The 60948-nt window shown below is 42.3% G+C and overlaps 1 protein-coding gene and 1 pseudogene across 4 annotated transcripts; both read right to left on the reverse strand.

The window, feature by feature from the left end:
* The window catches only part of LOC139003538 (guanylate-binding protein 1-like), a 10439-nt pseudogene extending 4906 nt beyond the window's left edge, over window positions 1-5533 (reverse strand).
* Window positions 5534-27064: 21531 nt separating this feature from the next.
* On the reverse strand, window positions 27065-60633 carry LOC139003539 (guanylate-binding protein 4-like). Of its 4 annotated transcripts, XR_011470256.1 has the most exons (16): window positions 60517-60633; window positions 58439-58565; window positions 48031-48226; window positions 44587-44714; window positions 42212-42321; window positions 41797-41993; window positions 40098-40343; window positions 38528-38808; window positions 36852-37064; window positions 35145-35247; window positions 34626-34813; window positions 33715-33775; window positions 30736-30816; window positions 30508-30582; window positions 28141-28206; window positions 27974-27993 (listed from the first exon to the last, which is right to left on the reverse strand). XR_011470256.1 is itself a non-coding variant. In XM_070405542.1 (15 exons), the coding sequence occupies exons 3-15, from the start codon at window positions 48218-48220 to the stop codon at window positions 27341-27343; spliced, it is 1887 nt and encodes a 628-aa protein (XP_070261643.1). In that variant the 5' UTR covers window positions 48221-48226; window positions 58439-58565; window positions 60517-60631; the 3' UTR covers window positions 27065-27340. The 4 variants fall into 4 exon arrangements, 2 of the variants coding, with proteins under 2 accessions (XP_070261643.1, XP_070261644.1); XM_070405542.1 differs by lacking the exons at window positions 27974-27993; window positions 28141-28206 and adding an exon at window positions 27065-27354 and having other exon boundaries at window positions 60517-60631; XR_011470257.1 differs by lacking the exon at window positions 30736-30816 and having other exon boundaries at window positions 60517-60630.
* Between the last annotated feature and the right edge of the window lie 315 nt (window positions 60634-60948).

A 60948-nucleotide genomic window follows, 5' to 3' on the forward strand; every position in this document is an offset into this window, starting at 1 on the left:
TTAGTTAAATGTAGGTACTACATTTGTCTACTAGCTATTATATGGGACTAGAAGCCTAGTGAATGAAATTTGTGCACAGGGGGTGGTTGGAGGGGTGTCCCTTAGCCCAGCCTGCACCCTTTCCAACCTTGTGGGATCGAGACTAAACTGGCAGTTGGATATCCTTCTTACAATCCAAGACTGCTGGCTTCTAACTGCTTGCCTGCCTGCCAGCCTGATTGCCCCCTAACCTCTCCCGTGCTGGCCTGATTGATGCTTAACTGCTCCCTTGCTAACCTGATTGCCCGTTCCTGCCCTCCTCTGCAGTCCTGGTAACACCCAACTGCCCTTCCCTGCTGGCCATCTTGTGGCAGCTATCTTGTGGCAGCCATCTTTAGCACATATCTTGTGGTAGAAATCTTGTGGTGGCCATATTGTGATGACATGTTGGCGGCCATCTTGTGATGATGTCGCACAAGAGCATGATGTACCTAGTCTTTTATTAGTACAGGTCCAGCTTATTAGGGCAATTTTAACCAATAGAGCTTTTATATTTGTCTTTTTCTATCTTTTCTCATCCACAAAATCTGATTGATAAAATCTGTTAGAAATGTTGTGTCATCTGGAATATACCACAGTAATAGTAGATTTGCACTTTTCAGAGATGAAACTAGGTGGATGCTATTCCACCTTTCTTTAGTCTTGACAGTGAGAGTAATGACCGGAAGTGGACTCACTGGGTCCATTGACCTGGATGCCTCCTGAAAGAGTTTTGACTTTGGAATTGCTAAAGATGTAGGAACAGAAATCAGCAGCTTCTTCCACAAATTCGGGTTCCAGCTCATTATCATGCATTGTCTCCAGTAGGCGTAGCTTCTTCCAATGAGTGGGCTGATGAAAGATAAAGCATTTCTTCTTTGGGAAGAACTGTCGGATACAACATCGGGGCTGGTTAAAATTTTCATCTTTAGGACTGGTACCTGGAGAAAGATAATAAAAAATGGCTTTGCTTAACATAGGGGCTTAGAAACTTTTTATGTAAATGGTAAAATGCTTAGTATATTAGGCTTTGCAGGTCAGGTGGTTTCTTTTCCAAGTATTTAATTCTGCTATTATAGCATGAAAGCATCCATGGACAATCTACATAGTATTCATCCAGTAAAACCTATTTGTAAGATAGCTGGCAGGCTGTATTGGCCTTCATTTGCCTGTGGGCCATAATTTGTAAACCCCTGGCTAGTGCATTGTTAAGCTTTAACCTATTTTCTTTAAATAAATGCCCATTCTACTCCATATTCTTTGGCGAATTACAGCACCACAAGCCCTAACCAGGGAGATAAAAATCAATCAGATAACAGTGCAGGGAAAAGTGAAAGAAAAAGAAACTTGTTCTTGGAAGAGGGGGGAAGATAATTCAAAATCAAATCTATGAACTTAGATATTAAACAAGCATTAATTCTTAAAACTAGGCAGCTGAGAAGAAGTAGAAAAGTATACATGTAAAAACACTAAATCTTTACTAATAAAAGAGTAATATGCGAATTAGATCCGGAGACATTCCCAGAGACTGGCCAGGAAGGACAGTAGTGAGCCATGAGGCCAGCAGGGGAAGGCAGTTGGGAGCCATGAGGCCAGCAGGGGAGGGCAGCTGGGGGCCATCAGGCCAGCAGGGGAGAATAGTTGTGGGTCATGAGGCTGGCAGAGAAGGGCAGTTGGAGGCGAGTAGGCTGGCAGAGGGGCATAGCAGGGTGCAAGTAGGCCAGTGTGGGGGTGCAGTTGGGGGCAAACAGGCCGGAATGTAGAGTGGTTAGCTGCAATCAGTAGGCAGGTAGGTGAGCAGTTAGGAGCCAGCAGTCCCAGATTGTGAGAGGGATGTCTGACTGCCAGTTTAAGCCCTATCAAACAGAGCCTAAACTGGCAGTCGGACATCCCCTGAGGGGTCTTAGATTAGAGAGCATGCAGGCTGAGCTGAGGGACACCCCTCCACACCTCCATACCCTGTGCATGAATTTCGTGCATCGGGCCACTAGTAGAAAAATAAAAGATGATGGTTTCTAATAGATTGTGATTCCCAATAATCAGTTCTCAGTCCCATTTACCTTTCTTGAGTTTGAGTGAATTCTCCAGGTACTCGTCTGCTGAGATGGGTTGCCCATCTGCTTCCAATTCTAGGGAAAAATCCCTCAGTGTCCACACAAAATCTGGAAAGAAGCTCACAAAGTCAGCTGAATCCTCAACCTCATTTGCATCAGGTGAAGATTTTGCCCTGATTTTATCTGTCAGCTCTGTCACATAGCTGAGTAGCAAACTAAGGAAAAATGGTGTAAAAGAACAGTGCCCCTCATGCCATATTAGTCCCACATATTCCAAACCTTTGTTTTGGCTTTGTTTCTAACCCAAATGTTAATTCTTCCTGCCCTTGAATTATTTTTCATACTTTCTCTGTTTGCACTTGATTCGCCAGGATTCACATTCAGGGAGCTGGTATTTAGGTACTAGTCTCCTCTCTGATTTTGATGCTGTTCTGGACCACAAAAAGGATACTGCAGTTGGTCCATGGCCTGCTGGTTTATGGCCCCCATGCTATTGTACACAAAGGTGCTGCTCAGCAGTATTGCCAGGGCAAAGATCCAGGAGTCATTTTGGTTGTCACCCTGGAAATCAGAACACATTTGGGCCAGGATTATGTTTTATTCTCATGGCACTTTCCCGGTCAGCAGTAGTAAACGGATGCTCATTTAGTGAAGTGGAATTTTTTTATATTAATGTCTTATAAGAGGAAAACAAATCCAAATGAAAATGATTGTTAATAAGATTTATACTTTGACTAGTCTTCTGATTAGTATTTTCGGTTATACTGATTCTCACTAGGTCCTCTTATGATGATTGACAGATAATTGCAAAACAAACAATCCAGATTGGTGTGCACTCTAAAGCCTTCAATGTAATTTAATTTTCTCTCTGTTTTCACAGAAAAATTGACTTATGTAACAGTAATAATACTTATAGCTATTTTATCTAGTCATTATTATTCATCTAACACTTTCTGTTCTTATTAAATAGTTAAAACAACACTATGAAGCAAATACTGACCTTTTGCATTGGTTATACAGTTCTGAAAGCTGAGGTTAAAAGAAGTGAAATAATTTTCTAAGGCCACTTTGTTAATAATAGGGTTTAAATTTAAACTTCAGTTTAGGAATTCTGAACATTAATCCTTAACTAAAGTTCTCTGCAGTATATGACTCATGATTGCTTTTGTTTGTGGTACCTTTATGCATCAGTGTTAACTGGCTTAGTTTTATACTCTTGTTAATAATTAGAATACTACCTAATGAGCACTATGCTCTTCTAGGATTCTTCCTTATATTTTCATCATTCCTGATTGCAAAACTTGGTCTCTTAGCAGGTAATCAGAAATGAAAAAAACACTTAAGGTTTACTGTCAGCTCTTATTTGAATAAAAATTAAAATATTATAATAAAATTTTTAAAAAAGAAAAGAAAAAGTATTAAATAGTGTAGACAATACCCAGAAATGAAGGTATTGTCTCCAAATTGAATATTTAATGCTTACCTTCTCTACATCTCCCAGCCCTTCAGTGTCAAGCAGAACTAAGGTGTAGTTTGGTTTCTTAGGGTGACGCACACACCACATCCAGATGCCTTTGGTGTGAGACTGAACCGTGGAGCCCAAAGAGAAGCCTTCAGGGGAAGAGGAGAGAGAGGGAGTGGAGTTTTCATAACATATGTGTCTTAACATGGAGATAAACATGAACATAATCAAGGTTGCGGGAGACCACAGCAGGTAGCTTGGCTGGTATGGCTCAGAGGTTGAGTGTTGACCTAAGAACCAGGAGGTCATGGTTCGACTACGGGGCAGGGCACATGTCCTGGTTATGGGCTCCATCCCCAGTGTGGGTTGTGCAGGAGGCAGCCAATCAATGATTCTCTCTTATCACTGACGTTTCCAACTCTCTCTTCCTCTGCCTTCCACTCTGAAATCAATAAAAATACATTTTAAAAACCCCAACTACAATCAGTATTGATTTTACAGAGAAACAGGGAAATTCCAATATCCAATACATAAAAACATCCACCACCTTTTACTATAAAAACATTAACAAGGTAGGAGTGGAAGTAAACTAACTCAATGTAATAAAAGCCATATATGAAAATCCTTCAGCTAGCCTCACACTGAATGGTGCAAGATAGAAAGCTTCCCTTCTACAAAATTACCCAAATGAGTTCAAAGACCTACATGTAAGAGCTAAAACTATAAACTTCATAGAAGAAAACATAGGGGGAAAGTTTCATAATATTGAATTTGGAATGATTTATTGGATATGACACCAAAAGCGTAAACAACGAAAGAGAAATAGATAAGTTGGATTCAAAATTAAAACTTTTGTGGGTCAAAGGATACTATCAACAGAGTTTCATAGGAATTCTATGGAATTGGGGAAAATATTCTCAGTTAAGGGATTGATATCCAGAATATATAAAGAAGTCCTGCAATGAAACACCATAATACAAAAAACCCAATTACTAGTAAAAATTGAGCCAAGAAAATATGCAAATAACCAATAAACACATAACAAGATAATTAACAGCATTAGCTATCCAGTAAATACAAATCAAAAGCACAGTGATATACTATTTCACACCCATTAGGATGATCACTATCAAAAAAACAAAATAACAGCCTGGCCAGTGTGACTGGTGGTTAGTACTGACCTATGAACAAGAAGGTCACGTTTCAATTCCCAGTCTGTGTTTGCTTTGAGCTTGATCCCCTGTGTGGGGTGTGCAGGAGGCAGACAATCAATGATTCTCTCACATTATTAATGTCTCTCTTTCTCTCTCTCTCCCTGTCTGAAGTCAATAAAGATAAACAAACAACAACAAAAACCACCACACACACAACAAAATAATAGGTATTGGTAAGTATGTGGAGAAATTAGAATCCTGGAAAATGGAAGAGTTGCTGTGGGACATGATATGGCGATTCTTTAAAAAAGTAAATATAGAATTCTAGGAAAAGAATATAAATTATGCTTTTAAAAGGGAAATTAAGGAAAGTGGGAAGAGACAGTGAGTTTACTCTTTGAGATCACAGTAAAATAAGAGCACAACGGTAGATTAAAAGCTCACTTTCAAATATCCTCCCCATGTCTACCTTGCTCTTCCTGTAGCACTATACTCAAAGTTGGGAGTGTGGGTAGACAGAAGGGATCTAGCAGAGCTTAGCTGATGCCCCTCACCTTTTTTCTTCCCAGCCAGCTTGTTCATCAGGTAGGATTTGCCTGTGCGGTAGAGACCCACAATGGCCACCACCACAAGAGGCTGTGTAATGGCAGACAGGATCTTCAAAGCTTCTGGATTAATCACTAGTTGCGTGTTAGTGTTCTCAATGAGGCACACAGGGCCTGTCATGTGGATGTGTGAGGCCATGTCCAGGGTGTCTCCTTATCTGCAAGTGAGGAGATGGGATGGATTAGAATTTCTGTTCTAAGTAGATCAAGAACTTTCACCAGGTTATTTTGATCCAGAAGGTAGAGTCATAAAATTCCCCAACATGGCCAAAAGTTCTGTGTCCACAGTGAGATGGATGAGGGCAAGATTTGTATTATTTTAGAAAGTTATAGAAGTGCAATTGAAGTAGTCCATTAAAAAAATATTGGTATGACAAGGACATCAACATTTAACCACTTTCATGTACAAAATTTTTAATTTACCATAGAAAACTTCTTTTTACATTGTCATTAAAATTTTCAGACTAGAACCTGACTGGTGTGATTCAGTGATTGAGCGTGGGCCTATGAACCAGGAGGTCAGGGCTCAATTCCAGGTCAGGGTACATGCCTGGGTTGCAGGCTTGTCCCCAGTAGGGGATGCATAGGAGGTAGCCAATCAATGTTTCTCTCTCATTATTGATGTTACTGTCTCTCCGTCTCCATCCCTCTCTCTAAAAATCAATGAAAATATATAAAAAGATTTATTTGCTGGACATTAGTATAAAATAGAATAGGGTTTAGAGAGTAGTTTACATCCAGCCATGTGTTAAAAATTTAATATTTATTTGTTAATTAATTCTACTATGAATACCGACTTTTGGGAATAAATGTTTCATCATTAGATGTATGCTCTTTGGATAATTTTCACAGTTGTTTTTTTTTTGTTGTTTGTTAATCCTCACTGGAGGATATTTTCCATTGATTTTTAGGGTGAGTGGTCATGGGGGTTGGGGGGTGTGAGACAGAGAGAGAGAAACATCGATGTGAAACAGACATTTGGATTGGTTGCCTCCTGCACTTGCCCCCACTGCAATCATTCAATCCACCCTTCAATCCAAGGGTCGACACTAACTGCTGTGCAAAAACAGGCAGGGCATTTTTCACAGATCTGAAATGTGTTTTTACTACTAGTTGTGCTTATTTTGCAGAAGTGAGGGTTCACAGAACTGTTTATACTGCTATTCTGGAAGCAGAACCAATATAACTTGCATTTGCAAATTTTATAAAAATGTATGACTGTATGAAGAACAGGGCTAGAGACTTACCCACAGCCTTGATATGGGCTTGTGCAAGCAAGAGGCCCTATACTTCAACTTCATTAGCTTCACAAAATCTTAGCCTCCAACTAAAAGGGGGTAAGAGTGCACAACTACAAATACTGAATGTTGCCAAAAACCATGTTTGTGTATACATGTGTGTGGTGTAAGGGAACAAAAGACTATGAAATATGAATTAAAAGATCAGGAGGCAGATCAGGGGAGCCTAGGTTGTTCAGTGAAAATATATTTCCAGGCATACACTTGTAGGTGTTCTGTTTTGTTCTGTTTTTCCATTAGGTTGAGGAGAAGGAGAAGCAGGAAGAAGACAGGAGGGGAGGAAACTGGCGGAGAGAGGGAGAGGAAGAGCTGAAAGGAGATAGAGAGAGAGAGAGAGTTATCCGAGAAGCAGCTGATGAGTAAAGTTAATGCCAAGCCAAGGAATTCAGAAGCTGTTTCCAGAAAGCAAGAACAAACATGCTTGAGAGCATAGACAGGTCAGGTATACAAAATGTTGGCTTCAGTAATGCAGGTTTCTTAAAGAGAAAACTTTGTAGTACAGTAGTGGGGCCAAATTCTACTTGTAAGGGGTAAGAAAGAAGTTGGCCCCAAGAAATTGGATCTGGTTGATGGGAACTATTTTTTATTTTATTTTAAAAAAATTGTCATTTTAAAATTACAGTTGATAATTAATATTATATGAGTTTCAGTGTACTACATAGTTGTTAGGCATTTGTATACCTTAAAAGGATCCCTTCTATGGGTCTACATGTCAGCATACATAATAACAATACCTGAGGCCTGGTGCACAAATTTTTGCATGGGTGGGGTCCCTCAGCCTGGCAGGCAATAGGGTCCAATCGGAGAGTCTCGCCCAGTCCCAGTTGGGGCCAATTGGGGCCAGCTGGTCCAGGTAGGGGTCCGGGAGGTTGGCTGGATTGGAGTGGAGGAGCTTCAGGAGGTTGGATGGCTAGGGGATGGGTCATGGGAGGTTGGCTGGTTGCCAGGGGGGGCGGGGGGGGGGGGGGTTGTAGGAGGTTAACCACCTAGCCAGGGGAGGGGGAACAGGAGGTTGGTAAGCTGCAGGAGGTTGGCTGGGGGAGCACACTGACAACCAGGGAGCAGCTCCTGCATTTTGCCTCTGCCCCCTGGTGGTCACAGCACATCATAGCAACCAGTTGTTTTACTTGTTCTGCTGTAATGGTTGCTTAAGCTTTTATTATGTATACTACTGGCCAGATGCATGAAATTAATGCACATAAAAAAGGGGATTAATTAGAGGAAATATTTTAATATTGCTATTTGCCTTTTATCTATAATAGAAGTATCAGAGATGAAAGAAAATTAGTAAAATGTATATGAAAATCTTCCCTCTATCAGAGTCTGGGGCACGCCACCAGACCCAGAGCCAAGTCCCCACCAATCAGGGGCACCTTAAAATGGTGTGAGAAAAAGACCCAGCCAGCCCCACACCCATTGGGCAAGATCCAGACCCAGCTGGCCCCACCCTTGTCAAAGCTGGGTGGGGGGTGCAGCCTCAGGTCCCCTGACTTGGCGCTGTGCCGGGAGCCGGTCCATCCTTGCTGCTTAACACAGTCACTGCAGGGAAGAAACATCTGCACACCATATGTTTCAAGGGACCTGGCCTATATAGCATACTGTTCTTAATATGTTTGCTCCCCTTCTTGGCACTATGTGTTTTAACCAAGGTCACCTCTCCGAGAAAGGTTGTTTCCCCAGGTAGGGATTTTTCCCTGAAGTTAGGGAGGAGATAAAACCCCTTAACTAAGTGCCAGGCAGGTAGTTAATCACTTTAACTACAAACAATCGCACTTAAGCTAAATAATCTTTACTCCCTGGAATGGAGATAAGAAGCACCCTAACCTTTGGAATAGAAGTTGATAGGATTAAAATCAACTGGTATAAATACATATGTAACAAGACAACAGAAGACAGAACCTAGAGACAGGACTTGGCTGGAGAGCCTAGAGACAGAACCTAGAGACAGAACAAAGGGAGAGAACATGGCAAAAGATCCTGGACAGAACCTGGTTACAGAACTTGGCTGAAGAACCTAGACAGAACATGGCAGGAGAACCTGGCTAGAGAACCTAGGGACAGAAGCTAGACACAGAACCTAGACACAGAACCTAGTGAGAGAACATGGCAAAAGATCCTGGACAGAACTTGGCTACAGATCTTGGCTGGAGAACCTAGACAGAACCTGGCGACCCTGGCTAGAGAACCTGGTGATCGAAACTGGCTGGAGATCCTAACCAGAACCTGGCTACAGAACTTGGCTGGATCCTAACCAGAACTTGGCTGGATCCTAACCAGAACTTCGCTGGAGATCCTGACCAGAACTTCGCTGGAGGTCTTGGACAAAACTTGGCTGGAGATCCTGGAGAGAGAACCCAACTATGCTGATCAACTGAATGGTACCTCCATGTCCTTCCTTCTTCGCCGACTCCTTCCACACCTTAGGGGACCCCTGGACCTGCTGGGGCTGGACCCCAGCAGCGCTGGTGGAAGGAAATACATCCTCAAGTCCCCCATCAAGCCCTGCTGGGCGGGGGGCACAGCCTCAGGCCCCCCTGTCAAACCCTGCTGGACAGGGGGAATGGCCTCAGGTCTCCCGGCCTGTCGCTGGGTCAGGGAGCATGGCCTGAGGTCCCCTGTCATGCTTCACCGGACAGGGGGCGCAGCCTCAGATCCGTTATGGGAATGCAGCCTCCACTGTGGGTACAGCCATCTTGTGTTACAGAAACCCTGCCTTCGCTGTGGGCACCCCCGTCTTTGTGATGGCATGATGGTCAATTAGCATATCCCCTCTTTATTAGATAGGATTATTGACTATATTCCCTAGGCTTTACTTTACATCCCTGTGACTGTTATACCTGCCAATTTGTATTTCTTAATCCCTTCCCCATTTTCACCAGTCCCCCATCCTTCCTCACATCTGGCAACCAGAAAATGAGTTACTTTTAAGAGAGTAATCCACTTTGAAACCAAGCTCATCTATATGACTAAAATCTATGAGGTTTTTGTGAATCTTCATTTTTCACTCTGAGTTTCAGGTATTTCTTTCTTCTTTTTTAACATTGTCAGATGGCTGTTTATGCTGCATCTCATTTTCTATGCTTCTTTCTCATGAAAATAACATATCTGTAGCCCTTTCAGTGTGTCAGCTGCAGTCAGATCAAGATTGTCCAAGTTCCATCAAGACAATGGTAATTTAACTGTGTCTACAGCCAACACAGTGTTGGCAAAGAGAAAGACAGTTGTAATGCATTTCAAACTCTGAGCTTAGCCCGATGTCTGCTGCTGCCTAATTCCTCCAAGCACAGTAGTGACACTTAGGGATGGGCTGACACCTGATATCACTGGGATTGCACCTCACCGCCTGTCCCACGCGGGCTCTGCTGCAACTTATCCTCATGCTCATCGTTCTTTGGAAAATGAACTGACCCTTATACATACCTCCCACCTGCCCCAACTTTACCCTGGACTCCATTTCTCAGAGTACAGTCCTTTAGAGGTGGAGAGAAAGCTGCTTTGATGAGAAAATAAAGTTCTTACCTGTTTTATCCCCTCAGTGTCAGTTGGAGTGGTTTGTTACTTCTCTGCCTTTCACTGGATGGTTGGGCTTTTATTTAAACTCTGATGTGACGTGGCTGTCCTGACTTCCTAAAGTACTTTGTTAGAAATGAAGCATTTAGAGGAATGTGAAACTGAAAACATTCAGTAAAAAGCAGTGACTCAACAACCATGACAAGAATCTCTGCAAGCTATGCAAACGGGAGGGTACATGGATTTTACGGGATTTCATAACTAGTTCATGACAGGCCAGCAGAGGACATTTGGCTCAGGCGGACTAACTAGAAAGTCCCAAAGGAGAAAGTGGCCCCAGCCTCATTTCATGGGACTACATGCGGTCACCCTATCTGGCTCAACAGGACGGAGTCCCACCCAGGGCGAGACAGCAGGCCAAAAAATAATGAAGGCAGCTTACAGCCCACAGCCTCAAGGACCAGCACTAATCGGGTTGAAGGACAATGGACTCCATGTAATCAGACTAGAACACTTCTATCCCCCAGCCTACGCCCTTGCAGTTTTGCACATAAAATTCAACCCTGAGGACAGTGGAGACTGCATGCTAACCTTCCCTGGTGGTGGCTCCATTCCCCCATTCTCTCTGAAAAACTTGCCTCCTGCTTGCTTGCTGTGTCGGCCTAATTCCTTGAGTGACTCTAATCTTACAGTTCAGTTTGACAAAAGCTCCATTGCTGGCTCCTGGTGTGTGGAGTTAACAAGATGTGGCTCCCTCTTCCCCCTTTCAAGCAGGGTAAGGTATGTGTCTGGGAGAGGCAGGCACCAGTATTTCTCATCCCCTCCAACACTGAGTTGCATACACTGGAGCCTGGGGCTCCCAACCAGCACCCAGACCCACTCACAGAGTGAAGGCTCTAGCTGATGCACAGCAGGCTGAGATTGCCTGGCCTGCTCACCCTCCCTCTGGCTCACTTATAGGAAGGAGTTTCCAAGCTGGGAGAGGCAAGTGGGGAAGACCAGAGGCTACCACCCCTGCCCAGGGGAGCAGCAGTGGCTCAGAGATATTTGTCCAGGGAGAGAGGCAGTGCATCTCTGAAGTTCTCCCCCAAAGAACTGATTTTATTTGAAACAGTGTGGGGACTTGGAGAAACTATATTGCTAGCAAATTTTCTTTAGAAAAAACACAACAGGAGATTTTCAGGAAGGAAGCAGATGACCCCAGATGGTAATACAAATCCATATAGAAAACAAAGAGATCCAGTAAGGGAACTGTGTAATTATAAAAGACAGTATAAATGCAGAATCCCTCTTCTTTCTTCTCTTAACTGATTTAAGAAACAATTGTATACAATAATCTATCTATCTATCTAATTTTATTGAATTTATTGGAGTGATATTGATTAGTAAATTTATATGGGTTACAAGTATAAAATTCTATAATACATCATCAGTATATTGTATGTTTACCACCCAGAGTCAAATCTCCTTTCATCACCATTTATCCCCCCTTTTTTCTCTTCTACCTTTCCACCACCTTTTGCCTCTAGGAATCATCATAGTGTTGTCTATATATGTGAGGATTTTTTTTTTCTTAAACTCTTCACATTTTTCACCCAATCTCTCAATCCCTCTTCCCCTCTGAGGTTCTGGAGAGTATTATGCTAAGTAAGTAAGGCAGTCAGAGGAAGACAAATACCATATGATTTTACTTATATGTGGAATCTAATGAACAAAATAAACTAACAAATAAAATAGAAATACTCAGAGATGCAGAGAACAGACTGAAGTACATTTTGAAAAATATATATATTTATAAGTGCCCTGGAGAACTACTAACAAAACAGCATATCTTAATCAATATCCTTTCACCTTAGGACACTGTAAAATAAAAGCAAACTAAACCCAAAGCAAGCAGAAGCAAAAAATAAAGATTTATGTAAATGACTAGAGGCCCAGTGCACAAAATTTGTGCACTGAGGGCGAGGTGTTCTTCAGCCCAGCCTGCACACTCTCCAATCTAGGACCCCTTGTCCGACTGCCCATTTAGGCCTGATCCTTATGGGCCTGATCCCTGTGGCCTAAATGGGCAGTCGGACATCCATCTCACAATCCAGGACTGCTGGCTCTCAACTGCTCACCTGCCTGCCTGCCTGATTGCTCCTAACTGCTTCTGCCTGCCAACCTTATCACTCCCTAACCACTCCCTGCCAGTCTGATTGACATCTAATGGCTCCCCTGCTGGTCTGAATGCCGCCAACTGCCCTCCCTGCTGGCCCAGTTGTTCCCGACTGCCCTCCCCTGTAGGCCTGGTCCCTCTCAACTACCCTCCCCTGCAGGCCTGGTCACCCCAAATTGCCTTCCCTCCCCTGCAGGTCTAGTCCCTCCCAACTGCCCTCCCCTACAGGCCTGATCTCCCACAACTGTCCTCCCCAGCAGGCCATTTTGTGGCCACATGGGGGCAGCCATCTTTGACCACATGGGGTTGGCCATCTTGTGTGTTGGAATGATGGTCAATTTGCATAATATCTCTATATTATATAGGATATTAATGAAATAGATAATGGGAAAATATAGAAAAAAAATCAGTGACAGCAAAAGCTGGTTCTTTGAAAAGATCATTAATTTTGACAAACTTATAGCTAAACTGGCCAAGAAGAAAAGAAAGGAGACTCAAATTACTAAAATCAGGAATGAAAAAGAGGACATTATTATTGACAGAAAAAGAAAGATTATAGGGCAATACTATGAACAACTGTATGGCAACAAATTAGATTAAAAATGGACAAATTCCTAGAAAGAAGCAAACTACTGAAACTCTCTCAAGAAGAAATCGCTCATCTGAATAGACTTGTAACAAGTAGAGAGGTTGAAAACTACCACCATGAAAAGCTCAGGCCCAAATGGCTTCACTGGTGATTTCTACCAAACTTTCAAAGAAGAATTGCTATCCATTCCTCACAAACTTGGCCAAAAGTACAAAATTCCCTTAACGTTATTTTACCACATACATTCTTTCTCTGTCTGAACTACTTGAGAGTTAGTTACAGACAGAATGCCACAGTAATCCACTGTATATTTCTTTAAAAAATTACCTAGAAGAGTAATTTTTTAAGAAAATATATCTTCTGCTTCCAATTACATAGTCCATTTACTTCTATATTAGGCCTCCGCTGATGTCTGTGTAGACAGTTATCTGTTTATCTGTGTCAAGCAGGTGTTTGTGATGGACAAGTTGTTTGTCTCACAGAACTTCATGAGCTGTTTTCCTCCTTTGTGTCTGACCCCCAGTCCAAAATTTCCAGTGACATTTGATTCTGCTTTATTTCCTACTTGTGCATTCTAGTCACTTATTGTTTCAGCATGTCTTGTTTTGATGTGTGGTCAGTTTCTTCTTGAATACTTGCATAAAAGCATTCAATTTCATTTTATTCAGCTCTTTAAAATGAAAAAGGAAGAGAGGGATAAAAAGAATAGGAAAATTCAGCAATGGTCTAGAGCACCTTCTTCTGCTGTGCATCGTGTAGCTCCAAATCCCATATGTGCTGGGTCCCTGGTGTCAAAATCATCAAATATTTAGTAAATGCAAACACTGTTGTGATTCTAAAATCCTTACAGGTGTTATTAACTAAATTCAATTTATTCTTCAGCACATGCATATAATGTAGCTTTTATGATTTGCATTTCACACACCAGTAAATACAATTTAAAGATATTTTATGTTTTTGTTTGTTTACTTTCTTTTGATTTTTAGAAAGAGAAAAAGGGAGGGGAAGAATGAAAGAAACACCAACCTTGAGTGCAAAACAGTCCCCCACATATCCCGCAGGGATCAAGCACACATTTTGGGCAAATGTCCTGACCTGGAATTGAACCTGCAACCTTTGGCTGCAGGGGACAATACCTGACCAACTAAACCACAGTGGTCAGGGCTAATGGTTTGTTAATAGCAGTTCATTGAGTCACAAGGCCCTGGTGATTGATTTGGGATTTCCTCCAATGATGAGTCAATGTGTTAAAAGGAAGGTCAAATTAGGTTTATCCATGGCTCTGTGTTTGCAAATGTGGACTGAAGTACTGGTGCTTGGAGTCTCCCTTTTTCCTCACTGCCTCAGACATTATGATCAGCCCTTCTATCAATTCAAAGTCCCTGGCTCATGTTTTTCTCATGAGTGAGGAATTTCCTGTGTCAATTAAGGACAAATGGAAAGTATTTGTACTGAACACATGTTCTTTGTAAGTGGAAACAGGAACAAGCTCTTAGTTTCTCAGGAATAGACTAGATATTGAGAAAACAGCTCCTTTCTGTCTAGTATTATGAATTCTGTGCAGTTTCCCTGCTTTTTGGTTTCACGTGAGGCTGTTTGAAAAACTTTCTAGGGGCATTTTCTTTGAAATGCTGGGTATGAGAAAGGTATATTTTCTCTCTTCCCAGTGTACTTGGAGTTGCAGTCTCTAGAATTCTTGTATTATTCTAAAAGATAGCTTCAACAACAATGAGGTACCATCTCACACCTGTCAGGCTGGCTATCATCAACAAATCAACAAACAACAAGTGCTGGAGAGGATGTGGAAAAAAAGGAACACTCATGCACTGCTGGTGGGAATGCAGACTGGTGCAGCTACTATGGAAGACAGTAGGGAGTTTCCTCAAAAAGTTAAAAATGGAACTCCCATTTGACCCAGTGATCCTGTTATGCCCAGATTTCAGGATCCCCAAGAAACCACTCCAGGGAGCCAGCTGTGTCTGATGCAAAAGCATAGGAGTCTTTATTCAAGCCCGGGCTTGGCTCCCCTACCCTCCTTACTGACGCAGCAGCAAGTGGCAGAGAGAGACCCAGCCCTGTGGGGAGAGGGGTTTTATAGGGGGTTGGAGTAAGGGGAGGAGAAAGGACTATGGGCCCTGCTGATTGGCCAGGCACAAGTCGGTGTCTTGTTACACACGATGTGGTCATATCTATGGTGCGTACTTCCCTTGGTTGTCATTGGTTAGTTTAAAGAAGTCCTGGGTGTGGCTAGCAGAGGCTTGGGCTCCCGGGAAGAAGCCTTGCAGAGCACATGGCTGCCCAAAAATGGAGGATTCAGGGTAAGATGGAGGGCGTAGCCCTTACCCTGGGGCAAGATGGAGGGCGTAGTCCTCACCCTTTCAATCCCACTTCTAGGAATATATCCCAAGAAAACAGAAACACCAATCAGAAAGGATATATTCACCCCTATGTTCATAGCAGCACAATTTACGATAGTTAAGATCTGGAAACAGCCTAAGTGCCCATCAGCAGATGAATGGATTAGAAAACTGTGGTCCATCTAAACGATGGATTACTATGCTGCTGTAAAGAAGAAGGAATTTTTTAAAAAATATATTTTACTGATTTTTTACAGAGAGGAAGGGAGAGGGATAGAGAGTTAGAAACATCTATCAGCTGCCTCCTGCACATCTCCTACTGGGGATATGCCCACAACCAAGGTACATGCCCTTGATCAGAATCGAACCTGGGACCCTTCAGTCAGCAGGCCGACCCTCTATCCACTAAGCCAAACCGGTTAGGGCAAAGAAGGAATTCTTACCATTTGCAACAGCATGGATGAAACTGGAGAGCATTATGCTAAGTGAAATAAGCCAGTCAATGAAAGAAAAATACCACATGATCTCACTCATTTATGGATAATTAAGACCATTATAAACTGATGAGCAAAAATAGATACAGAGGCAGAGCAATATCGAACAGACTGTCAAACTACAGTGTGAAGGCTGGGGCGGGTTGGGGGGGGGTGGGTAAAAGATCAACCAAAGGACTTGTTTGCATGCATATAAGCACAACCAATGGACACAAGACACTGGGGGGTATGGGAGGATAGGGGAAGGTCAAGGGGAGAAAAAAAAGGAGACATATATAATATTCTTTGTAATACTTTTAGCAATAAAACAATTAAATAAAAAAAATAAAAGATAGCTTCAAATAAAATTAATTTGCATGTTAGTATCAGTACATTAAAATTCATTAGTGTATACGTATATGCTTATTGACAGGGAGGTATTTTTTAAGGGTATAAAGTTTCAGTATGTGAGATTGACTTGAGGCAGTGATTTTCAACCTTTTTTTTTTAATCTCATGGTACACATAAACTAATTGCTAAAAGAGTACTCAGAGTAATTTATGTGTGCCTTGAGAAAAGAAGGTTGAAAATTAATGAATTAAGGAAATTTTTTTTAATCTTAAAAAAATATTTTTATTGATTTCAGAGTGGAAGTGAGAAAGAGAAAAATAACATCAATGATGAGAGAGAATCATTGATTGGCTGTCTCCTGAATGCCACTCACCTATGATCAAGCCTGGAACCTGGGCATGTGCCCTCACTGGTATGAAACTACGACCTCTGGGTTCATAGGTTGATGCTCAACCACTGATCCACACCAGCCAGGCAAGGTGGTTATTTATATAATCTGCATAAGAGTTCTTTGATTAATATTTGCATTGTAATTATTTTATCCTAGTTGGTTTCTTGATTTTTGCTCTTGATAAATTCGGTAGCTAGCTAGCTTAATTAGGCAGACAGGAAGGGAGGGGGTCCAGAGAGAATAGAGACATCTTGGCCTGAACAATTAAAGCAGCCATAATTTAGATCAAAAGCAGCCCTGGCCTGTGCAACTGGGATAGCCATAGGGCTAATAAAACACCCCTGGCCAGGAAAAAAGGGGCTGTTTTACTCTTTGAGGAGAGAAGCCAGCGGTTTTATTCTCAAGGCTTGGCAAGATATGGTTGCTAGGTATTAAAGCAACCATTAGGCAGATCAAAAGCAACTCCAACCTGAACAGACAAGATGGATATGTGAAGGACAGAGAAATGCCACAGGATAAGGGAGGAGAAAGACATATATTCACAGAGGATAAAGAAAAGTTGCAGGATATGAAGGGGAGGGGAAAGGAAACATATTTTCATGGAGGATAGAGGAATGTTGCAAAATAAAGAAAAAGAAAGAGGGGGCAACCACCTGGGCTTTGAGCTTTGAAACAAATACAATGTAGCTTAATGTCCAATGAGGAAAGCACTGGGGTCCTAGATTAAGGGGAGGTTCTCTAAAATATATAATACCTCAAGACAAAGAGAGCAGTAGCCACCCTCTTTAGGGGACCCTTATCTTAACCAGGAGAGACAGAGTCTTAGGAATAGAAACTTAGAATTAGGAGTTTTAGAAAGAGTGTCTGTTTGCACTAAAATTTTTGTACTTCTCATCTACCACTTTTGCCCATGGCTTCATTCTTCAAATCCATCTGGACAAGAACCCAGGAAAGGAATCACTCTTGCACCATGCTCACCAAAATTTTTTTTAAATCACTTTTATTATGACATTTTAATAAGTGAAATATTTTAATTCCTTTTTATTGTTATAATCTATATATATCAAAGCCTATGCGACCATTAAGACTGGCCTACCAAACAACCAGTCAACTGGTTGCTACAATGCCCACTGAACACCAGGAGGCAGATGCTCAACACAGGGGCTGCCCCCTGGTGGTCAGTGCACTCCCACAGCCATCCTCTCGTGGTCCCTTCCCATGGCTGGCCATCCCCAATAGGCCCTGATCGCCAGCCAGGCCGAGGGACCCCACCAGTGCACAAATTTGTGCACCAGGCCTCTAGTTACCATATAACATGCTAGTTTTAGGTGTACAACATAGTGATTTGATATCCTATCTAATAATAGACAAACATGGTAATTAATCATACCTCCGACACGCTTCCCATTGGCTAATCAGGGCAATATGCAAATTAACTGCCAACAAAGATGGTGGCTAATTTGCATACTGCAGGCAGGGCAGGACAGCGCAAGCTGCCATCCAGGCCTCCCTGTGCTACTGGGGGCTAAGGCAAGTGGTGCTGATTGCCTGGAGCCCTCCCTTGCCTGCCCACCAGAGACAGAGGGCCCACTCCCGTGTTCAATCTGGGGGTGGGCAGGGGCTGGGGTGAAGGCAAGCAGTGCAGATTGCCTGGACCGAGCCCTTGCCTGCCCACTGGAGACACAGAGACACGTCCCAATGTGATCTGGGGGGGGGGGGGGGGGAAGGGGCAGGGGTGAAGGCAAGCGGTGTGGATCGCCTGGACTGAGCCCTCGTCCGCCCACCGGAGACATGTCCCAATGCAACCCAGGGGCAGGGGAGGGCTGGGGCGAAGGCAAGCAGTGCAGATCGCCTCAACCGAGCCCTCACCTGCCCACAGGAGACACGTGCCAATGCGTGGGGGCTGGGGCGAAGGTAAGCGGTGCCCATCACCTCGACCTAGCCCTAGCCTGCCCACTGGAGACACGGAGCCCACTCTGAGAAAGAGAGAGAGAGAGAGAGAGAGAGAGAGAGAGAGAGAGAGAGAGGCAGAATTTTGCATCCTGCATCCCTCCCTGATGGACCACTGTGATTCCAAGCCTGTGAGGGCTGCCTTCAGGCCACTACTCCAGGTCCCTCACCCCCACCCCAGGCCCAAGAGCACAGTGCACCCAGGGGTTTGGGAATGCAGCGCCAGGGGCCTGCACAACCTGGGGGTGGGCTGTGTTTACACTGCCAAGTTCCCCACTTCTGCCCTGGCCCGGCATGCCTCCTCCTTCCCCTCAGAGGCCCAGCTCCTGCCTACATGCTTGCTGGGCAGGCCCAATTGCATCGGGGAGTGAGCCATGGCAATCAGGATGGCCACTTTCTGGGATGGGACGGCCGGACCACAGCGATTCATGAGGGCAATGTGGCCCGTGGGGCTTGTGCAGCTCTTGGGCTGCGGGGTTGGCCGGCCAAGCCGAGACTGGCTTCAGTGGGGCCAGTGGGAGCCAGTTGAGGCCACCCCAACCTCCACAGGTCCCAGGTGGATGGTGGCTCAGTGGAGAGTGGTTTCTCCATGCATGGTGCCCAGGGGTGGCTGTGAGCTGCTGCAACCCTGCCCCACACCTCAGGGAGGGGGAGAAGGCTTGCAGCCACCAGCACCCTAGGCTGCACCGCCTGTGCCTCAGCCTGCCAGGTAGGCAGGGTCCAGACCAGGTGAGCTGCTCCTTTCCCCCAGTCGTAGAACAGGGAGGAGAGTGCTGGGTGCAGGGAAGGGACCTCAGCTGGGATCCTTCCTGGTGTGGGGAAGGGGCCCAGCCTGGGCCCGGTGGGAAGCTTAGGAAGTCTGGCTAAGCAGGCGCTGGTTCATACCAACTCTTACTCTGCCATCTTCCTCCAGCTCTTCAAGCTAGCCCCCTGCCCCACCTGTCTGGGGCAATGGGCTCTGGGTGACCTCCCTGAGCTCAGACTGTGGACCCAGAGACCTCAAGGAAGAGTGCAGGGGCCGGTGCAGAAGTACCAGGGCAGAGTTGCTTTGGTATCTCGGTGAAGTATGCAACTGACCCAAGGAGGAAATCCCAGAGGGGAAAGGCCAGGAGGCATGAATTGCCAGCACTTTAGCCACTTGAAAACAGCTCCACTTGGAATGTGAGGCAGCTGTATGTTCAGCTGAGAAGTGAGGGGGCTGAATTCCACCATCACTGGGCTCCTGTCAGTCCGAGGCCCAAACATCCACCATGACAAGGAAAGAACAGAATGAGGGGTCCAGAGGAAAGGAGGAAAATTGAAGAAAACCATGTATAGACTTTCCCCAGCCCTCTCCTTCTTTCTGCTGCCTACAAGAGCCCCAGGCCCGGCCACAGTTCTGTCTCCACCTTTTAGTCCCCTATTCTCCAACCACAGAGGAAAAAAATAAGGAAGGAGTCTGTGCTGCCTTCAGAAGGTATCTATATACTTGATTGGACAGTTGCCTTCCACAGAGGGAGGCCAGACTGTGGCTTAGGCCTTCTCCCCACAGGGACATCAGTGGGACATCCTGTGAGGGCTCCCAGACTGTTAGAGGGGGCAGGCTGAGCTGAGGGATGCCCCCCGAGTGCACAAATTTTTGTGCACTGGGCCGCTAGTCCTATCTAATACAAGAGAAACATGCAAATTGACCATAACCCCGACACCCTTCCCATTGGCTAATCATCATATCCTTATGCAAATTAACTGCCAACCAAGATGGCAGCTGGCAGCCAGGCACTGAAGCAAACAGGAGGCTTGCTTGCTCCAGTGATGGAGGAAGCCAAGGTTCCCCGCCTGCCACTGCCGGCCTCTGAGCTTGTACTCTAAGGAACAATGTTGCAAGTATAGAAGCTAAACAAACTCCAGAAACCTGCTTTCAGCTAGCAGGGCTTCAGCCAGCGGGACCGCAACAGTGTTTCAATTATAGAACCCAAACAAACCCAGAACTGCTTTCAGCATCTGAGGTCTCAGAGCTGCAGCTGAGGTCTCAGAGCTGCAGCCGAGCCTCAGAGCTAAAGCCAGCTCTCAGCTCCAGTGACAGCCATAGAAGGTAAATAAATCCCAGAATAAAAGAAAAAAAGGAGAGGTTGGGAGTTGGGAGCTTCAGTCGCCCACCAGCCTGAAAACGGCCCTCAGCCCCTCACCCAGACTGGCCAGGCACCCCAGTGGGGACCCCCACCTGAAGGGGGTGTGATCACCTGGAAACAGCCATCATCCCTTCACCCAGACTGGCCAGGCACCCCAGTGGGGACCCCCACCCTGAAACAGCAAGATGGTGGCTAATTTGCAAGCAGAAGGCGGGCGGCAGTGGGCAAGGCTCTCTGCAGTCCTGGGACCCAGATCTGTGACCCTGTTGGGTGGGGGGCAGTGCTTGAGGCTTTCGGAGGTCCGGGACCTGAATCCATGTCCTGGCAGGTGGGGCGGCAGCGCTTGTGGCTGTCCATGGTCCAGGGACCCGGATCCATGACCTGCTGGGCGGGGGGCAGTGCTTGAGGCTGTCCACGGGACCAAGACATGGATCTGTGACCCTGCTGGGTGGGGGGCAGCACTTGAGGCTGTCCGAGGTCCCGGTACCTGGATCCGTGACCCTTCCCGGCAGGGCAGCAGCTCGCACAGGGGAGGATTGGCCGGGGTTGGGCAGGACAGGACGCCTGGCTTCTGCCCAGCCCCAGTCACTCTGGGCAGGTGAGCAAGCAGCACAGAGAGCCTCTGCACAGGGGAGGCAGGCCGGCAGAGGGCGGCCTGTACTCCCCACATGGCAGTGGTGACAGCTGTGAGCACACCAAGCGGAGCCTGCAGGCTGAGCTGAAGTAGTGCCTGCAGGCCATCAGCGCCCAGGAGTGGCTGCACAAGATCCGCCTCCTGGCCCAGAAGGTGCAGGATCGCAGGGACAGCCACCGTGGTGGGCCAGACTGACATCCTCCTGGCCGCACCATGGGGGTTTGTGGACCTGCAAAGCCAGAGGCCTCTGGTGTGCACATCCCCCCGCTGGCGTGCAAACATCCCCCAGCACACTGTCACCCTCCCATGCCTACAACAGTTGCAAACCAAGGCGTGCACAAGTTCCCCCCACCTCTCCACCGCACTTCCATCAACCCTGCATGCCTAACACCCCCACAGGATGTAGACACATCCCCTCTGATGCGCTCACGTCCTTTGGAGAGTGTCTGGGTGTTCTGGGTGCTGAGGGTGGGCGCTTGTGAGATGACAGTGAGAGGGCAGAGTGGTGATGCCCTGTTCCCACGGAGGCCAGTGCAGCTATGAGACCACCTCTGGGGGGTTAATGCAGGTGCTGAGGCAGGAGCAGGTGCAGATAGACACAATTGGTGGGGGGCGGCCCTCGCTTAGGTGCCTTCAGTCAGTGTTCAAGATCAAGAACCCAGAGGCGGAGAGGAATTCCGTCCTCTCAGTGAAACAGTGGGATAGTCGGGGTGACTGTAGAGGAGGAATGTGCACTTTGGGTGCCAGCACCCATGAGCGAAGGCTGCCCTGACTGAGCCTTGCTTGCTTGGGGCCTAGCTCACTCCTGCCGGGCAGCGGGTGACAGGACGTGCTTTTCCGAATTAATGAGAGAAAACGTTGATTCTCCTACTGCCCACAAAGGTGGAAAGTGAAGTGGGGAGACATGTGGGGAGTGAGTGAGGTTCCCTGTCTTGGGGTTCCAAATCTGCTGTTGGTTTCTTTCACCGCTGACTAGAGATATACAGGGTGTCCCCCCAAAATGTATACACACTTTGAATACCTACTAATTCCAATGGTTTTAAGCATAAGAAAGAAACAACAATGGAGCTGTTATCTGTTAAAAGTGTGGGCACAAACAGGTAGTTGGACATTCCCTGAGGGGTCTCAGATTGGAGAGGGCGAAGGCCATACTGAGGGGGCCCTTCCCCCTCCCGCACACCCCAGTGCACAAATTTCGTGCACCGGGCTACTAGTCCTATCTAATAAAAGAGAAACATGGTAATTAGCCATATGGCCGCTACCCTTCCCATTGGCTAATCAGTGAGATATGCAAATTAACTGCCAACCAAGATGGCGGCCGGCAGCCAGGCAGCTGACGCAAACAGGGAGGCTTGCTTGCTTCAGTGATGGAGGAAGCCAAGCTTCCCCGCCTGCCTTGCCGGCCTCTCAACTGCACTCTAAGCAACACTGTAACAAATATAGAAGCTAAACAAACCCTGGGCTTCAGCCAGCAGGACAGCAACCTTGTTTCAAATACAGAAGGTAAACAAAGGCCAGAAACCTGCTTTCAGCAGGGGAGGCCTCATAGCTGGAGCCGAGCCTCAGAGCTAAAGATGGCCCAGAATAAAAAAAAAGAAAAAAGGAGCTGTTGGGAGCTTCAGTCACCCGCCAGCCTGAAAACGGCCCTCAGCCCCTCACCCAGGCTGGCCAGGCACTCCAGTGGGGACCCCCACCCTAAAGGGGATGTGACCAGCTGCAAACAGCCATCATCCCCTCACCCAGGCTGGCCCAGCACCCCAGTGGGGACCCCCACCCTAAAGAGGGTGTGACCAGATGCAAACAGCCATCATCCCCTCACCCAGGCTGGCCAGGCACCCAAGCAGGACCCCCACCCTGAAGGGGGTATGACCAGATGCAAACAGCCATCATCCCCTCACCCAGGATGGCCAGGCACCCAAGTCGGACCCCCACCCTGATCCAGGACACCCTTCAGGGAAAACCAGCCAGCCCCCACCTGTGCACCAGGCTTCTATCCTATATAGTAAAAGGGTAATATGCTTCCCAGCACCGGGATCAGAGTGACAGGGGACAGAGACCAAACCCCTTGATCGCCCTGCGGCTCTGTGTGTGACAGGGGGCGGGGCCACAACCTCCCTATCCACCCTGCTCTGTTCGTGACAGGGGGGAGCTCCCCAACCCCCTGATCCGCCCTGCTCTGTGTGTGACAGGGGGCGGTGCCCCAACTCCCCTATCGGCCCTGCTCTGTGCATGACAGGGAGGAGCTCCTCAACCCCCTGATCAGCCCTGCTCTGTGCATGACAGGGGGTGGCACTGCAACCTCCCCATTGACCCTGCCTTGAGTGTGACAGGGGGCGGCGCCCCAACTCCCCAATCAGCCCTGCTCTGAGCCCAACCAGGGGCTGCACCTAGGGATTGGGCTTGCCCTCTGCCACCCGGGAGCAGGCCTAAGCCAGCAGGTCATTATCTCCCGAGGGGTCCCAGACTGCGAGAGGGCACAGGCCAGGCTGAGAGACCCCCTCTCCCCGCCGAGTGCACAAATTTTTGTGCACTGGGCCTCTAGTTCTATATAATAAAAGAGAAACATGCAAATTAGCCATCCCTCTGCTATGCTGAAGCCACGCCCACCAGCCAATCCAAGTGACTATGCAAATTATTTGACAAAGATGGTGGTTAATTTGCATACACAGGTGTCAAGCACCCCAGGAGGCAATGGCAGCTGTGCCCACAGGCTCCTGGGACTTTTGCCAGTCAAGGAGACACATCTGCCTGCACCTACCCATGCCTTCGGACTCCTGGGACCTTGCTGGCGGAGAACAGGAGGTTTGGCGGACATGGAAGAGCAGGAGGCTGCTGGACATAGAGCAGAGCCAGAGAGAGGGCGGCTTGAAGGGCACGGCTTCCTCTGTCACCCCAGCTTCCTCATCACAGCTATCACAGCTGTGGAAACTGACAGCAGGGAGAAGTCCCACCCCCACAGAATCAGCCAGAATCAGCCATTGGTCAGACAGTTCTCAGCAGCCTGATAGCTAGGACTCTCACTCACCTGCATCTCAGACCATGACAGTAGAGAGGTGGGACTATGTCTAAAGAACAATTGTTGATACAACGTAGCTCTGCAGCCAAAAGATGCCGGTAACAGAAAGTGTCTACAGAAAGTGTCTGCAGAGCAACGTGTGTCTGATCTTGAAAGAAGTCAGCGCCTGTGACAAGATGTATCTGAACACCAGCTACTGGGAAAATGGTGCTCTGATGCCAAAAAACACAGGTGTTATTGACAGAAAATGTCTAAAGACCAACGTGCCTTTGATGTTGAAAGAAGGTGGTGGTGATGACAGAACATGTCGAGAGAACAGTTATCAACAAGTACTACCAGTACCGGTAGGAACTGCCTTCTCAGCGAAAATGGAGTACATGAGGATGTAATCCTTGAACACAGTTGTGGTGGAATGATTGTTTGATGTGAATTTTGCCTATCACTCAATTTCTCGTATGAAAACCATCCACTGGGAAATTTACTAGATGTTGTAGCAATTGGAAAGTCTGTCCAAATGATACACATTTTCCAGATTACCCAGGATATTTAAAAAGATTAATGACAAACAGAGATTCTGACAGTACAGATTTCATGGAAAATATTCGTTCCATAAATAGTTCTTTTGCTTTTGCTTCCATGGGTGCTAATATTGCATCGCCATCACAGACAAGTTTATCACCGTACTGGAACGTTACATCCTTCGGATAGTGTTTCTCAGAAGTTTGCTCAGCTCTCTATTTTGGATACAGCCAAAGCTACAAGTAAAAGATTAGCAATGCCAGAAAACCAGGGCTGCTCAGAAAGACTCATGATCAGCATCAACAACCTCATGGATGAAATAAATAAATTAACAAAATTGTACAAGATGCTACATGAAGTAGAAAAGGAAGCCCAATCTGAAGCAGCAGCAAAAGGTATTGCTCCCACAGAGGTAACAATGGCGATTAAATATGATCATAACAGTGACCCAGGTAGATATAATTCTTCCAGTGTAACCAAGGTTGCTGTCATATTCAGAAACAAAGATGGAGAACCTCCTTTTGAAAGAGACTTGCTCATTCATTGTAAACCAGATCCCAATAATCCAAATGCCACTAAAATGAAACAAATCAATATCCTGTTTCCTACGTTAGATGCAATGACATATCCTATTCTTTTTCCACATGGTGAACAAGGCTGGGGAACAGATATTGTATTAAGACTCAGAGACAACAGTGTAATCGACAATAATACTAGACAAAATGTAAGGACATGAGTCACCCAAATGCAGTATTATGGATTTCATCTCTCTGTGAGGGACACATTCAATCCTATTTTAAATGCAGGAAAATTAACTCAACAGTTTATCGTGGATTTGTATTAAAAAATGGAGGCCAATCAGATAAATTTCATCAAAGCAAACCAATCTAAGTTGAGAGTTGAAAAATATAGTGGTTTGATGGATTGTCTCAAATGTAGATCTGAAAAGGACAATGTGCCAACTGGTAAAATGATAATACTTCCATCATCTTCTGAGGGTAGTCCCATAAATATGCAGCAGCGATATCAGGATGCTATGGCAATTTTAACGAGGTTTATAAATGGGCTTGTTTTTTTGAGTCCACATATGAGATCATATGGTATTCGACTTTCTCTGTTCTGATTTATTTTACTTAGTATATGATCTCAAGTTCCATCCATGTTGTTGCAAATGGCAAGGTTTTCGTTTTTGTTAAGGCTGAGCAATATTCCATTATGTATGTCACATTTTCTTGATCCATTCCGTTATTGATGAATCCCGAGAGTGTTTTTATATCTTGGTTATTGTAAATAGAGCTGCAATGATTATAGGACTACACATATCCTTCTCAATTAAGTGTTGCCTTTTTTTTTTTCAGATAAATACCTAGAAGTAGAATTGCTGAATCATATGGTAATTTTATTTTTATTTTTGAGCAATCTCCATAAACTTTTTCATGGTAGTGACATCAATTTCAGTCTCATCATCAGTGCACAAGAATTCCCTTTCACACCAAGATTATAAAAATTTCTTCCAGTTTATCTTTTTCAAAAGCTTTCTTTTAAATATTCACTTTAATATTTAAGATTATGATTCATCTCAAATTTATTTTTGTATATGGTATGATTTTAGGGTCAGCTATCACTTTTTTCTTCAAAATATTGTTCCTATACAAAAGCAGAAAGGCAGAGAGAACAATAAAGTCTAGTTTAAGTTTTGCAGTATTATACTGATAGTTCACAGAGGAATGAATTTTTTTTTTTCAAATTTGAGTTAAAAATTCCCTTTCTATGACTGTAGAATTCACTTTCTGAATTGTGGGAAGAAACAGACTAAGGAAAGAGAAAAAAAGACAGAGAGGTGGGTGGCCTGTGGATGGATAGTAATTACCCAGAAGAATTTCATAGACAGGGAGGGTGAAGCATCCACACATGAATTCATTTTGCACAGAGGCAAGTACTTCTTCTACCAGTATCCCAGAGTCCCATCTGTGCCCACAGACCATTAACCACCACCCAACCAAGAACTGTACTCTGTCTGCACCTTGCAGTCAATTGTCCCAGGTCTCCCTGATTTGCAGCCAGCCCATGAGCAATAGACTACTTGGCAGGAATGATGATCAATGTGTCCCATGGCTTTGTTCACTTCCATCAACTTTGCCTTAAATTCACAACACTCCAACCCTATCCCAAAACCAAAACAAACCCTTGAGCACTAGCATGGGGCTTAGGATGTCTAGAAGGGTGAGATATGTGAGGGAGAGCAAGTCTACCCTGAACAGAACCCGCCTGATATCTTCTCATTGTAAAATCCATCTCATTATATAATTTAATGTGTCTCTAGACTCAGTAACCATGCTTTCAAATAAAGAATCCATGTAAGAATCATACTCATCATTATTACTATATTCAGGAGGAATTGAATCACTCTGTAGGGAAACATTGTCTTTGCAGTTTATTTCATCTTTGCAAACCTTTTGGTTCAACAAAATTGCAAACATCCCGATTCTAATTTTAGTTTAGTGGTAACTGTGTGACATTTAGAAGTTGCTCAGTCAAGGTGTTCCCTGTGAAGGGGAAAGAGCTGGTTAAGAAGTTATGTTCCTGGGACTTGCAGAGTATGGTACATTTTTCATCTTTTATTTTCTGGTGTACAATCTTTAACTCATTTTAAGTTCTCTTGATTTCTTTCTGGTATTTCTCCTCAATATTTCTTACATAAATAATTCTGAGAGGAAAAAAAAAAGAAGATTGAAATTACACAATGTGAAACATTTCCCACATTTGCCAAATTATTTCCCTTTTCAATACCTATGTTAATCTTTCATGAGTTTTTGAAACTTACGTGTGAATAAATTTCAAAACTTACTTCCTCTTCACCCATATGCACCACAGTCTTCTTGGAAACTATATAATTTTTTCCTTCAACTCTAATCTATATAGTGTGGCCTCTCAAATATCTGTCTACAAATGTGAGAAAGATGAATGAATTCTATAGGGAAGGTTACTATATGATTCAGAGTCATGGCAGATGTCTGATCAGTGAACTTAATACAACTTTCCGAAACTTGGAAGCAAGATAACAGTAATAGGTTGAGGAGATCGGGGCCTGTGCCAGTCCACACTGTATTTCTGGGTGGACATCTGGACTCAACAATGACTCATAGTTGAGCCTGAAGAACAGGACAATACAGAAAGCCTGGGTATGTAATTACATGATTAATTGTGTATATGGTCATGAAATGTCTACTAGTGTTTGGGTCAGAAAAATCCTTAATCTGACATAATGCTCTAACTTCTAAGCATGTTTTTGATTCAGTGCAGTGGATGATAAAATGGTGATGACACAGTTGAATGCTGGAAATTTAATATTTAGAATCCCAATGGACATAAGACACTGGGGGGTAAGGGAGGGTAGTGGTTTGTCAAGGGCGGGGGGGGGGGGGGGAAAGGATACTTATGTAATACCCTTTGTAATACTTTAAGAGGAAAATAAAAAAAAAAAAAAAAAAAAAATATTTAGAATCCTGTCTTGCTCTGCCATGGTCTGGTCCTTCTCCATCTCCATCTTCTCAATCAACTGTTTCAGGAGAAACCAAGATGGTGGCATAGGTAAACACCAGAGATTGCTGCCTTGCACAACCACTTTAAAAATACAACTAAAAGACGGTATGGACAACATCCAGAATCACAGGAAGGCTGGCTGAGTGGAAATTCTACAACTAGAAGGAAAGAGAAAAGCATACCGAGACTCAGAGGAGGTGCGGTGCGGAAGTAAAATACAGAGGTACAGAGGCGCATGCGGAGAGGGTTGGCGGCTGAGGACACCGTTGTCTTTCAATCGGGAGGGAGTCTCAAGCTCTGAGCTCCAGTTCTGGGCGAGTCTCTGGGGACCCACACTCATATGGGAGAAACTGGACTGTCTGGCATCGGTCGGAACTAGAAGGTAGCTTTCTCTCAGGGGGTGCTTGCAGTGATTGCGGGGTCACTGAGAAGCAGGGCCTCTGAGGGCAGGACTGAGAGCAGCCATAACTGCTCGCTCCGCCCTGTTGATCCCGTGGGACCCCGCCCTGCCCAAGCCAGGGAGGCTTTTGCATATGAAAGGCCTGGCCCTTTGCAGTCTCATAATTACCTACCAAACTACAGCTTACCCCAGGGCAACTTGCATTGCATCACAGCTGGCTCCTTCTGGATAGCCTCAGGTAGAGGCTAGATTAGCACCTCCTTAGAGATCCAGGAGCCAGTGTGCACGGTGGTCAGAGTGGGACCGTCCAGATTGCAGCTCCTCAGATTCATAAAGGACACACTCAGGGGGCAGACTCAGTGAGCACCAAAGCCCCATTGAAGCAAGTCTTGCCCCAGAGGGGTGTCTCCAGCACAGAAGTTCTCCCACTGCAGACACAGCTGATTCTCAAAGCCAATTGGCCTGGAGGTCAATCCCTCCCAGTGTCACCTACAACAATCAAGGCTTAACTACAACAAGACTGTGCACAAAGCCCACAAGGGGGTGCACCAAGAGTGTCTACCTCAGGTAATTGGGGAGGCTGAGCCACTGGGCCCTACAGGACACCTAACACAGAAAGCCACTCTATCAACACAGGGAAGCATAAAAAAATGTGGAGACAAAGAAACAGGGCACAAATGACAGAAATGGAGGAAAGCAAACTACTGGATATAGAGTTCAAAACCACACTTTTAAGGTTTTTCAAGAATTTTCTAGAAACCGCAGATAAACGTAATGAGACCCTCAAGAAATCTAATGAGACCCTCGAGGTTATGAAAAAGGACCAACTAGAAATTAAGCATACACTGACTGAAATAAAGGATATTATGCAGAGTTCCAACAGCAGACTAGAGGATCGCAAGAATCAAGTCAAAGATTTGAAATATGAAGAAGCAAAAAACACCCAACTGAAAAAGCAAAATGAAAAAAGAATCCAAAAATATGAAGATAGTGTAAGGAGCCTCTGGGGCAGCTTCAAGAGTACCAACATCTGAATTATAGGGGTGCCAGAAAAAGAGAGAAAGCAAGATATTGAAAACCTATTTGAAGAAATAATGACAGAAAACTTCCCCTACCTGGTGAAAGAAATAGACTTCCAAGTCCAGGAAGCGCAGAGAACCCCAAACAAAAGGAATAGAAAGAGGACCACGCCAAGACACATCATAATTAAAATGCCAAGAGCAAAAGACAAAGAGAGAATCCTAAAGCAGCAAGAGAAAGACAGTCAGTTACTTACAAGGGAGTACCCAAAGGACTGTCAGCTGATTTCTCAACAGAAACTTTGCAGGACAGAAGGGAGTGGCAAGAAATATTCAAAGTGATGAATGCCAGGAACCTACAACCAAGATTACTTTATCCAGCAAAGCTATCATTCAGAATTGAAGGTCAAATAAGGAGCTTCACAGATAAGAAAAAGCTAAAGGAGTTCATCACCACTAAACCCGTATTATATGAAATGCTGAAAGGTATCCTTTGAGAAGAGGAAGAAGAAAATGGTAAAGATGCAAACTATGAACAACAAATACACATCTATCAACAAGTAAATCTAAAAATCAAGTGAATAAATAATCTGATGAACAGAATAAACTGGTGATTATAATAGAATCAGGGGCATAGAAAGGGAGTGGACTGACTATTCTTGGCTGGGGGAAAGTGGTGTGGGAGATGCAGGAAGGACTGAACAAAAATCATGCACCTATGGATGAGGACAGTGGGGGGGGGGGGGCGTGAGAGTGGAGGGGGGTGGGAAACAGGTGGAGGGGAGATATGGAGGGGAAAAGAGGAACAACTGCAATAATCTGAACAATAAAGATTTAAAAAAGAAAAAAACACAACAGTTGACAAGAAAGGAAAAAAAAATCACTGTTTCATCTGTACCTGATAACTCTTCTAATTCTTTCAATGATCTGCTGAGTTCTCTTTCCATTTCAGTCAACATTTTTCTTATAACTTCTGAGAAAGCAAAAGAAGCAGAGAAACATGAGGATTAAATTTTTATAGCTTTAGGTGACCTTTCAAACCATCCTTTTTGTTTTATTCTTATTTCATAGAAAAAACTTCTTGTGATAATTTTTGCACCAAGTAAGCAAAGATGACTATAAATACCTGTTAGAACCGGTAGCAAGAGCAGCTCACAGCTCTGATGGTTTGACTGGCTCTGAGTCTGGGTAGAGCTTGGCAGAGAGTCTTGGCAGATGGAGAAGTGGGTATATAAGAATATGTCTTTATTGAATAATCCAGTGGTCATAAAACCATCAGACAAGAATAGTGCTCACAGCAAAGGCCATACAGGCAGGCAGCCAGACACTGGCTGGTGAACATATATATTTCCCAGAAAGCAGCATCAGTCTCTGTACCAACACCTATTATCTGAGCAGTCACATGCTGCCTCCTAGACTCACCGCCTCACATCATAGCAGTATCTGAGCCCTCTGGATCAGCAGCTGTCTGACAGATGAGCTGTCTCTCCTGCTCATCTCTCTCAAGCAGACTTCTTCACACACTCCATCCTAGGGTCTCTCTCTCCATACTCCAGCAGACTTCTTCTCACTCCTGCCTCAGCCTACTCCAGCTAACTAGCTAGCTGGTCAGTAACCTACTTTTACACTATCTAGACAAAGAAGGCTTTGTGCCAACAGTGACATCAATCATATTTGCTACAGAAGGGCACAGTGTGCCTTGTGTCCTCGCACCCACTCATGGTATGTTGTCCTGCTTAGGATTCCCAGGCTCAGAGTCCTTGAACATTCCATTCAGGCACATGCCCAGAGCGGCTTTAGGTCATTCTGGTGTATTGATAGCAAGGCCTTTGTGCTCCCACCGGCCTTGACTATCCAGCAACCTGGCATAGTTCCCACAATAACAGTTTAAAAAATCCCCTAGAACTATGAACTATACTTAGTATTCTTTAATTTTAGGTGCACTGATATGATTAACATTAACAATTCTAGGGCTTCCCATTAACTGGAGTGTTTTTGTTGTTTTTTGTTGTTTTTTTTTTGTTTTTTGGAAAAGCTTTATTGCAGTATAGTAGTAATACAATATTCTGTCACATTTAGTTTTTATCTACCTATGATACAAGTATACACCTGTTATATCACCAACACAATTAAGTTTGGAGCATGCCCATCATTCAGAAATATCTTCATCTTCACATGCCCTTAGGAAACTCCTCCCTCCTGAACATAAACCCTCATCCCTAGGCAAAACCACTGCCCAGCTTTCTGTCACTATAGAATAGCTTGCACTTTCTATCATTTTACATAAAAGGATCATACAGTATGTAGACATTTTTGTTTGCCTTCTTTCACTCAACATATTTTTTTCTCAGATTCATAACATTCTTGTATGGATTGATAGTGTATTCCTTTTTATTGTTCAGTAGTATTTTCTTGTATGAATTCTAGAGGCCCAGTGCACAAAAATTTGTGCACTTGGGTGGGTCCCTCAGCCCGGCCTGTGCCCTCTTGCAGTCTGGGGCCCCTCAGGGGCCCCTTCCCCTGGCTGCTGGCACCAGTTTTTCTCCGGCGCTCGAAACTCAGGCCTTCGCTCTTCGCCGGGAAGGGCTGGTGCAGTGGGCGAGGAGCTAAGCCCCTGGCTGCTAGCTGCGTGCAGGCCCTGGGGGTGTGGTGGAGGCCAGCGCAGTGGGCTTCCCTCTTTGCTCTTCGCTCACCACGCCAGCTTTCGCTCGCTGCTCCTGCCCAGGGCCAGCTGGCTTCGCTCTGTTGCTTGGCGCCTATGTATGCAAATTAACCACCATCTTTCTTGGCGGTTAACTGCCATCTTTCTTGGCAGTTAATTTGCATATCGCCCTGATTAGCCAATGGGAAGTGTAGCAAAGGTACGGTCAATTACCCTTTTTGTCTTTTATTAGATAGGATGTTAAAATTCATTCATCATTCACATATGGATGTGAAGCATAGTAATCTCTATTTTGTAAAACTGCTGTTTGAAATTCTCTGCTATTTTTGCTAGTCCCTTGTTCCATAAGTCAACTCTGTTATTTTTAGACAATATCTTTGCTTTTCGGCTTAAATAATAGAAATGATAAACTTAACTCTCTGACCTTGCAAGCTAGACATCTAATGTAAGGGGCTAATAAGCTGATACTGATAATATTTCTATATTCTCATGCCAAGTGTTTGTTCATCCAAGGTTACAGGTGTCTATATAAATATGATATGTACTCAAGGTTACAAGTTGTCTGTATAGATATGACAGGTATTTTTTAGATATGATATGTACTCAAGGTTACAAATTATCTGTAAAAATAACTTACACAAGGACCTGAAAAGATATTGAAAAAGAATGCTTCCTCCTTTGGGTGTTCAGAATTTGACAGAGGTATTCTGCTCTGAACCTGCATGCAATAAAAACGAGTCCTAACTAATTGGCTCATTAAGGCATCTTGTCTAGCTCGTTGATGGACAATAGAATAGATGGACATTGTTTTCAGATAATGACTATTAGCAATAAAGATATCGTATGCACACAAAGTTCCATTTTTCTTGGGGATAGATGTAGAAGAAAAATTATTACTCTGCATGGTAGGTATTTGTTTAACTTTTTAAAAAACTGACAAACTTTTTCCCAGTGATTTATCATTTTACATTCCCACCAGGAGTGTACTAGTATCAGGGTTCCAATTGCTCCACATCCCCACCAATACTTGAGATGTTCAGTCCTTTTAATTTTAGCCATTCTAATAGATGCACAGTGATATCTCATTGTGGCTTGAATTTCCACTTTTCTAATAAGTAACGATGTTATTAATAACTAATGATGTATACTGTGTGTATTGCCACCTAAATATATTTTTTGATGAAGTGTCTGTTTAAATTATATTCTTCCTTTTAGTTGGGATGTTTGCTTTCCCAAATAGTAAATATTTGTTGAGTTTAAGAGTTCTTGAAATATTCAAGTCCTAAATCCAATGTGTCGTTTGCAAATAGTTACTTCCAATCTGTGACTTGTCTTTTCGTTCTACTAAAAGAATGAAAAGTGTGCTTTTTCAAATAGCGAAGTTCTTAATTTTGAAGTACAATTTATTATTTTGATATCTGGAATGTATTTAGCTGCTCTCACCTTCCACCTCTTCTTCCATATTTTTCTCTTCCTTTCTGTATTTCTTCTTTATCTCTTCTTCCTAGAGATGCAGAGGAAGTTATAATTAAGAAATAAAGACTATGGGTTTAAGCAAAAGACAGCAATACATGCATTAATTCAATTTTATGACCATGTAACAACCATTATAGAATTAAAATAGGTCTTTGTCTAATATTTCCAAACCTCTAGATCTAGTAGCAGGAGTACCCTTGGTTTATACCTTCCTAAGTTCCCTTAGTAGGCTCTCACTGGTGATAGGAGGACATGGGGCTGGCTCAGGTCTGACACCTAGACCAGCAATGTGTTTCAGTCCTAAGGATGTTCCTTGGAATGATAGAGGTTTAGTTCTAACTATTTCTTGATTCCACTGAAGTAGGATGACGACAGCCATTACACATAATGGGAACTGTTGACTCTCTAGACAACACAAGCTATCAAACTCCAGGTAGGGACAAAAACTGCATTTACTCTGGATGTGTAGAATGAAGCAGGCAGGTGTACAAACCAATGTAGCACATTTTAGAGCTCTCATTATCCCATATTTTATATCATATACAATCGGATACTTTGAGACCAGATGGCTCTATGTCAGGTCTCTTTGATGGTTATACCAAACATCCTAAGAACTGAAGTCCTATTCATTTGGGGACACAATAGGACTCTATAATCACCACAAACAGCAACTCATGATTCTGGGTCATACAATTTGAAACCTCCCTAATTCTAATACCACAGAAGGTGCTGAGTTTTAAAGACATAGGGCTTTGGAATGACATTTCACTGAATCATATGCCTTTGGAATTTGCTCAGGGATTATGACTTTAGTTTTTGGTCCTCCCTTCATGAGGAACTAGGTGACTGTCATTCAGGTTTTGCCCACCAAGATGTACCCGTTTCTCCTTTAGATCTTCTTCCTGCTCTCTCAGTCGTTTTCTTGTCTGTCTCATCTTCTTGTTCATCTGGGCAATTGTTTCCTGGAAGCGTGTCTCTTGAGCCTCCATTTGTTGCTGTTTGTCATTCAGTTTCTTTCTTAGCAGCTCCTGTTCTCTTTCAGATGCCTCTGTCTTGGCTTTTTCAGCTGTTTCACAATGGTTTTACAGAGTGAAGAAAATAATAGTTATACCCTTCAAAATAGCTGTACACTTCAAAGGTAAGAGACTAAAATGCTTTTATAATGGCAGAGAGGAATCTCTGAATATTTTTACTAACAATACCAGCAAAACATGTTTCAGAACATGATGGAAAGGCACTGGTTGCCTGAAGCAGCAATTAAAACTATTTTTTGATTTAACCAAGTTGTTCTAATCATTTTGTGGAAAAACCTTGTTTCAAGAAGGACTTGTTCTCACACACTGAGGGGCACTGCAGGACCCTCTCCTGCCCTCCATGATCACATCCCTGCCCTGTACCTTTTAGATCCTTCTCCCAAGCAGTGAGGGCCTTGTCAGCCTGCAGGATGCATTCCTTTATTGCAGCCTGTAACTGCTTGAAGTTCTGGAGGACCTCCATTGCCTGAGTAAACAAGGAGCAAAGACTCTTCTTGCTGGGAAAGTCATCCTATATAATAGAACCCTAATATGCAAATCGACCAAGCAGAATGACCCACAGAATGGCCGGTTGTTATGATGCACACTGACCACCAGGGGGCAGATGCTCAATGCAGGAGCTGCTCCCTGGTGGTCAGTGCGCTCCCACAGGGGGAACATCACTCAGCCAGAAGCCAGGAGTGCTGGCTAGCGCAGTGGTGGTGGCGGGAGCCCTTCTACCTCTGCTGTAGGTGGGAGGTAAGGAGCGAGGGGTCCTGGACTGCAAGAGGGCACAGGCCAGGCTGAGGGACTCCCCCCTCCACCCCCCAGTGCATGAATTTCAGGCAGCAGGCCTCTAGTTGTTCAATAAAACAACAAATTTGACTCTGTAAATGCTTCATCCTTCTTAGCATCCAACATTGGTTCCCTTCTTTCCAGGGCCACAATTAAAAATCCAATATCTTTAGTTAAGAGAAAAAAAACCTTATTTGGAAACTCTAGCTTCCTCTTAATGATGCCACTTACGGTAGTTCTACAGACACTCCACCTCAATTGTATGAAATCTCTGCACATTCTTTTTCTGCTGACTGGATGCTCATCTACCCTTACTTTTACTCAGATACTACTCATCGATACTTCAACTTATAGCTTCTACCTCCTCTTCTAAGAAGCTGTGCTAAACTTCCTGCTGAGATTTGACTGCATGGCAGGTACACAGACCTGCCCACTAGCTATACCACTTGCTGGCTGTATGATCTTAGGTAACTTATGAGGTTCTCAGTGCATCTCATTTCTCAACTGTATTATGCAGATGACATTGGTACCTAAAGTCATATTATTCTAAAGATTAAAGTGATAATAAATTTAAATGATCAACCTAAAAATATACTTGGTTTAGGAAGTGTGTGCTCAATATAGATCAACCATCACCATCATTCTATCATTATTATCATCACTATTAGTTTATAATTACATGATAATCATTATACTACCAATCCAATTGACTATTTATATTTCCTTTTTAGGTAAAATAATAAGCTTGTTGAGAACATTGTTTCTTTAATTATGTATCCCTTATACAGCATGATAAACTATTGCATTGTTTCCTAAATGAAAGACATGTTCTCTTGCCAAAACCGGTTTGGCTCAGGGGATAGAGCATCGGCCTGCGGACTGAAAGGTCCCAGGTTTGATTCCGGTCAAGGGCATGTACCTTGGTTGCGGGCACATCCCCAGTAGGAGATGTGCAGGAGGCGGCTGATCGATGCTTCTCTCTCATCTATGTTTCTAACTCTCTATCTCTCTCCTTTCCTCTCTGTAAAAAATCACTAAAATATATTTTTTTAAAAAAAGAAAGACATGTTCTCTTTCATCTACATTCCTGATAATAAATCCTATATTTAGGGGGAAAATTCTGGCTTATTTAAGAGTATTTAACTAATGGTAGATGTAAAAGATAAAAATTTACATATATTGCTATGTAAATTTGCTATGTCTTTCCAAATGGTCCTATTGTCTTAGATTTTCAAAAGAACCCACATGAACTCTCTGACCCTATTGGCTAGTCTTCCCCCTCATTTTATTCCTCACCTTCACTCCTTTCCTGGGCAACAATTTATAGGTCTGTTCAACCTTCTTCATTTCTTCTGAGTAGAGAATGTATCCTCCAGGTATAAAGAAAGTTCCTTTAGAAATGCCTTCCATCAGCGTCTTTGAAAGCTGTGTAAGCTGAGCCTGGCAATATTTGAGAGATTCCTCTTCATTCTTTAGCAAGAAATTTTCCTTCTTTTTCTTTATGATGTCCTGCCACAGAAATGTGGAGAAATACAAAGGAAAGAGGCTGTTAGAAGGAAGAGCCAAGTGTGATCCTCTTGGAAGAAGCAGTTTTATGGCATCGAGTTGGACTGGAGCATGGAACCATAGACCATGGTTAAGAAGTTCATTTTAGTCACAGTTTAGACCAATTCGTTGTGTGACCTGTGGAAAGTTCCTCAATTCTCTTGGGTTCAAGCTCAACATTTGTGAAATGATAGCCTTGGTAGACATGAAGTCCAGGGTTCCTTTATTTTTTCAATTGAGATATTACATTATATTGGCTTCAGGTGTACAATGTAATGGTTTGATATTTGTATACATTGCAAAATGGTCAACACAATGTCTAATTATTTAGTCACCTTACATAGTCATAAACATTGTTTTTCTTTGATAGGAACCTTTATATTCAACTCTGTGAGTAAATATCAAATATGCAATCCAGTAATATCAAGCTTCCTTTATCAGTCATAAGATTAACAGTGGCCCATCCATTGGCAATGAGCAATGGAAAGTTAAATATGACTGGAAGTAGACTTTCCTCTGAAAACTTGGATTACTATGGATAAAAATATGTACACAGTAGACCAATTGTTCAGTAATGAGGTAAGTGTTCACCAAACAGAGTTTTGAAGTCCTCATGAATTATATTAATGAGGGCTAGATTGTACAGAAATATAGGAAAAGAAATGTTTTGCTATACTTGAAAAATTATAATTTTATTGATTTTCTTCCGTATTGAAGTGAGAGTTTTGTAACTCGTAGGATGGTCAATGACAGGCTCAAAAACAAGGTGAAGGTGTTTTTATTAGGCAGAATTATGTTGTCCTCAAGAGTTCTCTCTCCTGGCATCCATACATGACAGTCTCTAGGCCTGTGCATATGCTAAATACTGATCATCGGATTAGATTTTTTATATGGCACTGGCTAACTTTAATAAATGGAGATTACTCAAGTGGGCATTTCTAAACACATGAGCCTTTAAAAGCAGTTTTCTCTAGTTGGTCAGAGAGAGGTAGTAAAGGATATTAGAAACAAGACAAGGATACAATTTAGCATTGCTGCCTTGAAGATGGGGAGGAGTCCCCATGACCCTCCTAATGATATTATATTAGTTTCAGGTGTTCAACATCTAAATCTTGTTTTCAGCTCTTGGTAAACAGAGCAGAGCACCCATAGATGTTGTGCTAGGAACTCTCCTGAAGAATTTTGACGTAATAACTTGAGTGTTTCTGTAACTGTTAATAAGCACATGTTAGTTAGCTTTGCCATAATGAAAATAAAGAACAAATCATTCAGAAAAAAATTAATAGTAGTCTATAGAGCCCATTCACTCATATGAATCCAAACTTTTTTAAAATGGGAAACATATGGACTATGGGTAAAAAAGGGGATGTGTAGGCATCAATCTAAAAGAACAGGAATTTGGAAGGATATATGCAAAGACCTATTACCTCAAGCTTCTTCTGGAACGCCTGGTTGTCATCCTTGAAGGAGTGCTCCATGAAGATTGCAATGGCTTCCTTCTCACAGGCTGTATGCAGGCCCAGCAGCTCCTGCAGCGTGTCTGTGGGAAAGCTCACTCTCTGGGCCATCTGCTGCCTGTAGTGGTTGGCTGCCTTCTGCATGGCCACTGAGTTCTCATGCTCAGCCAGAGTTATCACTGCATTTTCCAAACAAGGCACTGCTCCACTCTTTATGGTATCCACATAGGCCTTTGCCAAGGTCCCCAGCCCTGAATGACACGTGATATTTGAGGAATGGCAGGAAGTTCTTACTCACTGTTTCACAAGGTTTAGAGATCAGTATTCTAAAAATAACAATTTTATTGAAATGAAGATTTCTGTTTTCTCTTTTTTTTTCTTTCCTTCCCATCTTCCACTTGTCCTCATTCTTGTTTCCTCCTCCTTTATATAGTATACTAGAGCCCCAGTGCATGAAATTTGTGCACTGTAGGGGGGTCCCTCAGCCTGGCATGTGCCCTCTCACAGTCTGGGACCCCTCACTCCTTATTGACCACCTGCTCACAACTCCTTACTGCTCAGCTGCCTGCTCCTTAGTGCTGCCTTGGAGTCTGGAGAGGCTCCCGCCACCACTGCTGTGCTCTCCAGCCATGAGCCTGGCTTATGGCTGAGCAGTTATCCTCCTGTGGGAGCACACTGACCACTAAGGGGCATCTCCTGCATTGAGTATTTCCTCCCTGGTGGTCAGTGAATGTCATAGCGACCAGTCGTTCTGCAGTTTGGTCGATTTGCTTATTAGTGTTTTATTATATAAGATAAATTCACTTCCTTGTAATAACATCATTGTATCTCCTATACACTCTCTCTTTTATGGTTCTCAAATTCATCTCATGATAATTTAAACTTAATGATTTCAACCAGTATATCCAAGAGTTTCCTGGAACTATTTTCCAATAGAAATAAATTTTAATAGAGTTTATTTTACAGATAGGTAAAGTATATAATTTTGGGAACAAAATTTCCAATGCAAGTGTGGGCCCATAGAAAAAAATAATCAAACATTTCAGGATGGTGACTAAAATATTAAACCAAGCATGGGTACATCTCAGCCCAGGACACTGTAGGTATGCTCTAGTGGTTTAGATCTGTGAATCTTGTCCTGTACATAAAGCTATAGTTATATTTTCTTCTCAAGCTCTAATGAACGTTCAGTGGCTTATGTTCTGCTGCATATTTTTTCTAACTGGTTTAAATTCACAAAATATCGTCTATATCCTCACCAAGATACACTCATCTCATTGTTCATGTCATCATCATGCAGATTCCTCTCCTTAAGAGCAACTTGTGCTTACGTTAGTTTCATGAGATACATTAGGCTTCAATAATCCCTCAGATAAGGAAAGTTTAATGAAAAACATGCATGTCTATGTGTGGCCTGAATCTCTGCTTTTCTATATCCCATCGAGGAGGAAACAGAACTACTGACAAACCCTGAGCACAGTCACAGCATCATCACATGAAGAAAAATGCAGAGGGACATGCTGTAACAAAGGACACTCACTATTGCCGGTGACAATGATTCCCTCTCTGAGGGTCTTGGTTTTTGCAGCTGTGAAGATGTAGTTACAGAAATTTTTGGTTTGAACCTGGAAACTGCACTCCAGTTGGTTTTCTGACACCCCCTCCATATGTTGTAACAAGCTTATGTTATTCGTAGGGCGTTCAAAAATAAAGCACTTTCGCTTGGGAAAGAACTTCCTGATATACTCCCTAGGCATGTTGGAATGCTGGATTTTGGGATTCTCGCCTGAAGAGAAAAAAAATTAAACAAGCAGTGATTGGTGAGACAGTCTTCAGGAAAGGGCGTACATTTCTAGGGGTTTTTGCATCATTGTTTCTCTGCTATCATATATCCTTCTATTAAATCATGAAAATGAATGCAATGCTAATCTCCCCAAAACCAATTTATTTTTATTTTTGTGCAAAGCCAGGAATAAAAGAAATAATTCTGAGGAAGAAGAGGAGGCATGGAGGCATTCATCCCATCTGAAGAAAGTTGTGATTGTTTCCTTTAGACCTTCTATGGTGTCCAAAGTTTTGACTATTAATTAGATATTTTTGAATGATACATTAATTCCCAAAATTGTCAGAAATACTTTTGATATTATAGTCCTCAAGTCAAAAATATAATGTGGCTTCTAAAGTCAGAGTCAAATATTTCCTGATAGATATATGGCAATTTATGATATTGCCAGGACAGACAATACTCAGAGCAGAAAGAAAAACTTCTAAAAATTAAAGTAACAAATAGAGACAATATAAATATATGAGCTTAATATAATGCCACTTAAATACTTCACCTGTTCTCTATATCACATTATATTGGACTTGATAATGTCACACTGAGTAATTATGGGCATATATCAGTTGTTCAACAAATGATTCTTCAATAAATATATAAAATATTAAATAAGAAGAATTGGACATGCTTGCAGGTTACCACATATTTTTCTCTCTGCTAAATCTATTTTGTGTAATGAATTTATTCTATTAACATAATAACAGGCTATAGACTAAAGAGAGTGATGCTATAAGAGAGAGAGATGAATGATTTTACAGTCTTACTAGAAGAATATGTTAAATTTGGAGGCCACTAAAATAGACAACATGAAATATATTTTAAAAAGGAGTCATTTGATATCTGTATCTTTGTGACCCCGTCTTCCGTGATGATGAGCATTTTTCTCCAAATACAAGCAAAGGAGCTCCAAATTTAATCAGAACACAAGTATTTGATACTTTGGATATCTTAGCCCTGGTGCTATCCTCAAATGTTTCACGGTGACAATTTTCCTAAAATCTCAGGAACAATGTTGTATAGTTCGTTTCCTCAGCCAGCTTTAATTCTACTCACTTGAGTTTTTTCAGTATTGATAATAATTGAAACCATACTCAAACTGTCATATTCATATCACCATTAGCATAGGCCTCAATGCAATAAAAAATAAAAATTGACCTTAAGAATTGTATCATAGGGTTCACTGATCACATCCTACATTGGGTTTCACTACTGGCAGAGTTGATCAACTTGGAGGTATTTACATGTTGCCATGTGTATTTACACCCCAGCAAGTCATCTCTGAAGGTCAGAGACCACCGTATAGAACTTTATATTATAGTCCTCTGGTCAGAAATATAATGTGAATTTGAAACAAAGAGTCAAATGTTATACCTCCACCACCCAAACCATCCTCTTATACCTGGAACCAACTCCAAGGCATGCTCCAGGTACTCATCTTCAGTGATGGTGCAACCATCTAACTTCAGCTCCAACATGAAATCCCGTACAACCCAAACAAAGTCTGGAAAGAAACTCGCAAACTCGGCTGAGTCACCTGCTTCACCAGAGCTGGGAGAGGATTTTGCTCTGATTAGCTTTGTTAGTTCAGTCACATAGCTGAGATCTTAGCTAAGGAATGAGAAATGTCTCCTGCCAAAATTTCCAGATCTTACCCAGGAATAATTTTTATGAACAGTCCCATTCACCCAGTGTCCCTTTCTCCTCAACCATAATTATTGACACGAGGAAAAGGCAATGAAAACAATAACAGAATAGTCTCTGTTACATTCCCATAGACTCCATGTCACATGGTGGTTCATTTCCTGGAAGGATACTGCAGCTGCTCCAGGGCATGGTGATTGATGGTGTTCATGCTGTTGTAGACGAACATGCTGCTCAGAAGCACGGCCAGGGCAAAGATCCATGAGTCATTCTTTGAATCGCCCTAGAAAGTGCACAGAAGGGGACTGAGGTGTCTACAGTTCATTCTACTGTTCAGTTGTTCATGCACTATCCAGCTCTACTAAAACTGAACAATAAAGCAAATAACATACATTGTGAAGACAGTGGTAAATTCAAACCTCATTTTGGGTATTCACATTGATGCCTCTCATGGCTCGTGTTCCTTAGCAATTAAGGAAGTTAATGACTATGTAAATGTGTGTCAAACATTTAAAAGAATCTCAAGAACATAGAAGGATGCAATGATAAGTGGCTAATGATTTTTTTGCAACTTTCTCTTGACCATGAGCTTATTAGTGACACAAATGCTATTCAATTACATTCACTAACTTCTCATTGTGCATCTAAAAAATGCCAGATACCACATTTAGTTTGGGGATATAAAGTTTCATAGGGAAATCTCTCACTTTCAAAGATGACTTGCTGGAGGCGCCAATATACATGGTAACATGTAAATGCATCCAAGGTGATCAGCTCTGCCAGGAGTGCCAGCCAATGTAATAACATAAAAGGCAAATGGGAATACAAAACCCAGAAAAATTACTTTGTGATTTCAGGGCAAGAAGGGATCATGTCTGAATGAGATACAATCCCATTAGTTGAAAGTAGTTGGGCTTTACTTTAAAGAACGGACAAAATGTGGAATTCTGGAGCAAAAAGGACCAGGCTTGGAGAAGGATCTACAGAAGCCAATCAGAATTGTCAGAGAGTGTGTTAATACAAAGGTACTACCTGTTATGTTATTTGATTGAAGTAGTGGTTATGTGTGTGGTAGGAATAGATGATGAGGCTGAACATAACACACTCAGGGTAAATCATGAGTGACTATGCAATAGGATTGGATACTGCTAAAGACACTAGAGTTATAAGGACAGCAAGTATTTCTCCTGCTATCAGTTGACAGTTATGTTTTGGCTTCTTTACAAATGTAATCAGCTAAAAAAAAGAGGTTTAGTAAACTACAAGCTGTTAGCAATGAGTAAACCATCTTGGGCTTATACCGAGGTGATTATTGAGTACTTTAAACCTGAATTATGCTCACTGAAATAAGCCATTTAGAGAAAGAAAACTATCCTATGATATCACTCATATGTGAAATCTAATGAACCAATAATCAACTTAGAGGGAGACTCATAGATAGAGAGCAGGATGACAACTGTTGGAGGTGGGTGAGAGCATGGGGGATGCAGTGTAGGTATTGAGAAAAAAGACAAAAAAGAAAGATTTCATGTACAGGGCAACAGTGTGGTGACTGCTAGGGAGGGGTGGGAGAAGTTGGGAAAGGGAACAGGGAAGATAAATGGTGATGGATAGAGACTTGACTTTGGTGGTAAATACAATATACTGTACAGATACTGTGCTGTAGAATTGTGCACCTGAAACCTGTATATATTTGTTAACCAGTGTCACCCCAATAAATTCAATTAAAAATTAATATGAAAATTCAGAGTATCTAAATTTTTGCCTCTACTCCTTTTTGGGTAATGGAAGCCAAAAATCCACAGCTCTCATTTTCACTTCAGACTCTGGCTAATACAAATAAGAGCACAAGATTGTCTGCAACTAACACAGCAAAGACAGAATACCTAAAATTATCGCATTTACAATGCTCTGGTGGGTCTAGGTCATAAATGTATAGATGTCAGGAAGGAATTCATCTTTAAAGCCCAGAGACATGGACTAACACCTTAATTAACATGTATGGTGTAGCTGAAGTGTTTTTGGAGATTATTTAAATATTTTATTTTAATAAAACCCCATTTTTATGTTTTTTACCTTTAAGACAATCAATCTTAGGCACCTTGACTACTATATAGAGTTCATTGGTCTCATAATTATAGCTTTATCCAGAATGTTTTTCTTATCCTGAAGACCAGTTAAATATGTCACTCCTTATATCCATTATACCCTGTACTGATAACACTGCTTATTTCATATCTCCCAAGTAGTCTCTGAGCCTTTTCCTCAGTTATGCATATTTGTAGTACTTAAGAAAATAGCCTAGAATTTAAATGCCCAATAAGTATTTGTTAGCTTGTAACTTTCAAACAACAGTAGAAATAAGAAGATATATATCTAATAAGGAAAGTACTGAGTTTCCAGGAAAGTAAATTGAAGGAAACAAAATTTTACCTCATTATTCTTAATTGGATTTGCAGTTTATAGAAATAGGTCATAGAAGATGAATTAAGGTGGCAAATTAAAATGTAAGTGGATCATCAAGAACAAAGAAGACCCTTTGTCTTACCTTTTCCACATCGCCCAGGCCCTCAGTGTCCAGAAGGACCAGAGTGTGGCTGGGCTTGGATGGGTGAGGTACACACCACATCCAGATGCCCTTGGTTTCAGATCGCACTGTGGAGCCCAAAGGAAAACCTGCAAAGTTAGAGGAGAAAGCATATAGAGTAACAGCAGATGGTCCAGGCTGCCCATAGGTTACATTGGTTAAAGTTATCAGAATGTGAGTGCCAGGCTGGGAGGAAGGTTGCTTCAGTTTCAGCAAGGACAGCCTATCCAACCATTATTCATATTAATGACCTACTCAAGAAACAAGTTGTGTTTCCTATTCACTCCATACTATCAATCAATGGCTCAAGCTATGTCACATTACAGAATTAATGTAACCTCTCTTGACATTAAAGTCTTTTTTTTTTTTTTGACACTGAAGAGCTTCCTTCTCATTCACATTCTAGTAGAGTTCTACCAGTGGGAGATCCCAGCATGAGACTAGTGAGCCACCCTGTCCCAGTGCCTCTGTTACTGTATATTAGTAGTGGGTCACAGCCCTTTCATTTCACTCCATCCGAAAGTGCTGGTCTTTGTCACATTCTGGTTTTCCTTTTTGCTTGGCTGTTCGGGCTATAGGAGTGACTGTAGTAACCTGGCCATTATTATTGCCACCCTCTTGATACTTCCTCATTTCCTATTAATTCCCTGTGACCTGAATATGTCCTTATATGTGTCCCTCTAATAAACACTCGTTAGTTAGCCTTTGAGAGGCTCTTCTGTGTCCTTCCAGGAACTGGACTGATAATTAGCATTGTTGGATTTTTTCTTCCTTCTTCTTCCTGAATTTTTCTCGTTTCTTCTTTCTTCTGCAATGAAATGATGAGGTGCTTGTTTGTTTTCCCCCTGCCTCAGGTGGGGATATAATGGAAGCAAAGGCAGAAAACACCTGTGAATTGTGGTTGCTACTCTTTCAAAAGTCTTAAAACTACAGCTGGGGAGCATGTGAGGGGTATATCCAAGAACCCGTGTGATATATCTTGTCCAGCAGTTTAACATTTTTAACACCCACCATAGGCCAATGTTTCCTTCAATGGGGACTAGAAATGGAAATGTTGGAATGTATAGGAGAGGTTAGTTCAGCTTGGTTGAAGCCACTCAATTTTGAGGCTTGGGAATTTCTCAGCAATCCACTGAAGTCTCTACAGTGAGTGTATAAAGCCTGAGATGGTCTGCATTCTTCTACATTGTGAGAGTATTTGGTTGTTTGCTAATTAATACAGAGTAATCTGAACTCCCAGTGCCTCCAGGGAGAAATGGTAGGTGTAATTGGAGATCATCATTCTCACTTATGAGTTAAAAACCCTCAAAGAAAGTTATCAACAAGGAGAAAGTGTAGTGACCTGGTATTCCTCTAAGACCTTGATTGGGCACGAACCTTTTTTTTTCTGTTGGGTAGTAGAATCACAATTGAGGTATTGTTGTTTATTAGATTATAGTTTACTTTCAACATTATTTTTTGTTAGTTTTAGTTGCACATCATAGTGGTTAGGCAATCACATACTTTACAAAGTATTCCTACTGATATTTCAAAGACCCAGCGGACACAGTACATAGTTCTTAAAATATTATTGACTATACCTAGGTGTGTTAAAGTATTTCAAGGTGTGGGACTTTCTCAGCCATGAGATATAACCTTGTTACCACCTGATGCTATTTTGAGTAGACTTTAACTGATATCTCTCTCTTGGAGTTCTCAAAAAAGAATTTTTATTAATTTAAGACAGACAAGGCAAAGTATTCTCCCCTGATCGGTGGTCTAGAATTTCTCTACAGGAAAGATGAAGAAAAAATGTTTTGTTGGAAGCAAATGGGAAAGATTATGAAGCAAAAAGGAGAAAGGGAAAAAGGGAGGAAAAGGAGAGAAGGAGAGATACAGAAAGAGACTCAGTGAGAGGACAATGAGAGATATTGCTATTAATCATTGCAGTGCAGTGTATTGAGGTTTAATCCCTAATGGTACTGAGCTAATGAGACACAAAGAAAGACATTTTTTAAAAAATGGTGTGTGGTCTTCATAGAGAGAAATGAGTTACAGGACATAGGCAGATTGTTCTAAAAATCAGTAAGAACAAAAAAAAGGCAACCTAATAGAAAAGAAAAATGACCTCAGGAAATAGAAAATAGAAAAAGAGAAAATTAATATGTGAAAAGATCCTCAAACTTATTTGTAATGAAGCAAATATATGCACATATACAGTCATCAGATGATCAAATTTTAAAGTCTCTTACCAAAGTTTTATGAGGATGTGGAGAATTATCAATTACTGCTAATAAATGTATACATTGCATATAAAGTTTAAAAAGCTGTTTGAGAGTATCTAGAAAGGCTGACAACATATATACTCTATAACCCAGCAATTTTATTTCTGGGTTTGTCACACAAGGTAGTACATGTACACCAGGATATATAAACAAGAAGATTCATATCAGCATCATTCATAAAAGTAAAAAACTAGAAACAAAACCATTGTTCATCAACAACAAATGGATCAATAAGTGATGGTATCTTCTCACAATAGAATACTATAAAGTAGTGAAAATAAATAAATTACAGATACATATCACAAACTAGCTAAAACTTAAACTTTTTGTTGAGCAAAAGAACCAAGATTCCAAAAAATACCTGAATGGATTACCCATTTTATAATATTTAAGCTATTCTTACAAATGCATACACAGCTTGTAAAACCATTTTTACAAAGGCAGAGTGAAAGCATGCAGCATAAAAATCAAAACATTGGTGAGCTCTAGTGAGGTGTCAGAGGGTATATCTAGGGCTTTTGGGTGCTGGTGATGTTTTGTTTCTTGATATGGACAGTGATTACACAGAGGATCACTTTATGTTTATTAACTTTATATATGTGTATGTTTTGCGCACTCTGCTGTGGTATAGTTCATGTATTGAAAAGACTCAATAAAGAAAAGAGGTTATAATTTAGTAAAGTTTTACTCAGAAATGAAGCAAAAAATTGGTTGGTAGACCCATTGAGCTATGGGATATATAGAATATTCTGTTGTCCATTTTTCTTTCCATCCCTTTTTAAAAACAGGACATGTTGAGCAATATTTGTGTACTAGTTGCAAAGGCCCTGAAGTTTAAGGCAAAAGTGATGGGAGATAAAGGAAGGGAATAATTGCTGGAGTCAAGCTCCTCAGCAGAAAGAGTGAATGGGTTCAAGATTAATGGGTGGATCTTTGGGTAGAGTGAGGAAACCCTTGTTACTGGCTCAAAGAGAGAGGTTTTGTGGAACAATGAGGTTGAAGATATCTATTTGGTGGTGACAGAACTTTTTTCAGTGGAAGAAGTTGGGCTCTTTTTGTAAGATGACCCTGAAGGAGGTGTGATCAGCCTGTGTTACCACTGTCTTTAAGCAAATGGCCCCCGTCCCAGAACAACACTCACCATGGTTCTGTCCTGCCAGGCGGTTCATCAGGTAGGATTTTCCTGTCCGATACATACCTGCGATGGCCACCACCACCACAGGCTGAGAGATCTTGTCTAGAATCTCTAGTGCTGTTGGGTTTACTGTCAGCTGATTATTCTGATTTTCCACCAGGCAGATGGGGTCCATCATGGTGTATCCAGAGGCCATGGTGAACTGTAACCCAGAGGAGCAAGTCAGTACAACACAAGATCCTAAAGTCATCTCTAATCTCTAATCCTATATATATATAGTTATATAGTTATATATATATATATATATATATATATACATACATATATACATATATATATATATATACGTATATACATATATACATATATATATATATATATATATATATATGTATGTATGTATGTATATATATGACTTGTGGCAGCAGGGACAGGAATGGGGGAGGTGGGGCCCGCACTCACACTCACTCACAACTGCACACACACAGTGCCCGCCAGCTCATAGCCTCTTCTCCCTTTCTTTTCCTCCATCCCAGCTCGCTCTCAGAGCCTTTCTCAGAATGAAGCCCCAGGGCAGGCAGAGGGGGGAGCTCAAATTAATTCCCTGTTAATGTGCATGCATTTCATGCACCAGACCACTAGTGTGATGCATAAAAGGAATAGAATGAGCGAAACAAAACTCTGAAGATGGAGCCTTGAGGACATTAACATATTGCAGATAGGTAGAGGCAGAATGGGACATGCAGGAGACAGGAGTGACCATAGCAGATAACTGGAGTTCCAGAATGATTTGGTTTCTCATTAACTGCATATATTTTCTGAGCACCTACCATGTTCTGGGCACTGTTCTAAGTACTCAGTATCAAGTAGTGAACAAAATAGATACCAATTCCTGCCTCATGGAGCTTTATTCTCATGGGAGAAGAAAGACAATACAGAAAGCAAATAAGCAACATGCATGGTATGTGTATTTTAGATGATGGCAAGTGTTCAGAAAAAAAAAAAAAAAACAAGCAGGAACTGAGATAGGGAGCACGGGGGCTGAGTTTAAATACAGGGTGGTCAGAATAGGCCTCTCAGAAAAAGAGAAAGAAATGTGCTCTGTGACCTTGAGGAGGAGAAATGTAGTGAATCCTGGGAGCTGTAGCAATTGGAGGAGGGGAGACTTTCAGAGGAAAAAGAAGACAAGAAATGAGGCTTCCTCTCAAAACACCACGATAGGACCCAGGTGCCACTGTGAATGCAGGAATTCATTTATTTAAAACACAATAAAAAGACATTTTTTGTTCCTGGGCTGACAGGGAAGAGAGGCTGTAGCCAGGGTGTTTTATTGTGTGCCGAGAGCTGCCAGAGTCCCACAACTGGGAGAGTTCCTATTTAACTGTTTTCATCACAGTGGGCATTTCATGCAATCAAGGGACAGAAAGCAGTTAAAGTGCTTTGACTGTCCCTTCACTTTCTCAAAGACAATTCTAACCAACATTCATGTGTTCCCTGTTCTCTTAGCTGTGTGCATTGGAAAGAGTAATTTTTCTGTCTCAGCTTGTTCTTCCATAAAATGGCTCCCCTAAAAATAACAATATCTTGGTCATTAAGATGATTAGGGACAGCGTGGGGTAACAATTAAGGAACCAGCTCTGGGCAGTGGACTTCCCCAAACCAGTTTTAAGTGCAATAGAGAAAATAAACCTTAGCTACTGGACAGAGAGACCGTATAGCCCCAGAGGCCAATCCAGAAACACTGCCATCCAGAGGCTGAGCCACAAACTGACTCTTAGGTAAAAAGAAATTAAGGCAGTCTGGGACACAAATACGGCCTGCTTTAAAATCAGGACTGTGGTTTACAACACGGAGGAACAGTGTATCGCAGGGGAATTCAACACTCTCCTGAATACCTGGCAGGGCTAAGGCGAGCCATACTGAAGAGTAGAAGAACCGAAGGACCTTCACTACTGCAAATTTTTATCTATATTTTTTATTCTTTTTTCACCTTTTAACAAAGAAACCAATTTTTTTTCTTTTTCCATCACCTGATTTTACCATTTTAATTACTACATTTTTCTTTTTAACCAGTATTATTACTGCTACCATTTTACCATTTTTTAAAGTGCCATTTTATTTTCTCTGTATTTTCTTTGGGGATTAGTGTTCTCCATTCTATTTTCATGGTTCCTATAGCATCATTTTTCTCTACCTCAATTTTACCTCTATGTTACAACCCTCTTCCTCACTTTTCCCCTTTTGTTGTCCTGTTTCCCTTACCTTATTCCTGATTTAGATTATCCCTATTCCTTCTTTTTACCCCCTGTCAAAATTTCACCCTACTTATATATCCTATTCTCAATCCACTGGTCTAAATCCTTATACACCTCTCCCTTATCTTTCTTCACTATCCAATTTTTTTTTCTTTTATCTTTCTATTGTTTTGTTGCTGTTTGCTTGATAGTTGAGTATATTGTTTGTGTGTGTGTGTGTGTGTGTTTAGGATTGGTTGTGAGGTTGTTTTTCTTTTTCTTTTTCTGCTGGTTTCCCCCTATCCCCCAGTTATTTTTGTGCTTCTGTTTTCCCTTGCCTCACTTGATATTATAGGTTGTTTGTACTTTGCATTCATCTCCAGGGATCTGTTGCTGGAATTTGTTGGGATTAGTGGTGGTTCTATCGGAGTTTGCTCCTCATATAAATAGTCTCTTCCCTGCTTCTACTTCATTCTCTCTTTTTGCTCTTTTTTACCCCCTCCATTTTCCCCAAATTCATTTTTGCACTCATTTTATTTCTTTTTTTTTCTTTTTCCTCTTTTATTTTTTTCACTTCTTACTTCCTTATCCCCTAACTCTCTTAACACAGGAGGTCACCTTTATTTGGAGTTATCAATATAGTGAATATACTTGTGTTCAGTGCCTGGTACTTTGTGCCTTGTTGTGTTCTATTTTGTGCCTTTAAATCAATGCAGCAGATCCAAGCAACAGCAGCCTCCTGATCACCACACCCTCTGTCTGAGGAAAAGCAGCTGTATGTGAAGCCTCCCCCCACCAGCCAGAAGAGCCACCACAGTTGTGAACAGCACTCACCAGAGGAGCTGCTGCCAACTGAGGAGCAGCTGCTACAGCAACAGCCCAGGGAGCAACCACAGCCTGAGGAGTCACTGCCACCCAGGGAACAGCCACTGAATGACTCAATATCTAGATATATCCATGAGATCAAACATGGGTAGACAAAGAAACCACCAAAGGAAAGAAAAGGAGGGCTTGCCAGAAAAGCAGCTAAGCGATACAGAGGCATGCAACATGACAGAAAAAGAATTCAGAATAAGGGTCCTAGAGTGCATAAACTGAATGGAGGAAAAATCAACAACTTATGCAAGAAGCAAGAAGAAACAGAAGAAAAGATGAATAACTTAGGTAAGACCCAAGAAGAAATGAAGAGCGATATGGCTTCAATAAAAAACACCATTGAAAGTATCATCAGTAGACTAGGAGAAGCGGAGGACCGAATTAGCGAATTAGAAGACAAGGAAGCAAAACACACCCAAAGTGTACTTCAATTGGAGAAAAAAATTAAAAGACAGGAGAAGAGTCTAAGGGAGCTGTGGGACAACATGAAACGAAACAACACATGAATAACAGGGGTGCGAGAACAATAGAAAGAGGAACAAGGATTAGAAAACCTATTGGAAGAAATAATATCAGAAAACTTCCCTGAGGTGGGGAAGAAAAAAGTCACACAAGCCCAGAGAGTCCCAAACAAGGTGAACCCGAAAAGACCCACACCAAGACACATCATAATTACCATGGCAAATGTTCAGGACAAAGACAGAATCTTACAGCTTGCAAGAGAGAGATGGAAATTTACATACAAAGGATCTCCCATTAGATTATCAAATTATTTCTCAACAGAAACACATCAGGCCAGAAAAGAATGGATGGAAATTTACAAAGTGATACAAAGCAAAGGACTGAATCCAAGAATACTCTATCCAGCAAGGCTATCATTCAAAATGGAAGGGGAAATAAGAAGCTTCACAGACAAAAAAAGGCTAAGGAAATTTATCACCACCAAGCGAGCAATGCAAGAAATGCTAAAAGAACTGGTGTAAAAAGAAGAAATAAAGAACTCAGAAAGAAAGCAGCCACACACAAAAAAGAAATGGCTACAGACAAGTACCTTTCAATAATAAATTTAAATGTAAACAGCCTAAATGCTCCAACCAAAAGACATCGATTGGCTGAATGGATAAAAAATCATGACCTATACATTTGCTGTCTACAAGAGACCCACCTCATAACAAGGGAGTCACACAGACTGAAAGTGAAGGGACGGAAAAATATCTTTCAGGCAAATGGAAATGAAAAAAAAAGCTGGGGTAGCAATACTTATATGGGACAAAATACATCTCAAAGTGAAGGCCATAACAAGAGATAAGGAAGGTCACTTCATAATACTAAAGGGATCAATACAACAAGAAGATATAACCCTGGTAAACATATATGCACCCAATGCAGAATCACCCAAATACATAAAAAAACTCCTAGAAGCTATCAAAGGAGAGATCGACGACAATACAATCATAGTAGGGGACTTTAATACACCACTGACATCACTGGATAAATCCTCTAGACAAAATTCAGCAAAGAAACAGCAATCCTAAATGACTCACTAGATCAGATGGACTTAATTGACATCTTCAGAACACTACACACCAAAGCCAGGGAATATACATTCTACTCAAGTGCTCATATGACACATTCAAAAATAGACCACATATTGGGTCACAAACAAAGTCTCCCTAAATTCAAGAAGATTGAGATCATACAAGCATGTTCTCAGACCACGATTGCATAATATTATAAATAAACTACAATAAAAACAACCCAAAATACTCAAATACTTGGAAGCTGAACAGCATGTTATTAAATATTGATTGGAATACCATTGAGATCAAAGAAGAAATTAAAAACATCCTGGAAACTAATGACAATGAAAACAAAACAATCCAAAACCTATGGGACACAATGAAAGCAGTCCTGAGAGGGAAGTTTATAGCTCTACAGGCCTATCTCAAAAAAAAGAAAAAGAAAGAAAGAAAAAGAAAAAATGATAGTAAATCATCTAACTTTACAACTCAAAGAATTAGAAAGAGAGCAACAAGAAAACCCCAGAGTGAGCAGAAGGAAGGAGATAATGAACATTGGAGCAGAAATAAATGACATAGAGACCAAAAAAACAATACAGAAAATCAATGAAACCAAGAGCTGGTTCTTTGAAAGGATAAACAAGATTGACAAATCTCTAGCCAGGCTCACCAAGAAGCAAAGAGAGAGGACCCAAATAAACAAAATCAGAAACGATAGAGGCGAAATAACAACAGACCCCACAGAAATACAAATGATTGTTAAAAAATACTATGGACAGCTCTACTCCAACAAACTAGACAACCTGGAGGAAATGGACAAATTCCTAGAAAAATACAACATTCCAAAACTCAATCAGGAAGAATCTAAACATCTCAATAGGCCAATAACTATAGAAAAAATCGAAGCAGTCATCAAAAAGCTTCCAGCAAACAAAAGCCCAGGACCAGATGGCTTCACAGGGGAGTTTTACCAAACTTTCAAGGAAGAACTAAAACCTATCCTCCTCAGACTACTACAAAAAATTCAAGAGGAAGGAACCCTTCCAAGCTCATTCTATGAAGCCAGCATCACCCTAATACCAAAACCAGGTAAAGACAAAACAATGAAAGAGAATTATAGCCCAATATCCCTCATGAACATAGATGCCAAAATCCTCAACAAAATCTTAGCAAATAGGATCCAGCAGTACATCAGAAATATCATACACCATGACCAAGTAGGATTTATCCCAGGGATGCAAGGATGGTACAATATCCAAAAATCAATAAACATGATACATCACATAAACAAATTGAAAGAAAAAAACCACATGGTCATATCAATTGATGCAGAAAAAGCATTTGACAAAATCCAACACCCATTTTTGATAAAAACTCTCAGCAAGGTGGGAGTAGAAGGATCATACCTCAACATAATAAAAGCCATATATGACAGGCCCACAGCCAACATCATACTCAATGGACAAAAACTAACACCATTTCCCCTAAGAACAGGAACAAGACAGGGATGCCCACTCTCACCACTCCTATTCGACATAGTACTGAAAGTATTAGCCATTGCAATTAGACAAGAAGAAGAAATAAAAGGTATCCAAATTGGAAAAGAGGAAGTAAAACTGTCCTTATTTGCCAACGACATGATATTACGCATACAAAACCCTAAAGACTCCATCAAAAAACTACTAGTCTTAATACATGAATTTGGCAATGTAGAAGGATACAAAATTAACCCCAAGAAATCTGAGGCATTTCTATACACCAATAGTGAACTTTCAGAAAGAGAGATTAAAAAAACAATACCATTTACTATCGCACCAAAAAAATTAAGCTACCTAGGAATAAACCTAACTAAAGAGGTAAATGACCTCTACTCAGAAAACTACAGGATGTTGAAAAAAGAGATAGAGGATGACATAAACAGATGGAAGAACATACCGTATTCATGGATTGGTAGAATCAACACCATTAAAATGTCCATACTACCCAAAGCAATCTATAAATTCAATGCACTTCCCATTAAAATACCAATGGCATACTTCACAGATCTAGAACAAATGCTCCAAAAATTAATCTGGAATAAAAAACGACCCCGAATAGCTGCAGCGATCCTGAGAAAGAACAAAGTAGCTGGGCTCTCAATACCAGATATCAAGCTCTATTACGAAGCCACTGTTCTCAAAACTGCCTGGTACTGGCACAAGAACTGACATTTAGATCAATGGAATAGAATAGAGAGCCCAGTAATCGGCCCGAACCAATATGCTCAATTAATATTTGACAAAGGAGGCAAGAACATACAATGGACCCAAGATAACCTCTTCAATAAATAGTGTTGGGAAAATTGGACAGATATATGCAAGAAAATGAAACTGGACCACCAACTTACACCATACACAAGAATAAACTAAAAATAGATATGGACTTAAATGTATGACGGGAAACCATAAAAATACTAGAAGAATCCAAAGGCAACAAAATCTCAGACATATGCCGAAGCAATTTCTTCACTGATACAGATCCTAGGACATTGGAAACTAAAGTGAAAATAAACAAATGGGACTACCTCAAAATAAAAAGTTTCTGCACAGCAAAAGAAACCATCAACAAAACAACAAGAAAACCCACCACGTGGGAAAACATATTTGCCAATGTCATATCTGATAACGGCCTAATCTCTAAAATTTATAGGGAACTCATATAACTTAACAAAAAGAAGATAAACAATCCAATCAAAAAATGGGCAAAGCATCTAAATAGACATCTTTCAAAAGAGGAAATTCATAAAGCCAAGAGACATATGAAAACATGCTCAAAGTCACTAATCATCTGAGAGATGCAAATCAAAACAACAGTGAGGTACCATCTCACACCTGTCAGGCTGGCTGTCATCAACAAATCAACAAACGACAAGTGCTGGAGAGGATGTGGAGAAAAAGGAACACTTGTGCACTGCTGGTGGGAATGCAGACTGGTGCAGCCACTCTGGAAGACAGTATGGAGTTTCCTCAAAAAACTAAAAATGGAACTCCCATTTGACCCTGTGATCCCACTTCTAGGAATATATCCCAAGAACCCAGAAACACCAATCAGAAATGATATGTGCACCCATATGTTCATAGCAGCACAATTCACCGTAGCTAAGATCTGGAAACAGCCTAAGTGCCCATCAGTAGATGAATGGATCAGAAAACGGTGGTACATCTACAAGATGGAATACTATGCTGCTGTAAAAAAGAAGGAACTCTTACCATTTGCAACAGCATGGATGGAACTGTAGAGTATTATGCTAAGTGAAATAAGGCAGTCAATGAAGGAAAAATACCACATGATCTCACTCATTCATGGATAATAAAGATCATTATAAACTTATGAACAATAATAGATAAAGAGGCATAGCTGCCTCAAACTGATTGTCAAACTGCAGGGGGAAGGCCAGGGAGGGTTGGGGAGCAGGAGGGAGGGGGGTAAGATATCAACCAAAGGACGTGTATGCATGCATATAAGCATAACCAATGGACATAAGACACTGGGGGGGTAGGGGAGGCCAGGGGATTGTCAAGGGTGGGGGAAAAAAAGGGACATATATGTAATACCCTTTGTAATACTTTAAGCAATAAAAAAGAAAGAAAGAAAGAAAGAAAGAAAGAAAGAAAGAAAGAAAGAAAGAAAGAAAGAAAGAAAGAAAGAAAGAAATAATTTTGGTAGGAATAAATTACAACAAAATTTTTAAAAATGCAAGTAAACCGAAATACCCAAACCAAAAGCTGTTAATTTCAAAGAAAAAAATACAATGAAATAGTTCTCCTGCATGGAGTTAGATAGTTTCCACAGTTCCTCCTCAGGACAGTCAGTCATCTGAGGTGATGGTGAAAACTGCCCCAAGCCTTGATTTCTCAGCAAGTATGACAGGGTATTCTATACAGTTCTTGTATGGACCACACATGAGAAACAATGCCTGGTAAACAAACACTATTAGATCTTATAGTCATTTCTAACAGTTGGTGATGAATTGAATTTTTCTATATCACACAGCTTTGTGCTGTCTTTGGAATATTAAGTATTGTTAAGTACAAAAATAATCAGAGTCAATCTTTCAGGAATTAAATTGTCTGTAAATTAAGAACCACCTTTTCTCTCAGCTTCTCCAATGCCTGGAGGAGGGTTTGGGAGGAAGTGATGGTGCTTTGGTGCTGCTGACAGGTGACAAGATCTCAGCTGTCCAAGCTCTTCCCTGTCTCTGAGGAGGGACAGAGCGATGGAGGAGGGACCAGAAGCCTCTGCAAGTGGATGGGGTTTACTCCATCAATCCCAGGAAGGGTTTAGCCCCTTTTGGCATTTGAGGGAGGATGTGTTCCTCCTCCCCTCAAAGCAGGGCTGTTTGTGTAGCCCTGTTAGGGTGCCAAAGGGGCAGCTTATTTCTGTGAAAATGTGGATGAGGGATGATTGCCTCACAGAGGCCTCTCATCTAAAGGGAAGGCCTGAGCTGTTGGTAGTCAGGCCCAGTACTAGCCTCCTGCTGCCCCCTTACCCTCCAGTGCCAAGCCTGTGCTTCCAGTGTGAGGGATGCCTTTAGGCACCTGTTGTGGTTGATGTTAAGGAACATGGGCCTGGAAGAGCAAGTCTAGGAGGGAACCTACATGTCTTTGGTGCTGCAGACAGGGGACAAGTTCTCAGCTGTCCTAGCTCTACCCTCCCTCACTCCTCCTTGTCTGGCTACTCCAGATACTGACTGTTCTCTTGAAAAGTTGAAATTCCTGCTAGATATTATAACGTTTAACCAAAGGAAGGCACCAGAGTCCAAATTAAAAACAGAATGCCCTGTTTATTTTAGAAAGTCAGATGTCCTGCATTCTGCAAGCACGGGCCGGGGGAGTCACACACAACAGGGGGAGTGGGAAGATCATATAGGCAGGTTTATTGTCGGTTGCCTGTCGCTACCAGAATGTTTGTAGCAGTTTGTGGTTGGACTGGAAACAGGATGTTTGGTTGAGCTGGAAAGTCCCTTGCCAACGTTCAGTTTGTATTTGTGGTTCCCTTGGTGCCCCGTATCCACCTGGACCTTACAGATATTACAGCTAAGCAGGTAAGGGTCAGGTTAATTAGAACCAAATGAAACTTGAAAGGACACCCATTTTTTTTTTTTTTTTTTTTTTTTTGCTATTAGAAAAGTAGGTGAGGAGTGAAATTCAATTGCCAAGCCAAGGAGTTCAGAGGCAGAGTTTCTAGAAAGCAAGAACAAAACTGCTTGAGAGCACAGAGAAGTCAGATAAACAAAATATTGGCTTTAGCGATGCACCACAGTGTGTTTTGAAAGAGAAAATTTTTAGTAAAGTGGTGGGGCCAAATTCTACTTATAAGGGCTAAGAAAGCTATTGGCACTAAGAAATTGGATCTAGTGAACCTAGGCTATGTTTTATTTTTAAGAGTTTATTTTTAATTACATTTGGCATTCAACATTGTATAAGTTTCAGCATACTACATAGCTGTTAGAGATTTCTATAACTTAAGAAGTGAAACCCCCAATAGGTCTAGTACCCACCTGGCAGCCTGCATAATCATCACAATATTATTCAGTACATTCCCTAGGCTGTACTTTATATCCCTATGACAGTTTTATAACTGCCAATTTGTATCCTTAATCCCTTCCCCATTTTCATCCAGCCCCTATCCTTCCTCCCACCTGGCAACCAGAATCTGGGTTACTTCTAAACCAAGTAATCCTCTCTGAAACAAAGCTTATATGTGTGACTAAAATGTATGGTGTTTTAAAAATAAAGTTCTTACCTATTTTTTTCTCCTCAGTGTAGATTGGAGGGGTTTCTGTCACTTCTCTATTTTTTACTGGATGGTTGGGCCTTTATTCATTAGTCTTCTGACATGTGACTTCCTGGAATTTCTAAAGACCCATTAACTAGAAGTGAAACATTTAGAGTAATGTGAAACTGAGAGAACAAAGCAATGACTCACAAACCAAAAAAGGAATTTCTGAAAGCTAAGCAAAGGGGAGGGTTTTTGGATTTCACTGAATTTCTTAACTAGTTCAGTTTAACAAAAGCTTCATTCCTGGTTCCTGGTGGGTGTGGTCAACAAGATGTGGCTCTCTATTCCCTTTTTCAAGCAGGGTAAGTTATGTCACTGGAAGAGGCAGGCACCAGTATTTCTCCTGGCCTCCAGCACTGAGTTGCAGAGACTAAATTCCCGGAGGCTGGGGCTCCTAACCAGCACCCATCCCCACTCATAGAGTGAAGGCTCTAGCTGATGCACAGCAGGCTGAGATTGCCTGGCCTGATCACCCTCCCTCTGGCTCACTTATAGGAAGGAGTTTCCAAGCTGGGAGAGGCAAGTGGGGAAGACCAGAGGCTACCACCCCTACCCAGGGTGGAGCAATGCCTCAGAGATATTTGTCCAGGGAGATAGGCAGTGCATCATCACAGAGATCTCTGAAGTTCTCCCCCAAAGAACTGATATAATTTGAAACAGAGTGTAGGGACTTAAAGAAACTTTATAGCAAATCAACTTTAGAAAAAACACAAAAGGAGATTTTCAGGCAGGAAGCAAGTGACCCCAGATGGTAATACAAATCCATATAGAAAAACAAAGAGCAGCAGTAAGGGAATTGTGTAATTATGAAAAACATTATAAATACAGACTTCCTCTCCTTTCTCCTCTTAACTGGTTTAAGAAGCAATTTTATACAATAATATGTATACAATTGTATTGCAGGGACTATTTCATACTTAAAAGTAATATATTTAGCAAAGCAAAATAAAAGAGGTCAGTGGTTTCACAGCCTATTGAAATAAAGATATGACACATGATGTTAACATGAACTCATAGGAATACAGAGAACCATAAATTATAAGAAAGAAAGTTACTATAACAAGCCCTATACATGAATTTTTTCTCCTTTATTCTCTTAAAAGACATAAAATAATATAAATTAATAACTATCAAAATTTATTTCTGTGGTTGTTACATATATGGATGTAATTTGTAATATATATCCTATATAATAAAGAGGTAACCTGAAAATTGACCATCATGCCCTCGCAAAAGATGTCTGCCCCCAAGTGGGCACAAGATGGCTGCCACTAGATTGCCGGCAGGGGAGGGCAATTGGGGTTGACGAGGCAGCAGAGGAGGGCAGTTGGGGGAAACCGGGCCAGTAAGAAGAGCAGTTGGGGTTGATCGGGCCAGCGGGGGGGGGGGGGGGGGGGGGGGCGGCAGTTAGGGGTGATCGAGGCCGGCAGGGGAGGGCAGTTGGTGGAAACCAGGCTGGCAGGGGAGGGAGGGAAGTTGGGGCCACCAGGACAGTAGGGGAGGGCAGTAGAGGGCAACCAGGCCGGCATTGGAAAGCATTAGGGAGTGATTGGGCAGGCAGAGGAGGGCAGTTGGGGGTGATTGGGCCAGCAGGGGAGCAGTTAGGCATTGATCAGACTGGCAGGGGAGTGGTTAGGGGGTGATCAGACTGGCAGGCAGAAGCGGTTAAGGGCAATCAGGCAGGCAGGCAGGCGAGCGGTTGGGAGCCACCATTACTAGATTGTGAGAGTAGAATGAAAAAGTTCTATTAGATGGAGTCAGGTGATCCCAGGTTTCCAGTTTCCTGTTCAGGAGAGATCTGAAAGGATGGTTAAAAATACCCCAACCCTGTCTTCTAAGCAATCATCACAGGTTATTCTGATTCATTTCTTAGGTATCAGTAGCTTTGGCTCTGTGAGGGGATCAGGATTTGGTCCCAGGAGGACTTTAGCCCCTTTCTGCAGTTGAGGCAGGGTGCGCTCCCACTCCCGTGTAGGGACCTCCCTGCAGCCCTGGGTGGGTGCCAGGGGAGCGTGCACCCAGGACACACTGTGCGCACCTACCTTTTCCCGTCTGGCAGCCACTCAGATCCAAATGGAGTCGCTGAGCTGCCCACAGCAAAACCCCCGCGGGCCCCAGGCCACCTGGCCCTGTCTGCCTTTCCCCTGCCAGTGCCCAGCCTTGGCTTCCGCATTTGTTGCTGTTAAAAAACACGTGGACAGAAGACAAATTATAGGCAACTCACAGGATGTGGTTGCTGCCTGCTTCTGCACACCAGTTCTCAGCTGCCCTGTGGTCCTGACTGGCTCCTCTGGATACTGACTGTTCTCTTTTTTTTTTTTTAATTAAATCTTTATTGTTCAGATTATTACAGTTGTTCCTCTTTTTTCCCACCATGGCTCCCCTCCACCCAGTTCCCCTCCACACCCTCCTCCCTCACTCCCCATCCACTGTCCTCATCCATAGGTGCACAATTTTTGTTCAGTCTCTTCCCG

Source organism: Myotis yumanensis, unplaced genomic scaffold (assembly GCF_028538775.1).
Source record: "Myotis yumanensis isolate MYYU_CA2020_CCGP unplaced genomic scaffold, mMyoYum1.0.hap1 SCAF_2, whole genome shotgun sequence".
Taxonomy (NCBI): Eukaryota; Metazoa; Chordata; class Mammalia; order Chiroptera; family Vespertilionidae; genus Myotis; species Myotis yumanensis.

Bases quoted from the DNA above. Each gene is read 5' to 3' on its own strand.
- LOC139003539 (XM_070405542.1), bottom strand. From the start codon at position 48,220: ATGGCCTCTGGATACACCATGATGGACCCCATCTGCCTGGTGGAAAAT. The intron at 44,715-48,030 runs GTGAGTGTTGTT...CTAACTTTGCAG, and splicing joins CCTGGCAGGACAGAACCATG to GTTTTCCTTTGGGCTCCACA. The intron at 30,583-30,735 runs GTATTTATAGTC...TTGCTTTCTCAG, and splicing joins CTTGCTACCGGTTCTAACAG to AAGTTATAAGAAAAATGTTG.